At 36.3% G+C, this 71,160-nt stretch overlaps 6 protein-coding genes across 9 annotated transcripts; 3 read left to right on the top strand and 3 right to left on the bottom strand.

The window, feature by feature from the left end:
- The first annotated feature begins 31,223 nt into the window (after window positions 1-31,223).
- On the top strand, window positions 31,224-31,739 carry LOC121990782 (U-box domain-containing protein 21-like). The gene has a single exon (XM_042544851.1). It carries the CDS (start codon window positions 31,224-31,226, stop codon window positions 31,737-31,739), a length of 516 nt encoding a protein of 171 aa, XP_042400785.1.
- A 186-nt stretch (window positions 31,740-31,925) lies between these two features.
- On the top strand, window positions 31,926-35,475 carry LOC121992050 (uncharacterized protein C6C3.02c-like). Its single transcript, XM_042546173.1, has 5 exons — window positions 31,926-32,061; window positions 32,838-32,897; window positions 34,688-34,768; window positions 34,858-35,033; window positions 35,204-35,475. Exons 1-5 carry the CDS (start codon window positions 32,040-32,042, stop codon window positions 35,300-35,302), a joined length of 438 nt encoding a protein of 145 aa, XP_042402107.1. The 5' UTR covers window positions 31,926-32,039; the 3' UTR covers window positions 35,303-35,475.
- A 69-nt stretch (window positions 35,476-35,544) lies between these two features.
- Window positions 35,545-37,344, bottom strand: LOC121992049 (GDSL esterase/lipase At5g03810-like). 2 transcript variants are annotated; one of them, XM_042546172.1, is made up of 5 exons: window positions 37,016-37,344; window positions 36,810-36,940; window positions 36,489-36,725; window positions 36,078-36,333; window positions 35,545-36,005 (listed from the first exon to the last, which is right to left on the bottom strand). In XM_042546172.1, exons 1-5 carry the CDS (start codon window positions 37,242-37,244, stop codon window positions 35,812-35,814), a joined length of 1,047 nt encoding a protein of 348 aa, XP_042402106.1. In that variant the 5' UTR covers window positions 37,245-37,344; the 3' UTR covers window positions 35,545-35,811. The 2 variants fall into 2 exon arrangements, with proteins under 2 accessions (XP_042402106.1, XP_042402105.1); XM_042546171.1 differs by having other exon boundaries at window positions 36,810-37,344.
- A 946-nt stretch (window positions 37,345-38,290) lies between these two features.
- On the top strand, window positions 38,291-43,076 carry LOC121992051 (thioredoxin H1-like). Of its 3 annotated transcripts, none has more exons than XM_042546175.1 (4): window positions 38,291-38,476; window positions 40,564-40,686; window positions 40,760-40,914; window positions 42,778-43,076. In XM_042546175.1, exons 1-3 carry the CDS (start codon window positions 38,306-38,308, stop codon window positions 40,892-40,894), a joined length of 429 nt encoding a protein of 142 aa, XP_042402109.1. In that variant the 5' UTR covers window positions 38,291-38,305; the 3' UTR covers window positions 40,895-40,914; window positions 42,778-43,076. The 3 variants fall into 3 exon arrangements, with proteins under 3 accessions (XP_042402109.1, XP_042402110.1, XP_042402108.1); XM_042546176.1 differs by lacking the exon at window positions 42,778-43,076 and adding an exon at window positions 41,489-41,736; XM_042546174.1 differs by lacking the exon at window positions 42,778-43,076 and having other exon boundaries at window positions 40,760-41,085.
- On the bottom strand, window positions 41,611-43,203 carry LOC121992052 (c-Myc-binding protein homolog). The gene is made up of 5 exons (XM_042546177.1): window positions 43,071-43,203; window positions 42,481-42,553; window positions 42,336-42,384; window positions 42,056-42,179; window positions 41,611-41,902 (listed from the first exon to the last, which is right to left on the bottom strand). Exons 1-5 carry the CDS (start codon window positions 43,071-43,073, stop codon window positions 41,825-41,827), a joined length of 327 nt encoding a protein of 108 aa, XP_042402111.1. The 5' UTR covers window positions 43,074-43,203; the 3' UTR covers window positions 41,611-41,824.
- A 1,525-nt stretch (window positions 43,204-44,728) lies between these two features.
- On the bottom strand, window positions 44,729-67,949 carry LOC121992048 (AUGMIN subunit 3-like). The gene is made up of 19 exons (XM_042546170.1): window positions 67,653-67,949; window positions 66,859-66,895; window positions 66,362-66,465; window positions 65,736-65,931; window positions 63,358-63,424; window positions 63,064-63,167; window positions 61,825-61,909; window positions 61,039-61,111; window positions 59,642-59,773; window positions 49,958-50,027; window positions 49,571-49,628; window positions 49,436-49,491; window positions 48,430-48,582; window positions 48,077-48,188; window positions 47,859-48,000; window positions 46,210-46,285; window positions 45,514-45,609; window positions 45,179-45,366; window positions 44,729-45,087 (listed from the first exon to the last, which is right to left on the bottom strand). Exons 1-18 carry the CDS (start codon window positions 67,826-67,828, stop codon window positions 45,220-45,222), a joined length of 1,884 nt encoding a protein of 627 aa, XP_042402104.1. The 5' UTR covers window positions 67,829-67,949; the 3' UTR covers window positions 44,729-45,087; window positions 45,179-45,219.
- Between the last annotated feature and the right edge of the window lie 3,211 nt (window positions 67,950-71,160).

Below are 71,160 nucleotides of genomic sequence, written 5' to 3'. Positions count from 1 at the left end.
TAGGCCCCCTAAGCGGTCAAATGCTCCAAGCATGCCTGAGAAGCCTCCGACAGGCTTACCTCAGTAGTCATCTGGTATGGTTGTTTGTGAGCTCCTTCAAAGAGATGACCGCCGCATCGGCCCTAACATCGGCCCATATTTGTGCAAGTGGTCCTTGGATCCGAATATGATGCTCAAGGGTGCGAGATGCGATGACATCCAAGCTACACCATTCATCAGTTGGCAAATGGATGATTGTCGTTATTTGGCACTAGCCACTCGGACTGGACGAGTCAAAGGTCGCTCTCCCCGTGGACTAGGACATAAGAAGCCGACCGAATGACAAATACTTGTGTAGCTGGCAAGGATGGTGGCAGCATGAAGGAGACTGGTGGCACACAGATTATTCTTGACAGTAAACCAGACAACGATGGAGTCTGGTCGGAGAATACAAAAGTATGGATCACTACGCCTCCCTGCTTTAGAAGAACAGGCATCAATGTCTTATCCTGCTCAGATGAGCGTGAACCAGATCGGGCGGGGGTCTGCAGGGCAGATGTGGCGGAGCAAGAGAAAACTTCCGCACGTCACCTCTTGCGTCGTTGGAGGGATTCACCGGAAGTGGCCACTTTGAAGCAACCGCGATCGACAGCATCAAAGGTCATTCTGGAAGAAGGTCAGCTGCAGCAGCCGCTACATCACTAGCCACTGTCTGACTGCCTCCTACCTCGCTAGTCAGCACAGGACCTCGCCCACTTCCTCGGGCGAGTCTTCAGAAGGGGTGACAGGCTGCAAGCCACGGGTCTCCAACTCAGCCATAGCCACTGCATTGATCTCCGCATCCACGAACCTACTCTCGCCGGCCAGGCATGCCCTCAACATGATGCGGGCTATAAAAAAGGGAGGAAAAATCAGTTAGATTCAAAGATGAGGAGAAGAAAGAGCATACCTAGGCTGGACGGCAAGCGTGTTCGGATCAGGCTCAAGCCGAACACATACAGGACACCCTCCAACAACAGCTTATGGATGTGATATTTCTGACCGACTAAACTGGGCGCTGCTTGGAGATAGTCCAATCATCTTCTCTATCTCCCGAGTGACGGAGCCGTCATCACTTCCATCTACCACCTAGTCGGGAAGTCGGGAAGTCGAGCCGTCCAGGAAAATGAACAAAGAAATAATGCTCCCTCTAATGCTTATTGGAGGACGACATTTTGTCAAAAAAGACACAGCCCACTCAAGCTTGGAGCAAGAAGGTCCTCGGCTCGAACAATTAAGGATAGTAGAAGTAATGAAAGAGCCGAGGAGTCAAGGGAAGGCCGTGCATACGGAAGAGAATTGCTATCCCGCATAACAACCTAAAGGAGTTCGACACTAATTGGTGTAGGAAAATATGAAAATATTTATAGACGGCGGAAAAAAGGATGAATAGGAAATAGAAGGCCTACACTGAACTGGTCCTTAAAGAAAGTCAAAAAGCCAACCGGCGGCTCCTGTTGTCAGTCGTAAGTGGAAGGAAAGGCAACTTAATAAGAAGAAGGAAATTAGTATGTGGATTTCAACTTTTCTATATCGTCCCCATCAAACCTCGACTCGGTGGAAGCATACCAGAGTCTAGGGACGGACATCAGAGACTGTGAGGAACTAGCCATCGAAAGCGAGGAAATTGGGAAGAAGTAATGAACAGATTTGACGAAGGAAAAGAAGAAGGAGCTTATGAGAATGGTCGCCAGAGAAGAAGAGGAGAAGCAACATAGTAGACACCGCTTGAAGACGAAAACGCAGGGAATGAAGACGACGACAAAGTGAAGTAATGTTTATAAACCTCGCAACTGATCACCCTGAGTCGTCCGATCAAGGGTTGGAAAAAATAGGAGAAGATCCAGCTGTAAAATTTGAAAAGGCGTCTGTCACATCACCAATGGTTATCTTCCTATCACATCGAGCATGCAGCGGCAGAAAGTAAGACACGTGTCGGTAGGTTATAATGAGACATTAATGAGGCTTAATTAAAAGACATGGGCAGCGCGCTTGGCCATAATGATAAGAGATTTTCATGGTCTTCTAGAAATTGAGATGACATCAGCCCTTGTCATTGGGCACCCAACCAAGAAAGTCTAGAGAAATGGAAAAATTCACTAAGTATTGGTGTCAACCATCCCGATTGACACAGATATTTAATTATGGTATAGTTGATCGGCCAAGCCAACACCAAACTTATGAGGTATCATCCGAGCGACAGCTACACATCCCCAACAAAGGAATGGTCGGTCGACCCTCTGACCAATTACCAGGCCATGGATAGTGTCCGATCGAAAGAGGTCACCCGATACGCTAATTGTCCAGTCATTTAGACTTGCCGCCTCCTTCGACTAGACTTGAGGGAAAGACTTATGATGCAGTGATAAAGGGGGCCCACCAAGTGCAGGTCAAAGGAAGAAGATAGCAGTCGATGTATAGGTCAAAGTCAAGGAGGTCAACGCCAGAGGACCAACATGCTCACTAAATGGTAGCCGAACAGAGCCCTACATCAAGGGTCGACCAAGCAGGAGTCGCCCGACCAATAATGGGATGAGCCAAGCGAAAGCACGTGTAGATGACCGGATTGCTATTTCGGTTGGGCGTGAACATACTATCTAGACTCGTCATCGCAGGGAATAGCATCCGAATATAGGAATACTCGATCAAGCAAAGGAGTACTTGGCTGAGCTGCTATCCAGCTCGGTTGATCGGCGGGAATGTTGACATGTATTCGGATATACTTTTGGTAGATGGCATCGCCAACATGTGTCATTGTCTACATGTAGATTGTACGACGGACAAATCGGAGGATGTGCCTACAACCAATTGGAGAACGTGTCCATGACCACATGTGCAGGACCAATTGGGGAGCATGCCCATAACTAATGGGAGAGCGTGCCCATGCCTCAAAAAGCGTACACATCGGCCACCAGGGCATTATATAAAGGGGGTCAGTACACCGCCGGAGGTACGCGTAATTCACTTTTTGTGCTTGTGTTACTATTGTTCCATCTTCTTCGTGTCGGTGACTGACTTCAATGTCGGAGGACCAACATCGGAGACCCCTTCCCTGGCTCGGCACTGACGTTTCTCGTGCTTGCAAATCGAAGTGTGGTCTACATCCAATCAACATAGCAGCCACATCCCTAGTTTTCCGTCTCCACGATTTTCAAATAGGCTCAGTCCACAAATCAAATCTCAGACTTTTTGCTCAAAAAGAATGAACTCACACCTCTGTTACTTGGATGCTAATATATAGGAGAAGATCATGGGACAATGTGTGTTGCAATTGCATACGTTACCCACAATCTCTAATATCTCTCACTCATCCAAATCAATCTATAAAGGCCTAGTCATAGAGACCATGAAATAACATTCAATTCATACTTAGGGAAAATAGTCTGTGCGACAGTAACCGCACTAAGCAATTGATGCTAAGAAAGTTGTTACACCTTACATAGTCGTTTGCTGAGCGATCAATATTAATAAAGTTATTACACTTTACTTAGTCAATCTCCTGGTGGCACACAACCTCTCTCTAGAATGAATAAGAGACATCAAGATCTTGCATTTACCCAAGATTAAATCATCTATATCAATATGATCTAATCCCTTATAATGACTATCATGTCGAGAGCATGTGTAATATTTTCAATCAATACAATTATTCACAATCACATTTTATGTACTCAATAAAAATATAATTGGTCGATGAGTGAATAAATGTCAATGATGTAAATCTATCTTAATCTTCCTTTTTAACTAAAATCTATTTATCATAATCAGTCGCTTTCCTAATTATGCTCCATAGACCAAATCATCCATAATAGCATATACTGATTAGAACTTCAAGTAGACAGCTAAATAGTCACTTAGGGTAAAACTAAGATTAACTTATAATCTTAAGGGTCTCACATAGTAGAGAAATAGGGATCCATTCTCCTACTACCCTTATTGTTGTCATAACACATATGATATGAATTATATGCTACGATATTTTTCTCTTTATCAGTAACGAGTTTATATTTTTCTTAAAATTTAACATTGTATAAATTTTGATCTACACATATCTAATGTCTAATCCTAAATTTAAATCATGAATTGAAATTGGCCTCCTACAGGTTCAGTAAATGATGAGTGCATGTACTCCGATCATTATCAATACATATATGGTCTCATCTTGACACAACTGTCAAAGTAACCCCAATTTATGGGTATGTCTCTATTCATAGCTACATAAGTTGTCCCATAAGTAATAATCTTACCTTTATTTATACTTAATAAATAGAGATGATTGTCTATGTGAATGGACCAATCCTTACCTGCCAATATACTCATCGAGACTTTATCCAAAAATATAACAACGTATATATACTAATAGATCATGATATTATCATATATATCCAATTTTCTTTATAAAGTGTTACATTTTACGAAGTACAAAAAACTTCACATATCCTTAAAATAACTCTTTAGTCAATGATTTAGTAAAAGGATTTGCAAGCATAGCATGTGTAAGAATATACTCAAAAATTATTTTTTTTCAACAATATCCCTTATAAAATTATACTTAATTTTTATATGCTTACCTTTATTGTGATATTTGGAATCCATAGAAAAAGCTATAGCAGATTGATTATCACAATACACTATAACTGGACTTCTACTATCATCAACAATCTTTAAATGTTTCAAGAACCTTTTTAACCAGACAACTTCTTGTACAGCTGCTGCGTATGCCACATACTCAGCTTCCATTGTCAACAGTGCTACACAAGCCTATTTCTTGTTGTTCCATGAGATGACATCATCATTCAACAAGAAGGTATAGTCAGATGTGGATTTTCTATCCTCAAGGTCTCTTGCCCGATCTGTATCTGTGTAGCCCTTCAGGCTTATATTTGATTTTTGTAAACAGAGATAATAATTTGTTGTCCTTTTGAGATATCTGAATACCCTCTTCATCACTTTCCAGTGTCTCGATCCTGAGCCCTTTATGTTCATATTTGATTGTTAAAAATAGAGACAATAATCTATTATCCCCTTGAGATATCTGAATATTATGTTCACCGCTTTCTAGTATCTCAATCTTGGATTTGACTGGAAATGGCTAACTAAACCAACAACATAGCTAATATCAGGATGAGTACACAACATATGTACATCAAACTACCAATAACACCAGCATATAGTTTTTTCTTCATTTCAACTATTTCTTTAGGAGTCTTGAGATACATACTTTTGGTCAAAATAGTACTTCTCGCTACAAGTATTTGTTCAATGTTATAATTTGATATATTGAAGTGTTGTAGCATCTTAGTGATATAAGCCTCTTGAGACAAACTCAAAAACTTTTTTAATTGATCTCTAATGATCTTTACTCCTAAGATATATTCAGCTTCTCCTATATCTATTATATCAAATTGTGATGAAAGACATGATTTAACTTCTATCACAAATTTCATGTCATTTCTAGCTATTAGCATATCATCAATGACAAGATGACCAACTTTCCTTTCTCCTTTTTCAGATAAACACAATGATCCTCATTGATCATTTCAAAATCATAAGATAAAATGATTTCATTAAATCTTATGTTCCATTGTCTTGATGTTTACTTTAGTTCATATATAGACTTTTTTAGTCTACATGTTTTATTCTCTTGACATTCAACAATGTAACCTTCTAGTTGAGCTATATATATTTCCTCGTCAAGATTACCATTAAAAAAAATTATTTTTACATCCATCTGATGTAATTCCAAGTCAAAATGTGCTACTATAACTAAGATGACACATATTGACACAAACTTCACAACAAAGAAAATGTCTCTTCAAAATCAATACTCTCCATTTGGATATATCATTTTGTAATCAGTCGAACTTTGTATTGATTAATCGATCCATCTACTTTCCTATTAATTTTGAGAATCTATTTATTCTCAATACCCTTCGGCCCGAAGAAAAAATGACTAAATCTCAAATTTGATTCTTTCTCATAGACTTCATTTTTCTCATCCATTGTAATTTTTTTATTTTTCTCTAACTAAGCATCTCAATGTTTCCTCAACCGTTCAAAGTCCATGATTGTCAACTAAGAGAATCATTAATGTCTCATTCTCAATGCCAAACCTTCTCCAAGGAATAATATAACAACTACTTCTTCATAGGTTAGATTGTTGAGAAACTAATTCATTCATCGACAAATCACTCTCACTGGGTTGACTAGATTCAGGCATCTCTTATGATACCTCGTTCATTGACAAAGGAATATTATCCTCTTCCTCTATTGAAAATAATGGAATTATCTTATCAACTTCGCATCTTGTTAGGAACTCAATTTCAATAAAAATAATATCTTCTGACTCTATTTCAAAGATGGTTATATCTTATTGCTCACCAATAAAAACATAACCTTTAGAAGTATTAGAATACCTTATAAAGATATACTTTTTACCCCTTGATCATAATTTTCCATATTTGTGAGTTTTATCATGAACGTAGGTAGTTGACCTCCAAAGTCTCAAATTACTCAAATCTGGTTTTCTGCCTATCTAACATTCATATGGAGTAGATTGAATAGATTTAGAAGGCACTCGATTAAGTAGATAGGTTACAGTTAATAATGCATCTCCCCAATAGGAAATTAGTAAATTAGTTTGAATCATCATAGACCAAACTATATCTAGAAGAGTTCGATTTCTTCTTTTAGCAACCCCATTTTGCTATGGAGTTCCATGGATTATTAGCTATCTAATAATCCCTTTATACACATTATCCTGAACTAATTAGATAAATATTCACCCTCCTCGGTTAGTGCATAAGGTTTTTTTTAGCGCCCGTGCGGTCGGCAAGAGGGGAGGAGTGAATTGCCTATAAATTAAAAATGAATAGCTAATAAAATGAATAGCAGCACGATAACAATTATAATAATAATAATAAATGAATAGCTAATAAAAGAATAGGTAAAAGGCCAGAGATTTACTTGGTTATAACCTAGGTGGTTGTTAATTCAAGACATTGAAAAAGCACTAGCAGATCTTCTTTGTTGAAGGCGGTAAAGCCTTTTACACACTTTAAATGCTCAGAAAGTTGTTAGGAAATGAATACAAAGTTGTTGAATATTGCCTAGCTCTAGAGGTCTTTTTATAGCTCCTGGAAAATCTTATCCGTAGCTTGAAGGCGCCTCTAAAGAGATCCAAGGCGTCTTCCATCGGATAAGTTTTATCCACTAAGGATAAAGCTTATCTATGGCTAACAACTATCGGAATGTGCCTTTGTACTGTTCATCAAAAGCGCCTTCCAGCCATGGAAGGCACTTCCATAGAGAAGCACGGGGGCGCCTTCAATTATGTTGAAGGCGCCTCTAGCGGCTCTTAAAGCACTCCCTTTGCTCTTCTGCTGCTCCGATCGTCTAGGTAATTTTATCCATCTGTAATTGGGCTTACCCGAACACATCTTTCGGCCTTCTCCTCGAGCAGGCTTCCTTCCCGGCTTCTCGTCCCTCGAACGTCACGCACGCCCTTCTTGTCCACCAGTGTACTCTTCTACAACACTTCATCCCTCGGACGCATCGAGCCCGTCGGCTTTCCCCCGTACCGTTCTTCTCGCTAGCTGCGTCTTCCGCTCGACTTCTTGTGTTCCTAAGCTCCTACACACTTAGACACAAGGATTAGGGATGTAAACGAGCCGAACCGAGCCGAACAGTATTAGGCTCCAGCTCAGCTCGTTTAAGTTATATTCGGGCTCAACCTCAACCTCGAATCGAGCTTTTATCACAAGGCTCGAGCTCGGCTCGTTTTAGAATTATCAAGTTCGCAAACAGTTCGAGCTCAGCTCGTTATTAGCTCGATTATCAAAGTTAACGAGCCTAACTCGTTAAGCGAGCTCGGGCTCGTTTTCGGGCTCGTTTAGAGCTCGTTTTTGACTCGTTTTAGAGCTCATTTTAAGGCTCGTTTTAGAGCTCTCTTTTTTTTCATTTTAGAGCTCATTTTTTGGCTCAGTTTAAGGCTCATTTTTTGGCTCGTGAGCCTATAACCAAACATGTTCGCGAGCTCACGAGCCGAATATCCTTAAACTCGAGCTCGGCTCGATAAAACTGTTGAGCTCGAAATCGAGCTCGAGCTCGGCTCGATAAGATAAACGAACGAACTCGAACAAGCTTTTTATCGAATCGAGCTCCGAATAGCTCGCGAACCGTTTGGTTCATTTACATCCCTAACAAGGATCAAATACAGCAGGACCTAACTGAACTTGGTCGATCACATCAAAACTACTCTGAGATTCTAACAATCTTCCCCTTTTTGATATACATCAACCTAAGTTCACGTTATAGTTAAAAAAAAATGCAATAACATAAGTAAATTGAAAATAACAATGGCAATACAAAGAATTAAAGAATTTTTTAAAAACTACATAATTATGCAAATATCCAAACTCCCCCTAAACATGTACTAATTTCTCCTCTTTTGATCACATCAAAAATAAAATGAGAATAGGAAAGTTAGATAAAGAACTTAAATTATCTAAGGGTTAAGGAAAAATTTTCTTAAAGGTCAATAGAATTTAAATTTGTCAAAAATAAGTTTCAAGATTTTTCAATTTTAGAAATGAAGTTTTTGGTAAATAATCCATAGAAAATTCAATATTTATTAAAAATTAAAAAATAAATATTTGAGTATTAAAAAAGTCTAAAAATTTTAATAGGAGTTGAATATATATACGGTAGATATAAAATTTTGCACAAAGGAGTTAACTTACGAAAAAAATAAATTAAAAAAGACTTTAATTTTAAAAAACTACTTTTTTTAACAAATAATCTCCCCTTTTTTATTGTTTTTAAAAAATTATAATAGTTAACTATTTAACAGTTAACCTATTAAACATTCATTTCAATAATTGACTTACAAGTTGTGGTGAGACACTAGACCTTTTTAGATATTGGAACAACAAACACTTCTAGACAAAGCCTTTCAAAGAAATTAAACATTTAATTTTATTTCTATAAATGGTAACTTTTTTTTTTAAAAAATAATTTATTCTAAGCAGGATTTGAGAACCCAATATAGGTTTCTTCCTATTGGATTGATTAAGTATCTTTTAGAAATATATTTTGGTGATAACTTTCTAATTTGACTCTTATAGTATCTAAAAATACCAATTTAGACTTTTATCATTTTTCCAGACATTTTGATTAAGACATGCAGAAATTTTAGATTTTTTAATTTGGTCCTTCAATTTTTTATTTTCATCCTTTAACTTATCATACATTTCTAAAAGGTAGGTTTTCACTAAGACTATTTTTAATTCAGCATTTTCTCTTTCTAATTTTACTAAATCCTTGGAAAGTGATTTAATAAATTGAAATGACTCTTTAAGAGTTAAAGTGTGTACCTTACTTACCTCGTATTCTGATATTTCCTCTTTACCGTAGCTTTCTTTTAATGATCCTCCCCCTTTATCGATGTTCGTCTCTGAGCTACTTTCATCTTCTCCTTGGTGGTCGGCTAGTAGGGCTAGTCCAGCATAGGCCTCGATCTTAGATTCAGAAGATGAAAATTCATCCCATGTTGCGTTTAAATTCTTGAGTTTCGCTCTTGTTGGTCTTTTGCCCTTGTCTTTCTTCAGTTTAGGGCAATCATCCTTGATGTGCCCTTCTTCTTGGCAATTGTAACATTGAATCTTCCTTTTGCTTCTTCAGTCCTTTCTCATCTACGACTTGAATTTGTTAGATCTAATAAATCTATTAAATTTTCTTACCAATAATGCTTCTTCATTTGCGTCGATGGATGCTTCGGAGTCTGAGTCTTGTTCGCTTTGCTCGGCTTGTAGTGCTAGGTTCTGACTTGGTCCCTTTCTTTTTCTTGCACATCGAGACTCGTGTAATTCGAAAGTGGAAAAGAAGTTTTCTAATGTACTTACCTCAAGGTCTTTGTGTCCTCAGGAACGCATTTAAAGCATACCTTTGCACGCCCCGATTAGTTACCGTTTCTCCGAGGTTTGTTAATCCGGTGATTAACACTTTGATTCTTCCATATAGATAAGCAACCGATTCGCCTTCTTCCATCCGAAGGTTGCTGATTTGGTTCCGGAGCATATCCCGTCTCGTGAGTTTTGCTTCAGGCATACCCTCGTGTAATTCTAAGAATTTCTCCTAAAGTTCCTTTGATGATTCGTATGCGCCGATTATGTTGACTTCTTGTGGAGGTAGCACGCTCAGTAGATGAAATTCGACTTATCCATTTACCACAAAATCTGCTTACTCTTTCTTGGTCCATTGATACTTCTTTTTATCTTTCGGTGCTATAAATTCATATTTTAATATTAACAATAAATCAAAATCAGTTTTAAAAAATACCTCTAATTTTCTTTTCCATATTGCGAACTCCCCTTCAAATTTAGGCGGGTAGATGCTGGGTCCGACCATCGTCCTTGTATTTCAGTTGGTGGTTAGTCCTTTTGAAACGGTTGAGCTCTAATACCACTTGTTAGCACCCGTGTGGCCAGCAAGAGGGGAGGGGTGAATTGCTTGTAAATTAAAAATGAAAAAACCCTTCTCATTCTTTCAACGTAGATTAGCACGATAGCAATTATAATAACAATAAATGAACAAGTAATAAAAGAATAGGTAAAAGGCTAGACGTTTACTTGGTTACAACGTAGGTGGTTATTAATCTAAGGTATTGAAAACTCACTAGTAGATCTTCTTCGTTGAAGGTGGAGAAGTCTTTTACACACTTTGAACGCTTATAAAGTTGCTAAGAAATAAATACTGAAGCTGTTGAATATTTCCTACCTCCAGGGGCCTTTTTATAACTCCTGAAAAATCCTATCCGTAGCTTGAAGTCGCCTCCAAAGAGGTCCAAGGCGCCTTCCATTGGATAAGTTTTATCTGTTGAGGATAAAGCTTATTCGCGGCTAACAACTATCAGAAGGTGCCTTCAATGGCGGGAAGGCGTCTTCATACTGTTCATCGAAGGCATCTTCCATCCATGGAAGGCGCCTTCCTCAGAGAAGCGCAGGGGCGCCTTCAACTCTATTGAAGGTGCCTCCAGTAGCTCTTACATCACTCCCTTTGCTCTTCTGCTGCTTCGATCGTTTGTGTTATTTCGTCCATCCGGAATTGGGCTCACCCGGACCCATCTTCCAGCCTTCTCCTCGAGCAAGCTTCCTCCCCGGCTTCTTATCCCTTGAATGTCGCGGATGTCCTTCTCGTCCACCGGTGTACTCTTCCGTAGCACCTCATCTCTCAGACGCACCGAGCCCGTCGGCTTTCCCTTGTGTCATCCTTCTCGCTAGCTACATCTTCTGCTCGACTTCTTGTGTTCCTAAACTCTTGCATACTTAAACACAAGAATCAAATACAGCACGACCTAACTGAACTTAATTGACCACATCAAAACTATCTTGGGGTTCTAACAGTTTTAACCTTACATTTCAATTAATTCTCAACTTCATTCAAATAACGTTTGAAGTGATCTAATGATTTAAATTAATGAGAAATCAAATACACATGACTGAAGCATGTGAAATCATCAATAAATGTAATGAAATAGGAATCTCCATGTCTAGCCTGTTGGTATAATTTCTCCTAGGTCAAGGTTAACTAGTTTGACTAAGCTTGAGTTGACTCAAGCTTGAGTCATGATATTTAAGTTTTGATATTTGACAATATATGAAGATTGCAAGTGTAATTGTCTATATGGAGATTGATGGTCAAAGTTTGACTAGAAGTCAAGTAGGTCATGGTTGGTCGGATACTTGATTGGGAAGTCCTAACTGGAGGTTAGGTATGGGCAAGCCCAATAGGAAGGTTGCCAGAAGATGAAAATCTAAGTGGGTCAGTGTTGACTAAACACTTGGTGTAGAAAGTCCTGGTAAGTGAAGTCGGGTAATGAGAAGGTCTTGGTGGAAAGTCCCGGTGAGTGAAGTCTGACAGTGGGAAAATCCTAATAAGTGAAGCTAAGTAATGAAAAATCCTAGTGAGTGAAGCTAAACAGATGAAAATCTTGGTGAGTGAAGCTAGGCAAATAAAAATCCTGGTGAGTGAAGCCAGGTGAAAAGCCCTAGTGAGTGAAACTAGGCAGAAGGAAGGCCTAGTGAGTGAAGCCAAGCATGAGAAAATCTAGATAGGTCAAATTTGACCGAACATTTAGTGTGTGAAAGTCTAAGTGGGTCATGGAGGATCAGATACTTAGCACGAGACAAAAAGGACAAGTGGGTCAAAGAATTGACCGGACAGTTGGTGACAAAGTCCCAACAAGTCAATGTTGACCAGATGCTAGATAATAAGGAGTCCCAACAGTCACGGTTGGCCAAGTATTGGGTTTAGGAACCCTAGACTTGAGTTAAACAAGTTAGGGTTGGTCAATTAATCATGCGATCGATTGAACTAGAGCCCAGCTGATCGATTGAAAGAGTCCCCTGAGCAAAGGGCAATCTAATTGATCAGTTGATCGATTGACAGCCATTTATGATAGCACAGTGTGCCTCCCAATCGATCAGTCGATTGATTGGGCTACTCTAATCGATCAGTTGATCAATTGGAGAGGAGTTTTCACAAATCATAGTGAGTACTATGGTGGATCGATTGGGAAGGAGACCAATCAATTCTGGGGCTTCTCGCGAGAACATAGAAGCAGACTGGATCGATTAGCTAATCGATCTAGCTGCTCCCAATAGATCAGCCAATCGATTGGGAGATGATCATTACGCAATATATAGGGTTTAGATGATTGGGATCGCTTGGATCTGACATGGCAATCAATTGGGAGCAGGCCCAATCGATTGGGTGCCCTAAAAATACAGATATAAAGGTGATGATGAAAAATACAGATATAAAGGTGATGACAAGTTCAAATGTAACAATTCTACACATCACTCAACTCCATCTTCTTTGTCAGTTCTTGGAAGCTTAGGGTTGAAGTGTTGGAAGGATACAGGGTTTAGACGATAGGGATCGCTTAGATCTGATGTGGCAATTCATTAGGAGCAGACTCAATATTTTGGGTGCCATAAAAATGTAGATATAAAGGCAACAACAAGTTCAAATGCAATAGTTCTTCCCATCACTCGACTCCATCTTCTCCACCAGTTATTGGAAGCTTAGGGTTGAAGTGTTGTTGCACTTCTAAGCTTACAAGAGGCATTCACAAGCAACAAGAGATCACACAAGAAGGTTTTTCATTTGTATTTGTGTATTTACTTCTTGTTTCAAATTGTATTTCTTGTTCTTGAGTTGTAAAAGTTTCTCCACCTCCGGATTGTTCCAAAAAGGAGTGTTTTGATAGTGGAGAGTGTACTCATGTGTGAATTCTTGGATTAGTCGTCTCATCTTAAGGTAGATACCAAGTAAATCCTACTTATTAACATTGGGTGCTTGCTTTGAGTTTATCTGTTGCAAAATCAACATCGACGAAGGAAGTGAGTGAGTGGGTGAGCTATTCACCCCCCCCCCCTTCTTGCTCCGGAGTATCCCAAAATAGCCTTCACATTCATCGAAACATAAATATCTGAATAAATTAATTATAATGGTAATTCGGCTCTAATAGCCTTATCAAATGATTTTCTAGTTGCTCTTCCAGTAAGACAATGCTCATATACAGACAAGTTAATCTCAGCATGAGTGCCTAATAGGCCCTCTTTAGCTAATCTATTTATTTGTTCTTGTTCAATATGTCCTAGTCTAGCATGTCAAAGTTCATCATTAATATTAGCATCACTAGTAAGAGTAATCTTTGAAAAATAACCATTAATACCATAATTAATATTCAGTTCTATATCAAGAACCATAAAATCATTTGTTACATAAACATACCCAATTAACACTGAGTTAATTCAAAGTTCCACATATTGACTAAAAAAATTTATACTAACTCAAATCAAGAAGACTAGTAATAGAAACCAGATTTCGTTAAATCTCAGGAGTATAAAGAACATCATATAGAAACAAGGTAAGTCAACCACGTAGGTTGAATTTACAAGTGTCAACTCTTTTGACTTCAATCATTGGATTATTCCCCACATATATCCATTTATTACCAACTAGTACCTAATGATACTCCATGTATGTAGCTCAATCATGAGCTACATGGTTTGTTACTCCTAAATCTATAATCCACAAAGGATAAAAATCATCTAACAATACTAAACTAGCAACATAATGCTCATGAAAAGAAGTTAAATATGGATTTATCTTTTTTAGCTCAGTACAATCCCGAGTAAAATGGTCTTTCTTGCCACAGTTATAGTAAGTCAACTTGCTTTTAGGTTTCTTTTCATCCTTCTTTCCTTTAAGATTCTTCTTGATTAGGTTTTGCCCAGCAGCAGTACTATTTTTTTCCTTTCCCTTTCCTTTCTTAAACTATCTTATTCTTGGATTCAGATGCTCTAACAGAACCTATAACCATAAAAGTTTGTCCTAAAATCCTTACGGATTCAATTCTCTCCACCTCAAGTTCAACATGGCGTGATATATCAGTGAAAGTCTTAGTATTTTCACTGTGTGTAAGATTTTGTTTTATTTTTTTTCCAAGAATCAATAAGGGAACAGATTACTGCATGAATCTGTTATTCATCAGTCAACTCATAACTCATAGTCTTTAGCTCCCGAATCATATTCGTCATTTTCTTTAAATGTTGGGTCATGGTAACATTCAGGCTTTTTTTGTAGCTATCAAATTTTATTATCAGCTGACGAAGTTTGCTCAAGCGAACTCCACTGTACTTTTCTCTCAGGGCAACCCAAACTACATGAACTAATGGTAATGTCTCATACTCAAATATCATGTCATCTACCATTGAACTAATCAATATTTCCTTAGCAGTGGAGTCATTTTTCTTCCATGCCTTATAGACATCAAGGTCACGTTTATATTGTGTTGTAGAACTATCAGCAGATTCTTCCATAAAATGATTTACAACGTTTAGAACTTCATGTTGCTCAAGAATATATTGTATCTTAAGGTGTCATATATTGTAGTTATCCTCGTATAATTTCTCTCCCTTATTGACTTTAGCTATTATATTCTTAGTTGTCATGATCTAACATAAATAAACACATTATTTAGTAATTCAGTATAATTCATATGCATGCAAGTTATGATTGACTCAATAATAATTTAAGTTGATTTACAAAATCAAGTGGTAACTACTTTTTCACTTATCATTCGTATGATCCAATAAAATAAATATTGATCAATTATATTACACACATCCCAATAAATAAACTAATCATTTTCAAGTTTGTTAACACATAACATAACTTTTTATAAAATAACTCTATTCATACATAATGAATGAAACTATAACATAACTCACATAAACTAAATGAGCTTATTATTGTTCATACATAATGACAGTAACAATAGAACTCTAATAAAATAGATAAGCTAACATCACTCCCACTAGGACAAACACTAATGCAATGACCAATATTTTTCCTTTCAACCTGTACTCATTTGGAGCAATCTTAGGTATGATAGATTCAGGATTCTTCATTCGGTCCATGTTCAGATCATCTTTAGGGTCCTCTTGATCCACATGGTGAAATAGCTCTAAACACAACTTTGCATATGAGATATACCCTTTAGAGAGCCCCCATAAATGGTGTGCTACCACCTTGGGATACTCCAGTAATGATCAAATTAATGCTTAGATCCTATAATTATCCATGACTAGAAACTCTTCTTGTTCGAGTTTCTAGAACAATTGATCAAGCCATCCAATATGTTCTCGAACTCTGTGAACCGAGTCAAACTCTATCTCCTCGATCGCCTTCCCTAGCTTATTCCATCACACATTGCAATGAGTCATCGTGCATATAATCCAAAGCATTTAGAATTGAAAAATAATAATATCAGTGTAAAACTGACAAACCAGTAACAAAATCAGTTCATTTCAATTCACACATATCCATAGAAAAATATATAAAATTCATTAATAAATAAATAAGAAAAACTAATTTTGTTTATTTAAGGAGCTCTAGTAGACTGACACATTGGATCGATCGATTGGGAAACTAAATCTTGAACTTTGTCTATTGTTCTCATTAGAACTAATCTAATTAGACAAGGATCTTTTGTACCTATGTTATGTTATTATTTAATCTAAGCTCATTTAAGTCAATCTCATGCTTATTGATTAAACTCAAGTCCGTTTGATTAAACCAATGTCTATTGGATTAAGTCTGACTCATTAGAATAAATTAAATCTACTTGATCAAATTTAATCCAATAGAACAAATCTAATCATTTGATCAAATCTAGTCTAAGCCTATATAACCAGGTTTGATTGGATCAATTTGATCTAATTCAAATCTGACTTCATACTGAGCCTATATGAGCTTTAACCCAGTCTGGTTCAAGTGAACCTTAAAACTCATTCATTTTTTTCACTTGAGAAATAGTTCTTCACATTTTTTTTTTCATTTCTGTTTGATTTAATTAAATCAAACTGATGTGGTGATAAGGGGAGAAGTCTGGCACGAAGTCTAAATTCATTTTTTCATTTTTTTCATGTCGACGGGTTGACCGGATGTCTGGCACGAAGTCCAGCTAGGTCGACGGGCTGACCGGATAGCTGGCGAGAAGTCCAAGCGGGTCGATGGGCTGACCGGACGCTTGGCGAGAAGTCCAGCTAGGTCGACGGGCTGACCGTATAGCTGGCGAGAAGTCCAAGCGGGTCGACGGGCTGACCGGACGCTTGGCGAGAAGTCCAGCTAGGTCGACGGGCTAACCGGATAGCTGGCGAGAAGTCCAGACAGGTCGAAGGGCTGACCGGACGTCTGGCAGGTAAGTAAGGTAAGTCACTGGAGGGGAGTGACTGCGAGGACGCGTTCCCGGGAAGGGAACATTAGGCGTCGATCCGGCTTAGATCCATTTCGGATATCTAAGTCGAGATCGTGACTAGATTCCGGTCTCGGAAAGATGGAATCTAAGTCATACTCCTTTTTGCTAATTCATACTCATTTTGCTTTTGCTAACAATCTGTATTGCAGGGTAAATTTGCCTCCGGACTAACGTTTGTCTTGCAGGACGGATTCTGCAGGAAAACAGGGTCCGGGCGCCCGGAAGGGAAATTTCATCCTGATCGCGCGTCGCCACGTGGAGCTCACTGGTTGGACTTGCCACGTCTCACCAGGGCGCCCGGAAGGCATCCAGGGTGCCCCGAGCCTCATATAAAAGAAGGGTCAGAGGAGAGCTTCAGAACAACAATGAAAAGAAAAGTCTTCCACTGCCCTGCGACGCGAACAACGCTCCGACACTACGCTCCTTTCTTGTCTTTATTGTCGGTATTTGTTTTTCATTTTCATTAGCATTCATTGTACTGTTTTTTGTAATCATTATTTCGAACTGCTAGTGAATTGCCCAACGAAAGTACTCACGGAGTACGGGCCTTCGAGTAGGAGTCGTCACAGGCTCCGAACGAAGTAAAAACAACTGTGTTCATTTACTTTTCCGCTGCGCTTATACTCGTTGTTTTTCGAATCGATATTCACCCCCCCCCTCTATCGAACGATCACGGTCCTACAAGTGGTATCAGAGCAGGTACCGCTCTGATTTGGTGCAACCACCAATCAGGCAAAGGGGGGACTTTTTGAAAGAAAAATTAGATATCGTTTGTCTTTAAAATAAAATCTTACGCCTTTCATTTTTTTCCCTCCAAAACGGTTTTTGAAAAATACATCGCCATCTTTTCACCATTGTTTAGTATTTAAAAAATATTACATTTTCAAAATTTTGAAATAATATTTTTTTTTTCAAATATTTTATTAATATTTTAATAAGATTTTATTATTTTTTTCGAAAATAGTGAAATATTATTTTTTCCAGCACTGCTAATCCAAGACCAAGTCTTGGGATTTTTTTTCTGTTTCTCTGTGTGCAAGAATAATGACTCTTCAAGAAGGACGGAACCCCCACGAACCACCACCATACGATCAAGATTTCAACTATTGGAAGTGATTAATGGAATGCTTCTTAGGAAACGTAAACTTTGATTATTGGCTGATATTGAGAAAACCTTCTCAGAACTCAGAACTAAACACAAATGTAAGTAAAATCATTTGTAATGTTTTACCTAACAATGTTTTATGCAAACTAGAAAAGTACAAAGATGCACATGAGCTTTGGACCCAATTGATCAAACTTCACGAGGAGCCGATGGAGCTTGAGGATCAAGTAAAAATCGAATCCGAACTCGGGTTAGATCCAATCGAAAAGCCTACTGAATTAGGGGTTGCGCTCAAGGTTAGTGATATTTACCAAAATACCCCTGCTAATAGTAGTTTAAAAAATATGAGCATTGATCTGGTTATTTCTGAAAATATATGTGAAAATAATGTAGTTGACAATAATTACAAAAATACCCCTTGGATATTATCTGATAAAATAAATCCAATTAATTTAAAAAATTCAAACTTAAACCTAAACAAATATGAAAACTTAAATGATAGAGATGACAAGGTCAATATTGATCTAGATAAAATTAATAAATTATTTAATAATCTAGACAATATTAATCTAGAAAATCCTATCCAAACCCAAGATAATTTAATTAATAAAAAATTAAGTTTTAATGATAAGAATAATCTAATAAATTCCACTAATTATATCAACTTAAAAAATAAAGAAAATATAAGAATAAAATCAAACACTTTGATAAAATCAAAACTAAATTTAACAAAATTAAAATTAAATGTTAAAAATAACATATTAAATAAAGATAATCCGAAAAATTCAAAATTAACAATTAATAAAAGGTTAAAAGATAAACCTTTAAGGAAACATAATTCAAACAATTTAATTAATTCAAAGTTAAAAATGAATAAAAACTTAGGGAGCGTTTGGTTTAGGGGAATAAGAGTGGGGAATGGGAATAACAATCATTGATTGTCATTGTTGATGTTTGGATTATAGGAATGGGAATACAAATAAGGGAATGAATCCTTATAATTGGGTAATGGCTCATTCCCATGTCTCCCCCCTTCAATGAGTCATTACCCTATTTTCAACAATCAAAATATTCTCTTATTCCAAAAATACCCTTGACCAAAAACTAAATTTTTTCCCCTTAATATCAAATATCAAAATATATTTATTTAATTTTTCTTTCATATCACTTTCTCTCTCCTTATTCTCTCTCATCATATTTTCTCTCTCCTCATTTTATCACCCACTTTCTCTCTCCTTAATCTCTTTCATCACACTCTCTCATCATATTTTCTCTCTCATCATTTTATCATCCACTTTCTCTCTCCTTAATCTCTCTCGTCACACTTTCCTTTCTTTTTTTTTTCTCATTACACTTTCTCTCTCATCAATCTCTTTCATCACACTCTCTTCTCTTTTTTTTCTCATCACACTTTCTCTCTCATCATACTTTCTCCCTCCTCAATCTCTCACATCACACTCTTTTTTTTCTTTTTTCTCATCATACTTTCTCTCCCATCATATTTTCTATCTCATCACACTTTCTCTCCCATCACATTCTCTCCCTTTTTCTCAACACACTTTCTCTCTCATCATGCTTTCTCTCTCCTCAATATCTCCCATCACATTCGATTTCCTATTTTTTTCTCATCACACTTTCTCTCTCATCATACTCTCTCTCTCCTCAATCTCTCCCATCACACACTCTCTCCTCAATTTTTCTCATTACACTTTCTCTCTCTTCATCCTCTCTCATCATATTTTCTCCCTCATCTTCTATTATCACGCTCTCTCCCATCATACTCTCTTTCATCATTTTCTCGCATCGGGCTTTCTCTCTCTTCATTCTTTCCTAGCATACTTTCTCTCTCATCACACTTTCTCTCTCATCATTCTCTCTTATCATATTTTTCTCTCACATTCAACTTTATCTCACATCTAATTTTTTCTCTTATTTTCCTTTAAGGGTAAAAAAGGAAATTTTGATTGATTCGGATAGAAAATATTCAACTAACCAAACATTATTTTTAAAAGTGATATCCATGCTTATACTCATTCCCATTCCACAATACTATGATTCCTATTCCTAGGAACGAACCAAACGCCCCCTTAAACTTTAAAAATAAGCTATTAAAGAAAGATAATTCAATTAACCTAATAAAAGTGAAATTGAAAGAAAATTTAAATATTAAATACATTCTCTTAAAGAAAGATAATTTGACTAATTTAATTAATTCAAAATTAAAAACTTGAATCTAAATTACAAATTAAACATTAGATTTTAACCAAAACTTAACTATAATAAATCCAGAACTAACAACTAAATTAATGGCCAATAATTCAGGGGAAGGTTCCAGAATAGCTGACACCTCCAAAACTAACCTACCCGACAGGGTAACCCTAACCAACCTACCCGAAAAGGGTAACCCCAACCAACCTACCCGACAGGGTAATTAGGACTAGTTAAAGAGGGTTCGAGTTTAACTTGAATCATGGTACTGGTGAAGTTTTTTGATGATAGTACGTTGGGGAAGCTTGGGTATCGCATGTCTAGAAAGATATGGCTTCAATCTGGTGCATTTGGCCAAGTGGAACCGACCGAAGCTACCTTTAAATGGATCCTAACTAGTTAGACCAAGGTTTAGTACTAAGCTCCGTGGATAGGACTATTCGGAAAATCTCGAAAGGTTGGTTACTTCTAATGACGTCCATGTGACTCACCAAGCTTAGAAGTTTATCCGAAGAATGTCTATTTGTTGAGACCAAAGCTAAACCTGAATCTAACACAAGTTAAACCAAACTCTGTAATAAAATCTAATTCATCTCACAAAATTATAGGATTCCTTGATTGATAATCTAGATCGGGTGAGATGAATAAGGATTAAATTAAATTTCAAATTTCAAATTAAATTAAAATTAAATAAAATTAAATTTCAAATTTCAAATTAAATTAAAATTAATTAAAATTAAATTACGAATTTCAAATTAAATTAAAATTAAATTTCAAATTTCAAATTGAATTTCAAATTAAAATTAAATTAACTTTAAAAAATTATTTTAAAAATTAAATTAACTTTAAAAAAAAATTAATTAAATTAACGTTAAAAAATTATTTTAAAACTAAATTAACTTTAAAAATTATTTTAAAATTTAACTCTAAAAACTATTTTAAACATAAAAATTTTATATTTAACTTAAAAATTTAACTTTAAAAATTTTTATTCTAAACTTAAAAATTATTTTAAAAATTCTTTAAAAAATATTTTAAAAATTCTTTAAAAAATATTTTAAAAAATATTTTAAAAATTCTTTAAAAACTATTTTAAAAATTCTTTAAAAATTATTTTAAAATTTTTTTTTAAAAAAAACTATTTTAAAAATTATTTTAAAACTATTTTAAAAATTCTTTTAAAACTATTTTTAAAATTCTTTAAAAACTATTTTAAAAATTCTTTAAAAACTATTTTAAAAATTCTTTTAAAACTATTTTAAAATTTTTTTAAAAAACTATTTTAAAATTTCTTTAAAAATTATTTTAAAAATTATTTAAAAACTATTTTAAAAATTCTTTAAAAACTATTTTTAAAATGTTTTAAAAAACTATTTTAAAAATTCTTTAAAAACTTTTTTTAAAATTCTTTAAAAACTATTTTAAAAATTCTTTAAAAACTATTTTAAAATTTTTTAAAAAAACTATTTTTAAAATTCTTTAAAAACTATTTTTAAAATTATTTAAAAAACTATTTTAAAAGATTCTTTAAAAACTATTTTAAAAATTCTTTAAAAACTATTTTTAAAATTCTTTAAAAAACTATTTTAAAAATTCTTTAAATTTTTTTTTTTTAAATTCTTTAAAAAACTATTTTAAAAATTCTTTAAAAACTATTTTAAAAAATCTTTAAAAACTATTTTTAAAATTCTTTAAAAAACTATTTTAAAAATTCTTTAAAACTTTTTTTTTAAATTCTTTAAAAAACTATTTTAAAAATTCTTTAAAAACTATGTTAAAATTTTTTTAAAAAAACTATTTTAAAAATTCTTTAAAAATTATTTGAAAACTATTTTAATTTTTTTTTTAAAACTATTTTTAAAATTCTTTAAAAACTATTTTTAAAATTCTTTAAAAAACTATTTTAAAAAATTCTTTAAAAACTATTTTAAAAATTCTTTAAAAACTATTTTAAAAATTCTTTAAAAACTATTTTAAAAATTCTTTAAAAACTATTTTAAAAATTCTTTTAAAACCTTTTAAAAATTATTGTTATTTTAAAAATTATTTTAACATAAAAATTATTTTAACTTAAAAATTATTTAACTTAAAAATTATTTTAACTTAAAATTATTTTAATATAAAAATTATATTTTTAAAATTATTTTAACTTAAAAATTATTTCAAAAATTTTTTTTAAAAAAAACTTTTAAAAATCATTTAAAAACTATTTTAAAAATCATTTTAAAACTATTTTAAAAATTATGTATCATTTTGGAAAATTCTTCTTATTTTTTCACTATAATAAAATTCTTTTAATTTAAAAAAATAGTATTAATAATAAATTATTTCTATAGACTATTGTCACTTTAAAAATTATTATTTTGACTTTAAACTCATTTTTAATCTTAAACATCATTTTAACCTTAAAATTATTTTAACTTAACTGAAAATTAGATATCAAATTAAAACTCATTAAAACTTAATTTAAACATTACTTTTCAACTTAATTTAACCTAACTGAAAATTAAAACTTAAATTAAAACTTAAAAATTTAACTTAAAACTTAAACCTAAATTAATCACTGATATTAATCTTAATCTAAAATCAAAACTGAATTGAACGTATATTAATTGTCATTAAATAATTATAAAAATCATTTTAAAATCTTGTTAGAAATCCCTTTAAAATAATAATAATAATTCTTTTAAATTCATTTAAAACTTAGACACCTAACTTAAAAGCTTAAATTCCATTAACTTTAACTTTAAACTTAATTATGTAATTAATAAGTAGAACTTAACTATTTAAGTTTAACTTTATTTGAGAACTAAGCTTGATTTGATTAGAACCTAGGTTTAACCTTAGTAAAAATATTAAAATTACTCTAAGTCATTTTTTTATCAACCTTTAAAATATTAATTATTTTTAAAAACATAATTAAAGTTTGACTTAAATTGAACCTTACTTAACCTTGTTTAATAACGAGTTTAACTTCAAACTACTACCAACTTTAAACTAAGTTAATCCAACTTAAAAAGAAGTAAATGAAAAGTTAAATTATAACTAACACCTTCATCAATTAATACAAAATTTAGATTATATTAAATTATTGAATCAAGCAAAATTTAATCAATAAATTATTAATATTGATTAATTATTGAATTAATAACAACTTATCTTACTTAACATGACACTAAAGGTTAACTCATTTCAACTGAATCTAACATTAATTACGTTTAGTCAAATTTAAATGAACAATTTTATAAAGATAATTATACAATCGCCTAAAACACTTAGGTATGAAAATATGTTACGGTTGTAAAATTTTATATTAAGGGGGAGTAATAAATAAGGAGGATTAATAAATTAAAGGAGTATCAAATTCAGGGGGAGATTTACTTTTTAATTATCTCCTTAAGTGCTATTTTTTCTTTAAAATCTCTCTAAAAAATTCTACCTCAATTTAAATAAATAAATATCTACTTTGAATATTTTTAGCAAATATTTTCAAATTTTATGTCAGGTTCAGAGGGAGGAATTAATTAAAATTTTCCCTTTATATAAAATATTTTAAATTTTGTTCGAAAAATGTTTTCTTAAAAATTTCTTAAACCTACTTTTGAAAACTAACTCTTATAAAACTAAGTTGTTTTTAAGAATTGGGTTTTACATTTTATTGAAAATTGACTTTGAAAATTAAATTTAACTTAGTTTTGAATATTGTGGAAATTAAATTTTTCAAAACTTAAGTTTACAAACTAAGCTTCTCAAAATCATTTTCCTTAATTTTGAAAATCAAAATTTAAAAATCAATCTTCAAAATCAACTTGCTTAAAATTGTGAAATTTTTTTTAAATCAACTCAAAATTGTTTGTTTTAAATCACAAACTTTTTATCCTTTTTACTTAGTCTTTGAAAACTGAACTTTTCAAGTATTTTAAACCATGATTTTGAAACTAGTACTTTTGAACTTTAAAATTTTGATTTTGAAAATTAGATTTAATTATTTTACTTTATCAAAATTAGTTCTACCAAACTCCTTTGAAAACTAAAAGTAAAGTTCAAAATCAATATTTGCAAACTGAAATTTGATTTGCAAAAACTCATTGTTGAAAATTATGAAAGTTAGATTTTTCAAACTTAAATCATTGTCAAAACTTAAGTTTTAAATTAAATCGTTTACAAACTTAATGTTGAAAAATAAATCAGTTTTTGGAAAAATAAAATTTTCAAATTTAGTTTTGGAATTTTGGTTTTTGAAAACTTATGTTTGAAAATGAAACTATCTAAACTTAGCTAGCTTTCTAAAAGCTAAAAGCTAATGCTTTAAACAAATTTTCAAAAGCTTAAACTCCCCCAGATTAACTTGACATTTTTTTACTTTGTCTGAAGTCTATAATTACTTAATCCATGCTTATTTTTGATGAATGGCAAAGGGGGAGGGTGTAACGACCCAATTTTCCCTATTTCAAGTTCTAAAAGTCCATAAAAATATTTGGAAATACTTTTAAAATATTCTAAAGATTTTTAGGAATTTTTACGTAATTTTTGGAGGTCGTTTAGTAGGGTTACAAAAGAAAGAAGTTTAAAAAAAAAAATGTTGAAGGTGAGATTCGAACCCACGACCTCGGGTCGGATGGACCCAAGCAAAACCGGCCCAACCAGCTGAGCTACACGATTTTGTTAACCTTATATGGTGAGAATTAAGTTTATAGCATAGTTAATGATTAGAGAATAAATTGGGAAAAAGTACGCGGCTGAGGGATTGAAGCTGAGACCCTTGCTTCGGTTAAAAGCCGGTTAACCAGCTGTGCCAGCGAGTTTTGTTAATTAAGGAAAGAATGGATTATATTTAAGGTATAGTAATTAATAAAAATCTTAGTTATAAGAAGAGCTTTAAGTTTTTCCCGAACCCTAAAATTTTCTCACCCGAACCTCTCCTCCTCTCTCGCGAACGGCGGCACCGACTTCGCTGTTCGGGCGAAAAGGGCGACGGAGCTAGGCTTTTTCCGGCCGGTCTTCACTCGTGTGCGACCACCATCGTCGAGGAGAGCTTGTGAGCACGAAGAAGAGCCGAAATCCAAGCTATCCGAAACCCTAGCAGCATTAGAAGCTCCTCCTTTTCGGTTGTAAGTCCAAGAACAGCGAGGTGAGTTGCTACTCACCTGCAGTAGGAGTTGTTCCGCGATTTTTGCCTTCTTCTTTTCCTTGCCGAGCATGAACATATTCTTTAATATTCCAGAACATGTTGTACAAGATGATTCTTAGGGCTTTAGTATCCTTCTTTGTTTTCGGAATAAGCTATACAGAATCTGCTAGTAGTTTCGAGTTTTATTTGCTCCTTTATGTTCTGTTGTAGTATGTTTAAAGAGGCTTTGCTTGTTCTAGGAGATCCTTGGATCTGTTAGTTTGTTAGTGGGCAAGAACAGCCCTTGCTGTTCAGTTTTGAACCTAAGTGTAGCACTTAGAATTATGATACTGTTGTGAGAGAAATCTTTACTTAAAAGCCTTCGGATTAGATTCAAGACAACACTAGGCATTCATTTGGCTTGTTGTTTTAGTTCTTTGAGTTATGTTTTGTGCTTGAATTTCCTTTCCATTGAAGAGCCTGATTAATTACATCTTCAAGCATGTCTCCTTATGTTCCTTATTAATGAACAGATTCAGTTCTTGGCATTTCAAGAGCATGAACAGCCGTAAGTTCCAACATGCAAACATTAGCATTTTCGTTACGTTTGTGTCATTTAGCAAGATCAAATTAGTTTTCTTTTTTCTCTATTTTGTAGCATGATTAGTAAGATTAGATTAGCTTTCTTTGCTCTTATCACAGCATGTTTTAAAAGTTTTCTATGCCGTTTAGATTTTTCCCTTGCTGTTAGTAAAGCATGAGCAATTATCCATTTGCTAATAATTAAGCATGATCAGTTTACCATTTTGCTAATATTCGAGCATGAGCAGATTTCTTTTCCTTTGCTAATAGATGTGCATGAGCAGATTTGTTGAGTATAGTATGCAGACTTTTAATAAGCAGATCTTTATAAGTATAGCATGCAGATTTTTATAAGTATAGTATGCAGATTTTTAATAAGCAGATTTTCATAAGCATTGCTTGCAGATTTTGATAAGTATTGCATGCAGAACTTCAATTTTAGGACAAATTTTTATTAAGCTTAATATGCAGAATTTTATTAGCATAGTAGGCAGTTTTTTTGGTTTAAGCATTTCAAAGATAGAATTTGCTTAAACATTTCAGTTTCTCTTTAAAGAAGTATTTTGTTAGAAGTATTAACAAGTATAAGAAAGATAAAAAAAAAAAAAAAAAAAAAGGCCAAGGCCTTAAGTAGATCCCAAAGTCAAGACTTTAGGGATTTTTGGCATACAAGGTGCTTATTAAAATGCCAAGGCATTTAAAGAAGAAGTAATTAAGATAATAAGTATTTTACTTTTAAAGGGCATGTACCGGACACAAGGTCCAAGGGATGGGCTCCAAGATGCCCCTAGGCACAAGGCCTAGAAGTATCTTAGTGGTTTCGGGATTAGCTACCTCGATTCTTACTAAGAATGCGCGCAAAGTGGTACAATGCCGGGCCCAAGAGAAGTTGATTATTATTTTGAAGTATTAAAGTATAAGTTTTGAAACAAATGAAACAAGCTTCGAATATGTTTAGAATTAGAAAGTTTAGTTTCTTGTTATTTGAAGCATGCAGTAGTAGTTTCAATTGTTTTCTTGCTACTAGATTATTCAGCATGTTTAGATTTACATGTTTAGTAGTTTTACATGTTTAGTAGCTTTACATGTTTAGTAGCTATACATGTTTAGTATTTCAGATAGTATGATTCCTTTGCTATTTATGAGCATGATTAGCTAAACATGTTTAGTATTTCGGTTAGTATGATTCCTTTATTGGATTATGAGCATGATTAGCTATACATGGTTAGTATTTCAGTTAGTATGATTCCTTCATTGGATTATGAGCATGATTAGCTATACATGTTTAGTATTTCAGATAGTATGATTCCTTTGCTATTTATGAGCATGAGTAGCTTTACATGTTAGCATTCAGTTTTAGCATGTTTTTATTTATATACATGCATATCGAGTTTTTTTTTGTGAGTAGATAGCGCTCACTAAGCTTTATGCTTATAGACTGCACTTCCTCCTACTGCAGATAAAGGAAAGGAAAAGATTTAGCAAGGAAGGCGACAAGGTGGTGGTGATGAAGGTGTGTGATGGCTGGACTATGGGGAGATCAAGAGTTTGCTAAGGAATTGTTAAGACTTTTCTGTTTAGAGTTCTTTAGTTTTCTTTAAATGCTATTATGAGTCAAGATTGTAATTAAGTTTATTCCGCATTTGTAGTTGGGTTCTATTGATGGAGTGATATTGTTGTTTGCTATTATTAGGGTAGTTTCTTTCCTTTATTTGTGATATTATACTGCGTGGTTGTGAAGATATATGTTCCAGCCGCCTGTGGCTGAGTATAGTTTGTTTGTATTGATGATTTAGTCATCGGTACAGGGGAGATTCTGTCGAAATTTTTCGGTAGGGTTTTCCTCGTGGTTTTTAATTATACCGGTTAAGTAGAGTTAGTAGTTAAGTAATGGTCACTCTTTGAGAGTAGTAGTAGTAGTAAGAAGGGTGGTCGTTACAGAGGGTTAGGTGGTTAAGTTAGGTTAAGTTAGTTGAACCAAACTGAAAATTCAAACTAACTTAAAAACCACATAAATGCATGGTTCTTGCATATGTTTTCACTAACTTAACCAAGTTGTCATTCCATCAAAAAGGGGGAGATTGTTGGTGCGGTTAGCACTAACGATTTAACCCAGGTTTTGATGAATGACAAATCAGGTTAAGTTAGTTTGTTTTTGTCTGACACTTTGATCGAGTGTGCAGGAGAAGTCCAGACAGGTCGACGGGTTGACCGGATGTCTGGCACGAAGTCCAGCTAGGTCGACGGGCTGACCAGATAGCTGGCGAGAAGTCCAAGCGGGTCGACGGGCTGACCGGACGCTTGGCGAGAAGTCCAGCTAGGTCGACGGGCTGACCAGATAGCTGGCGAGAAGTCCAAGCGGGTCGACGGGCTGACCGGACGCTTGGCGAGAAGTCCAACTAGGTCGACGGCCGATCGGATAGCTGGCACGAAGTCCAGACGGGTCGGCGGGCTGACCCGCGGTAAGTAAGGTAAGTCATCGGAGGAGAGTGATCATGAGGACGCATTCCCGGGAAGGGAACATTAGGCGTCGATCCGGCTGAGATCCATTTCGGATATCTAAGTCGAGATCGTGACTAGATTCCGGTCTCGGAAAGACGGAATCTAAGTCATACTCCTTTTTTCTAATTCATACTCACTTTGCTTTTGCTAACAATCTGTATTGCAGGGTAAATTTGCCTCCGGACTAACGTTTGTCTTGCAGGACGGATTCTGCGGGAAAACAGGGTCCGGGCGCCCGGGAGGGAAATTTCATCCTGATAGCGCGTCGCCACGTGGAGCTCGCTGGTTGGACTTGCCACGTCTCACCAGGGCGCCCGGAAGGCATCCAGGGTGCCCCGAGCCTCATATAAAAGAAGGGTCAGAGGAGAGCTTCAGAACAACAACGAAAAGAAAAGTCTTCCACTGCTCTGCACTTCTGCGACGCTAACAAAGCTCCGACACTACGCTCCTTTCTTGTCTTTATTGTCGGTATTTGTTTTTCATTTTCATTAGCATTCATTGTACTATTTTTTGTAATCATTATTTCGAACTGCTAGTGAATTGCCCAACGAAAGTACTCACGAAGTACGGGCCTTCGAGTAGGAGTCGTCACAGGCTCCGAACGAAATAAAAACAACTGTGTTCATTTACTTTTCCGCTGCGCTTATACTCGTTATTTTTCGAATCGATATTCACCCCCCTCTATCGAACGATCACGGTCCTACAGGCGCTGCTACGTCGAGATGGTCAAAACTGAAGCTAGGTCCACCCGGAAGACTCCACGGCTAGAGGTAAATACTGTTACTGAAAAACCACCTGCCCTAGTCTATGAAGAGAAAGAGGAAGTCCAAATCCATCCCCGCTGAGCGGAGGCAACTACTTTCGTAGCTGCAAATCTGGGAACCGAGCAGAAGGCGAAGTTGATCACCTGTCTCCAATAAAACCATGATGTGTTTGCATGGTCAACACATGAGCTGCCCGTCATCTCTCCAAGCGTAGCTCAGCATGAGCTACATGTCCGACCGGGCGCTCATCTGGTAAAGTAGTGCAAAAGGGATTTCAGCGTCGAGCAGAACCTGATCATCCTGACGGAGGTAGAAAAGCTATTGCAAGCCGGACATGTGAGGGAAGTTCAATTTCTAAGCTGGCTCGCCAATGTTGTCCTCGTCTCCAAATCGGATAACAAGTGCCTAGTATGCATCGACTTCCGTGACCTGAACAAGGCATGCCCGAAGTACTTCTACCTGTTACCTCGGATCGACCAGATGGTGGACTCCACTGCGGGATGCGAGCTGATCTGCATGCTGGATGTCTACCAGGGTTATCATCAGGTGTCGCTCGCCCGCGAAGATCAGGAAAAGGTCAGCTTCATTACGGCCGACGGTACGTACTGCTACAATGTCATGCCATTCAGACTCAAGAAAATCGGAGCCACTTATCAAAGATTGATGAATAAAGTGTTCTGACAGCAGATCGGCCGTAACATGGAGGTATACGTAGATGATATCCTGATAAAATCCCTCCGAGCGGCTGGCCTATGTGCAAATATTGAGGAGACCTGTTGGACACTCAGGACTTATGGGATCACAGCATAATAAAATAGTAGTAATAATTAAATCCTGTCTCCTCGAAACTAGGATCTAATCAAGGTCTTAACTTAGGTTTCCCAAATGGACCTAAGCTGGACTGACGCCTATAGTTCCCTCAACAGGGAACGTGTTTTCACTGGATCTCTCTTTCAGTTGCTTACCTCCACTTACCAACTGTAGTCGCTTGATTTGCTTTTGATCCACCAAGTCTTCCCGATAGTTGTCAGGCCCGGAGACCCAACTGAACTTCAGTCGGTTGTCAGGTCCCACATACCCAATCGAACTTCCCGCTAGATATCGGGTCCACAGACCTATCTGGACTTCGCACCAGCTATCGAGTCCTATACGGACCTAGATGTTGACCAGTCAACTCCTGTTCACTTGGTAGAAAAGTTAAACAAACACCACATCTAACTTTAACCTATTTGTCATATATCAAAATTAGATTATTAATGCAACATGCACCAATATATTTATATAGAGAGAATTGATATCCTGCACACCCATTCGATAAGCGGCTTATAGGCGGCTCAAAGTGAATCCGAGCGCCCGAACCACTCCCGGGAGCCCCGAGTGGATTTCGGCCACTCGGGGCGTCCGAACCAGTCTCGAGCGCCCTAAGTGGATGTCAACCACTCAAGGCGCCCGAATTTAGTCCAGGTTCCCGAATTCACTCTGAGTCACCTAGCGTCACTCACCGAACAGGTGTGTAGGGTAAAATAATAATAATAATAATATATATATATATATATATATATATATATATATATATATAGTGTCAGACTCCCGTCCCCGACTTCCATTCGCGACTAAGACTATGTTTGGTGAGGGATAATCAACCTTGTAATATAATCAAGATTATATTACTAGATTGATTACTTTGTTTAATATAATTTTAAAAAATATATATATTTATTATTAAATTTAATATAATTTTAAAATTATAATATAATATAATCTTAATTAAAAAATAATAAAATTTTATAATCTGAATTACATAATTTAATTATATTTCACATTCAATATTTAATTAAAATTTAAATATTAAATATATATTTTAGTTTACATTCTTTTGATGAGTCCGACGCTACATACTCTACCTCTAGCGTCAGGGCCGTCGAGTCTAGTCGCTCAGAGAAGGCATCCCAGTGAGCAATGCCGACAGATCAGATTGAACAAGTCACTCGATTTCGAGGTCTCCTTCCTCAAATCTGGTGATTTCAACGTGGGATTCAACGCGACGCAGTCCTCAAAAACCTAACCTCTTCTCTTTCACCGGAGCGGATCGAGGTCCTCGCGAGGATGGAAAAGCTAATCGAGGCACTACTGAAGCTAATCGAGAAGCCAATCTCGCCATGGACCACCAAGGTGGCCCTGGAGACGACATTCTACCTGGTCTCGACCCACGAGAGGATTGCAGCTAGGGTTTCAGAATCGAGGATCGTTCCCCTACTACTCGAGACCCTAGTCAACGCCGATAGGAGCACCACCGAGAAAGCTCTAGGGGTGCTGGATGGCGCTCTGGGCTATGGCCGCGACAGGGAGGCGGCGTGCAGCCACCCCCTAGCGGTGCCGGTGCTGGTGAAGAACATGCTGTGGGTGTCGGAGACGGCGACACAATTCGCCGTGTCGGCGCTGTGGAAGCTCTGCAAGAGCGAGAGGCAAGGTGAGCGCGCCGCGAAGGCCACCAAAGTCGGATCCTTCCAGAAGCTTCTCATTTTGCTCCAAGTTGGGTGCTCTACGTCGACAAAGGAGAAAGTGAGCAAGCTGCTCAGGCTGCCGAACACACAGGGGAAGCTTAGAGGGCAGAAGTCCTGATATTTTTATTATTTTATAATAATATAAATTATATTTCTTTATTTTTCTATATATGCCGCACCTCTCGCACATCCGGACGCCCTACACACGTAGGCTCTGAACCTGGCAGATGTTGGACGGCGTCTAGCACGGCCCGGGTGCCACCCGGCTCGGATCCGGTCCTCGGTTCAGTTAAAAATGGGCAATTTACGTTGACCGTCTGCGAGTTGCGGTGTATAAATACAACGGGGAAGCGTTCATACCCTTGCTTTCTAGGGTTTCCTTCATCCGTTTCGTCTGTGCCAAGCTCCATCGTCAATCATGCCTCGCCGAAGCTCTGGTGGTAAGTCTGCTCTCTCCCACTCCCTTCATCGCTTTTCGATGATAAATCTTCCGTAAAATTGTTGTGATCGCTAGATTCTCTCTTTGCTTTCGTGGATTCGTTTGTTGGTCCCTATCTGGAGGATTTACATTGAATTTGTTCGTTAGATTTGACTGAGTTCTCTTCGTGGTGGATTCTGATTAGAGGTACCCGACTTGAGTTAAAATGATTTATGGTGATTTTGAGTTCGGAGGAAACAATACAATTGACCGTGCATCGGTTATAGTGAAGTGGGCACCCTAAGTTTCGAAACCCGAACAAAACATTTGGAATCTGATTGGTAGAGATTGAAAAAGATTAGGGGAATGAGACATGGTGTCCTTTTCATGCTTCTAGTTCATTCCTTGCTTGTCTGTCTCTTTTTTTAGACTTTTTTTTCCATCGCCTCTTTAGTATTTTGATTTTTTGTCGTATTAGTTTATCTTTGTTACAACAGTTGAATTGTTTGTCACAGTTTTATATTGTTTGCTTATTTCATGTGATTCTTAATCCTCAATTATAATATAGTAGTAAAATTGATTTTGAATGTCCTATTGCAATGTCTGTCTTTCTTCTTAAAGCCGTTTTACAAATATATTTTTGTTAGTGTATATGATCTAAGAAATTTCTGGCTTTTTATTGGAATCACCGTATACTATATATTTGGTTACATGTGGCTCTAAACTTTTATATGATCTTTTTTTTTTTTTTTTTTTTTGCTACTCATCTATTCATACACTTTCTCAAATAAACTGAAGGACGCTCTGCGCCTCGTGCTGCTCCACGCCCTGCTTCAATGAGGAACCCTCCTCGACCAGGTATTACTTGCTCCTTGAGTCATCCAAGTTATTATAAATATGTTTGTCACATATTATTATATTCTTGATGAGGAATTAATCCATCCTTTTTTCATAGAACAGTGTATGAAAATATGACCTGTTTGTTCATACCACTCACCAATATTACCTCTTGATATTTGTATTGAAATGACCTCATGTTATCCAACATGAAACTCCTCTTGTTTGTTTAAGATCTTTAACTTAATTTTTTAAAGTTTTTTTTTTTTTGACATGATCTGAAACAAACATAGCAAAAGAATTTGCAACCGGTGAAAATAGTTTGGTACTCTTCAATGAAACAATTGCAATAGAATTCAACCAATAAGGATAGAACAGTGGGAAGTTAGCAATATTTATAGTGTTCTACAGGTAGGATTGTGGCCTAGCAAGAAAGTTGTGGCCTAGCATGAAATGGGATGTGTCCTTGTTGATGATCTCACGGGACTGGATGTAATGTGGGGATAAATCAGTGTGCCTTTGCTAGCAATCTCGTGGGCTGTGTGTGTTAATAATCATTCTTGTAGAAATGAAAACTTCCAAGGGAAAACTTGATTGTATTAGTATTAAATCATTAAAAACTTGGTGTAGGGTTTCTTTTATAATCTCTCACAAGAGAAGAGAGTAGTCTCTCCTAATTAGCAGTGTAATTTTACTAGGTTTGCCATTTACTTGACCTAGTAAAATAACTATAATAAAACTTTTGAAAATGTTTTGATAAATTCTAAAAATTTTAACAATGTTGTATTTTTGAGATCCCTAAATTAATTCGTAATTTTTAATATTGATTATGAAAATGGATGAATATTAGTTGCAGGGAATTCCCCAACTGCCCCTTAATAGAAACATGGATATATTATTATTATTATTAATCAAAAGTAGGAATGCAACCCATGTATTTTTAGGCTACAAAATAACTAATCTGATGTTATGGAACTTAATACAAGACTTAGTAACTTATGATTATTCTGTCTAACATAAATTTTCAATCTGGAGCATAAATATCTTCCATGCCTAGCTTTTCACGTTGAATCATACAAAAGTTGCTAGAAGAGGTTTACTATAAATATGATTTGTTCTTCAGAATGAGTATTCAGTGGTTATTTTCTCGAGCATGATGACAACAGTAAACCTCAATGCGTATAGTGTATTCATGAAACATTTGATTGTTTGCAATGTGGTTTATTGTCTATTTGTCATAATAATTATTTTAATTTAGTGTTGCTAAAATCAAGATCATCAAGAAAGGATTTGAGTCATTTAACCCAGAACATCTCGTAAGTTGTGTGTCAGTGATTTACACTCAACTCTAGCTGTAGGTGATGCTGCAACACTTTGGTTCTTGCTTTTCCATATTACCAAGATGTGTTCCACAGTTTGAAGTTAATCTTTTTCCAGTTACAGACTTTGCATGATGAGTATGAGGGAAACCAGATGTCCATTTTTCACATAGCGTAATTCTTTTCTAGGAGATCTCTGATGCATTCTGGATTCTCAACACTTGTTCCTAATGACACCTTTTGGGTTTCTGCATGAATTGATTAAGTCCTCTGCCCTTCTCTACGCTGGGATTGGATCCTTGACCTAAACAAATACAACCTTAACATGGAAACATAAGGAACAAGTTATACATGTCATTACTTGAGATATGTATTTTTCGAGAAGTTCTAATATTGTAATAATTGTTTGATGATGTGCTATAGTGAAGATGTTAAATTTGTGGTTTTAAATTTTCCAGTTTCTTGTATTAATTTTTAATTTGCTTGATGCAGTACGTCAGGCTCCACCCCCAGCTCCTGCTCAGAGTGGAGGAGGGTCCATGCTTGGAAATATCGGATCCACCATTGCACAAGGTTATCATATTCTTCTGCATTAAGGCTTGTTCATATATGCAAAAGATGTGCACTTCTAAATTTGATTATATGCTTTGTTCTCTCGTCAGGCATGGCATTTGGCACAGGAAGTGCTGTTGCTCACAGAGCAGTAGATGCTGTGCTGGGGCCTCGGACTATCCAGCATGAAACTGTGGTATCCGAAGCTCCAGCTGCCACCGCTGCTCCTATGGGTAACACCGTCGGCACAGATGCTTGCACCGTCCACTCGAAGGCTTTCCAGGACGTATGTGTTCTATCCTTTACCTTCGCTCTTATTTATTTTCTGCACAGGTCTTGTCCATTCAACGAGTCTATAACTCAACAAATCGAGATAATCTCATCAGCAATAAAGTCGTGTTTTCATCTTTTGTTGACTGGTGGCATATAAAAATCTTTTGTTGCTTTTGGTTGCAGTGCATCAACAATTTTGCCGGCGACATCAGCAAGTGCCAGTTCTACTTTGACATGCTGAACGAGTGCCGCCGAGGATCTGGTGGTGTGTTGGGAGCCTGATTCTGTTTCTGTTACCCCAAGGATGATCATTTCGTGTCTGCTTCTCTTTTCCATGACCAAGTATTAAAAAGCATAACTTGGTGCGGTGTCAACTTAAAATTCTTACTTTTGAAACATCATTAATCGACTCACTGGGTTATAGAAAGCCAATGCAAAATCTCTGGTTTAAGCTATCCTTTTTCATTTTGTGATGGTTCTACCTTTCTTTGTACTGAAGACGAGTTTGCTTGCTAGGAAGGGGGTGGAGAGGAAGAACTAAGCTTGGTAATAATTTAAGAGGAAGCTGCTTTTACAGCATTCTCCTGAACAATTTTTTGGAGCAAAATTGGGCCTGCCCTATCAAGTGATTCTCACATAGGAAGGTGAATAGGTCTCCTTACCTCTTTCCTTATTGACTAGTGACAGCCCTGAGTACACATACTACTAAGGAGATTGTTAATATCCTTTTCTCCATGCACACACTACGATTGCTTATGCCATTCGCATCACTGCTATGCCTCGACATACAATTAGGAAATGAGTTCGATGCCTTGAAGTAGAAGAGCATCAGCCAATATAACGTTGGCTGCCTCCGTGAGGTGGAAGCTGTCCCAGAACATGTACTCCGTCGCGTTGCTACATGTTCCCAGTGATGCTGCATTGCAGAGCAGTGATGTCTCGAGTGTCCCCGTTCCGCAACATGCCTTCCTCACTTGCACGAATCCTACAGATTCATGGTCAGTTCTTTGCGTCGGTATTGAATCTCAATTTTGAATTGAATCTTAGTTCCTTTTACCGTTGTCTTCTGGGTTGTGGACAATGTTTAGAAAAGGGTTGTAGATGTCCAGGACAACCAGCTTCAGCCCCTGGTGGCTCCTCTTCAAGGCTTCAGCTGCTGCATTCAGTTTCCTGTTGAAAGCCACTGCATCATCATTGAGCCGCCCCACACACCCTCTTCCTAGGCCGCCAAACAATGTGATGGACGCGGGAAGGCAGCCGACCGGCGGTAATGACGTCACGCCTATTCGTCTCGCCCCCAAACTGTACAAGTTCTAAACATACACCATTCGTGCACAAGCTCAATTCTTGTGATGAAGGTAAAATCAGGACATGACTGCCTTTTTTGCATAATAAAAAATAAACCATTTCGATGCAATGATGGATGAAGGGGGTTTATATTCTTGCTGTCTGTAAAACCAGAGCAAACCTGGACAAATTTGGTGAAAGACTGCAGCAGCAGCAAGTCGGAGAACTGATCCGTGGAGTACACAAGGCGGAGCAGGGGATTGATGTAGTAATTCTGCAAGAAATCACTGCTTCCGGTGCTCAAAACATAGATGGATCCGGCAAACAACTCTGCCGCCTTGGCTTTTCCGGCAATCCTCTCCACCTTCGCCTGGTATTCCTTGTAGTATCTCAGCTGCTGCGTTAGAGACACAGCTCGCTGCAAGGCATTAAAATGGATAAAAAATGGAGCTTTATTCGGTTTGAATAATGGCTTTCAAGTCACAGTTCATAAATCACTCACATATAAGGTCGCCGTAGAGTCCAGGAAGCCTGAGGAAGCAGAAGCAAAGTTGGCACCATTCAGTAAGTCGTCCCCAGATGCCTCCTTGTCGAGATAAGCAGGAGGGTATGAAGTGAATCCAAGATAGTCAACTGCAGATCCGTGAACAAAAAGTAAAGGTAAATTTTTGTAATGGTAGATTGCGTAAACACAACGATTTTTAGCACTCGTCAAGTCGATGGCCAGTTTGCCATTGCTGAACCTCCCTGTCGGTGAGTGATCAAGGAAGTCTCTTCCGTAAGGGGGGAAGTTGGCCTTCACCAGAGTGAGGAGATTGTTGTTGTTGCCGACGTCGACGGTGGAGTCGCCGAAGATGATTACGCCCGGAACGGGTGGTTGGCCTTCCGAGACTCTCAGACACGAAACCAGTAGTTGAAGCACTAGAAGAAGAATCATGGTTGCTCCTGAGTTGCCTCTATCCCTTAGATGCCTAACAAAGGCGAACTTATGAAGGTGGAGAAGAGGCAGACAGTGGACGGCCCTCCACAATGGAGGGAGGGCCCTTTCATGGAAGATCTTATCGATAATTATTGTTTATAAATCATTATGTTCTTTAGAATCATCAATAGCATTCTGGTCTACCAAAGTATTCGATTTTTAGAAACAGTGTTTCAATAAATGGAGGGAGTAAAGTGGGGGGTCACTTTTAGATTTAAGTGGGCAAAGTGTTGGATACAGATAACATATTTAGTGGCATGGGAAAGAAAACTAATTAATTAACTCAAAATTAAAATGAGTAAATTATAAGAATAATTATTTATGGGAGATATTGAGATGATCCTATATTAAAATATGGTAAATAATTATTGAAGACATTTTATCTTAGCAAGTGACCATTTGTAGAATGGAGATCAGATATCTAATAAAATATTTTGTACTCGTTTGAAGTAAATATTATGTAAGTATTAACTATGTCAATTCATGGTGCACTCATTTGAGGTTTGGAGTTCAAATCTCAATAAAATCGAGGTAAATGTCTCCATTATGTGCTAGTTACTATTTTAAATGTTAGTAGTCGTCCGTGATTTACCTCCTTCGTATTAGTCATCTGACGAATTGACGGAAGCACTGGAGGTGATCGTATTCGTCTTTTGCTATCATAAGAATAATTATTAATTAGAGTAAAAGGTATCATCCTAAGAGGTGTAGTATCAACAATTTTATACAAAAAATATATATAGTTAAATTATAAGGATCATTTTTATCCTAACGTAGTGTCATTTATATAGAAGAGATAGTGTATGAGATATTATCATCATGAGATATGGGATTTAAATTTTAATAAATTGAGATAAATATTTCTTTATGTGCTAATCATTATTATATGAGTTAGCGGAGACGCTTAAGGCGATCGATGCATAATATTCAAATCAACCAATGACACGTGTTGATTGCCAAGGTATCGAGATGGCTTGCTGGTGGCGTTTTCGTAGTTTTGTCCAATTCTCCGCCTACAAATGCAGCCCGGGCCGGAAGCTGCGTTTCGAGTCTTCGAGCTCGTTCCTGTCGCTGCTGCGGAGGAAGGCGGAGTTGGGACGGCGATGGCAGAAGAAGGGGTTGTGTTCTCTTGCCACACCGTGGAGGAATGGACCCGGCAACTCGAGCTAGCTAATGAGTCTAAGAAGCTGGTGGGTGTCATTTTTAGGTCTTCTTTCCCGTCTTGAATTTTCTGCACCGTGATTGATCTGGTAAGCTGGATCTAAATCGGTGCTACTTATTTCTTTGAATTCCAGGTTTGGTAGAGACTTGGGGCACATCGCCGAATGGTGATTTTGTTCGTGCAAAAGCGATCCTTTTTGAAATGAGGCTTCGCCTTTTTATTGGTTTTTATGTGATTTTTGCGGTCTTAACTGCTTGCGCAGTAAAATTGTTTGTTTTCCTAGTAGATGTGAGGAGTTGATATGCGTCACGATCCCATTCCAACTCAATTTAGGCGAAGTAGCAGGTTTAGAGTATGTTAGGTCTTTTTTTTTAAGCTTGCTCAAGTGACGCAGAATTTCTCTGTGAACAGTTAGTTATATTCAATTCTAGATTTTGTCGAAACTATGATGGAAAAATTCATGTGCTATGTTGCATGAACTGAACTTGTAAACATCATCTAGGATTAGATTAAGTGGCTTTGAAAATATTCCTTCGTCGAATAGATTCTAGGACAAAATCACATGTAATTGGATTATGGGATAAGCTCTGTGTAAACTCGTATATTTTTGAGGGATGTGGTGATTCGATAGACACAAACTGAGACAAGTCTGTCTAAATTTGATGCTTATGGCAGATGAAATCACCATTGTCATCTGTCTTTACATGAGACACTACGTACATTTTGTTGGAACCCCAAGGTTGTTTTGATGTAATCAAATAAGTTAATTTAGGTCCTGTTGATTTTGATCCTTGTATCTAAGTGTGCAGGAGTTTAGAAGCACAGAAAGTCGAGCGGAAGATGCGGCTAACGAGAAGGATGACACGGGAGTGAGCCGACTGGCTCGGTACGTCTGAGGGACGAGGTGCCGCGGAAGAGTACACTAGTGGACGAGAAGAACGTACGCGACGTTCGAAGGACGAGAAGCCTGAATAGAAGCCTGCTCGAGGAGAAGGCCGAAATTGAGTTCAGATGATCCTTATTTCGGTTGGCCGAAATCACCCAAGTAAGCGGAGCCGGAGCGGAAGACCCGGACCAAGACGAGCAGCACCGGAGCAGAGGGCCTGGACCGAGAAGTCAACGGGGTTGACTTTAAGGGTTTGGACGCTCGGAATCCGGGCTCCCGGAACCCAAACTTTATCACCATCGACGTGAACGCTGATCGTTTCGTCGGGGATAGAAATCTATCCCACTCCAAGCGCTTGGAACCCTTCTAGGCGCCCCGACCAAGGTTATAAATACAACTTTAGTCCAGAAACTTAACAACATCAAGAAATTCTTGATACAACACTTGTGAGCTTTTCTGTTTTGTTTAGCTTCTTCTTTTCTGAGATTTCATTGCTGTAAAGAAGCTTCTCCGCCTGAAGGGGAGATTAGTGCTCATCATTTCCTTGGATTAACAACCTCCCCAGTTGTAACCAAGTAAAACCTCCGAGCCTCTATCTGTTTGATTTCTTATTTTATTTTATGCAAGTGTTCTTTATTTAAGTTAATTGTTCGAGAAGGGTTCGCTTTGGTTTTAGTTTGTGCAGGGCTATTCAACCCCCCTTCTAGCCGACCAACGGGTCCCAACAGATTTTGCCGAATAGAGAATTTTAGTTTTATGTTTGATATGTGCTTCAGCCTCAGTGGTATATTATGACTAATATTGGATTGCGTGCTCAAAGAGAAGCCTAGCTATTGTATCTTATCCTGATTCATAAAAATCAGTGTTTTACCTTCTCAAGTCTCTCGGCATATAGGAATATCTGTTATAGTGATGTAATGGCATGTTTTGTATTTATTGTAGAATATCCATCCCCTCCCCTTATGACTAGAGTGATCCTTTCATTTCTCTTCCATTTCTCTCCCCCCTCTTCCTTTGAGGACCTTTTTACTTGATTTCTTTTCTTCTGCGTCTTATGCATAAGCTCACTTCATTTCCAAGCTAGTGTTCACAAACGGTGTGATGGTTTTCTGCCTTTTATTATTTTGTCAGTATTTATTGTCATAAACTGTACTATGAAGCAACATTAATCCAAAATTTTGTTTACTTCCTGATTCAGCTTGTGAACTCTTTTGTCCATGAACTTGTAGGTGGTCATTGATTTCACAGCCTCATGGTGTGGGCCTTGCCGAATGATTGCTCCAATCTTTGCAGATCTTGCCATGAAGTTCCCTAATGTGATTTTTCTCAAGGTCGACATTGATGAACTAAAGGTGAGTAGCTGTCTTACACTAAAATTCTCTTTGGTGCATACCTTTGCTGCGTTCTGAAAAAATGAAATGGCAGACGGTTGGCCAAGATTGGGCCATCAATGCAATGCCGACCTTTGTCTTTCTCAAGGAGGGAACCATTGTGGACAAGATTGTTGGTGCTATGAAGGAAGAATTGTCAAGGAGAATTGAGCTGCACCTGCCCAGCTGAGTAGTCAAATGAGTTAAAAGGTACAAACATATAAAAATTCAGATCATCAACTTGAAAATAATCATGAATAGAATCTTGGATCTTACAAGATTGCTAAAATGCCTTGGGTATTTTTTTTCTAACTTATGTTGTAGATTCAATAAATATTTAGACGACCAATAAATGCTCTGGGAGACACGTTTAAAATAGTACCGACATGTGTTCAGACGACCAATAAATACTCTACAAATGTGCACATCAAACCAAGAAGAAGAAAATTAAAAAGACTTGATTAGCAATAGTAAAATAAAATAAAATTTATTTAAATATAAATGATGATATAATAGGAGATAAAGTTGGTGTAAAAAAATCATATAGCCAATCCTATCTTGTTGGATAAGATTTGAGAGTTATTGTTGTATGTTGTAGATGCATCCCAGTATGTGTAACATGCTTCTTGTTTCTCACCACATGCAATTTTGTTTGACCTTAACCCTTATGCTTGAGTTCCTTTGATGTCTGTATTTGCTCATATACGAATTTTGCATTTGCTTCTTGTATGGATCTTAAGTTCTTTTTTAGGTTTTAGTAAATGCCCATCGAGTTCCTTTTTAGGTTTGAGAATGCCCACAAGATTGTTATCAAGTCTCAGACACACTGTTAATATTCTCATGTCAACTGGAATCCAGCAATTTGGTTGATCGATGCAAAGATAAAACATGTATATCATCAGTGAATAACATTGAAGGGAATGCCCGTATCATTCATTACTAGCAAAATTAATAGCTTTTCACAAACAGGAAAGTGTAAGAATAACTGCTGAACAATATTTTGCATACATATACACTTAGTGAGTTCTTTAATTTCCTGTGATATGTTGCATAAAAAAGCTCTGACAAACAAATTGTAGCATTTGTTAGAACGAGCATGTAATAAATTCCTGGTAGTCCTTCACAATCCATCTTTAGTTTTATCTCCATCCGCGAAGTCCTTGTGTGTTGACATCTTCAAGTTCTGTAGCTCCTCGAGCTGCAATTGAGCACATAAACTCAGAATCATATGGTATAAAATAAAATAAAATTGGAGCACAGAAACTCAGTATTAGATTTTGTTACATTCAAGAAGGGATAAACAACAGTAAGTAAATAACTTCCAGACAAGGATTTCTGATAGAACACTGACCTGTCTACATGTTTCTCTGTGAGCTTCTACCAGCTCGTCATACTTCATTTGCAACTCTGACTTCTCAGCTTGTAGCTTTTTGTAATCAGAAATCCATGGGCCACCTAACTTTTGTTGGACAAACCTGAAAACCATGTATCTGTTTAACATTCTATAACATAAGCTTGTCATATGGCAGAAATGAAGCTGTAATTATTTGTAATGTTCCAATAAGTTCATAAATCATAATATAAAACAAGTATACATTTTGACTGCCAACTAAAATAGTTCAAGAACTTACTCTAAGGCAGAAGAAGGCTTGTCCTTTTCTTCATAAAGTGCAACAAGAACTACATGGAATAATTATGTCATAGTATGCAGTTTATTCACTGCAAACATCATCAATTTATAACTATACCAGAACATAATTGAAAAGAAATAAAAACCTTTAGTGAGAGCATCCAGCACACCACTCGACTCCAAATACTTCCTGAAAGCTTCCTTTTTAGCTTCCCTCTCCTGAAAACAAATTTATGCTATGAAACACTGAAAATTGAGATTAAAAAAGTTCAAGAAAAAGGAACATGTAAATATCTTCATTGCAGTAAACCAGTGACAGATGCTTTCAAGTTAATCAGGATATTAAAGTAGTGGCCTTTCCATCTGCAATTTGTTACTTAGACTATTTTGAATTCAGAATATAAACATCTTCTAGCTTCTTATATGAATGAATACAACTCCAGTTCTTGGTAAACTTGGATGACTAGCTTGGCATGAAAGGGATGATCAAAACTGGAAATGAGCAAGCATCATTCAAGTGCAACACGCAGAAAATCTACAAGAAAGATGACCATATTCAAAATAGAGGTGAAAAATCTGGGAAGATAAAGAAGAGCAAGTAGAAAGAGGGGGAAAAGAGGGCAAGGAAATTTCCACGCGATTGCGTCCAACCCTGGACGGTTACGAGTACAAGACAAATGGATGTGCAGTAAATGCCGGATTCCAGGAAAGAAGGGAGGCAATGGGCGAGACATACCATGACGTTTGTAGCATCGAGCTGCCACCGAATCCAGCCGGGAGAACCTTTTTTTCCCCGAGGGAATGAGAAGTAGAGAACAGATTTAGAGAAAACAATTAAACGGAGATGGAAAGAACCTTCAGATCCGCCGGCGGGAGCGGCGGCGGCGGTGGTGGAGGCGAAGGGCTTAGACGGTGGTGGTGTGGGATTTTAAGTCGGAGAAGGTTCACTCGTCGTTGCCGAATATGACGTTGACTTCGAGTTTTGACTTGGAGCTGGCGGTTCAGTTTCTTTAACCCGTCTCGTGGACGTCTTATTGAATTTAAATTATGGGATTTTAATTTTATTTATTGAAAACGTTTAACTTGCGATTCTTTTTCATTGAATGGAACGTTTCAACTTCGGGTCTATTAAAACCAATTCCAGCTCATCACGGCGTTGTTGGTCCATCGATTTCGGTCTTCTTTCCGGATAGATTCCGTTGAACCACCATTTTTGTGACTGAACCGCTTGGAAATAGATTTTATAACTAAACTAATTTAATATTTTTGATGTTTTTAGGAAAAACAATGTTTAAAGAAAGTGAATATATATATCAGCACCTAGTTTTTTTTAATTTTTTATATTTAATATTTTAACACAATTCTTAAACTTTATATATCTTATTATTTTATTAAAAATCTCCCTCCTTTACTAACTAAAAGCTTAAAATGAATTTACGTTATTGTCCTTTTTTCTATTCACACTAAAAATAATTTCAAAATTTATTAGTAATTTCACAAGCGAAACAATAAGTGATCTAGAGTTCGAGACTCAGCTACGACGTATTATTATGAATTTTTCTTATCATTAATTTTCTCTGATTGTTTTATATAAAAATATATAGTTCTCTTTAGTCCCACATCTTAGAAGTTAAAATTGACAATACTATGATCAAAAAAATTTCTATAAATATTTTAAACCGACGATGTAAACAAATATACTTTTTTTAGTTTCTTTTACTAAGATAAGTATACTATTAAATTAAAATAATTTTTTGCATAGGGAAGCCCATTACAGTAGTTTTTTGCTGGGATTCTCTAGCGTCGCTCTTGTATTATTGCACTATTGCATGCGTCTGACGAATCTTACCCAAATAATTAATTTTAGTTCTGAACGTAAATGTGACATTAGAAAATCTAAATAATTCGGATTTTCAAAGATCCAAATAATTTATATGCACGATCACACTAGTATAATTTAATTTTTTTAAATGATCAATCAATATTTCACAATAAAAATTACTCTTTAGGCAAATAAATCTCAGTCCCAAGTTTGTGTTATATTATCAACCAATGATTAAAAAAATAATTAAATATTAGGTATAGGTTTTATTTATTTATTTTAATTAACATCAGATAATACGCCGACTAATCTGATCCTAAAAAAAATTTCCATCAACCATTTAGATAAATAAAAAAAATACTTACAACGAACTACCTATTAATCCAATATTTTTAAATTAACCATTCATTAAAAAAAAAATATCCATTAATTCATTGAATTCTTATATGTCTGAAAAATTAAAATGATATCGTACTGCTGCATCATTATCCTGAGGACGATATTATGTACAGATGCTATAATTCTAGGTTGTCTATTGGATCTGTATGTCTATTGCTAATATTCGGTCATTGTTGAACAAGCATACCAACCACTGAATTTTGTGAATAGATTGGACAACAAACACAGCTCAATCTGTAATCTCTGATCGACATATACAGGAGCATCCTTCAGGGGAAATGGAACTAAATCATTAGATACAGATACATTTTGCCTGGTAAAGGCATACATTTAAATGCAATAAGTGTACAAAGTTTACATGAACAAAATATTAACACAAAAATCGCAGATGATTTGTCTCACTAAAAGTGTCCTGGTCGCATTTTTCATAGCTAAAGGCCGCTTCTCAGGTATTGTGATACTCTTTACACAGCAGAATATAAGCTCACTGCTATCATCCTAGAAACTGCCTCTCATATGCAGAGCAGAAGGCCTGGAAGAGCTCGCACACATCAGAATAATTTAAAAGACACGAATTTCGCGAACAGGAAGCAATTTGGCTTCGACTGGTGTTGCTAACTTACAGTATCAAACGTGGCACAAGGAAAGAGTCGCCGTATGGGTCTCAATCTGGACGAGCCTTGACTCGAGCATTGAGTTCTCTGACCTCATTCAGTTCTCTGACCTGATTCCTGAGACGTTCTGGGTTGCAGAAAAAATCCACAAACACCTGCCTCTCCCGTCCGACTTCGTGTGGATGATGTTTGACAATCTGTAGTTGGTTGCCATCAGATTCCAAACCAACAAGAGCGAAGAAGCCAGGAAAGATGAAAAGACATTGTCATTCTAATAGGAATGTTTTAGCAGAATTGGAATACATTATGTCAAAAGTTTAAAGGTTCCAAATCTGGAGTCATACCTCAGCCTTCTGGCGATGAGCCTCTGTCACTTCTTCAACAAAAGCAGATACTTGAGAATTGACCCTTTCCATGTCATCAATTGCACGCATCAATGGCTACCAACAAAGGAATTAGTCATATAATCCATACGAGAGAAGATAGTTGATACTCTTACACTCAGGCAGCACAGAGTTAAAAGATGCGTATATCTCAAAGTTTAGCAAAAAGACTTAATTTTTGAGTGCAAGATGAGCAGAAGGAAATTTGATCATCAATGCCTTGAGTATGGGAGATAAATCGGACACTTGTTGATGACAAAACTTAAAGCATCAGCTCATGCAATGATTAAACATTATAATTAGATCTCTGTTGTTCTAGGATTGTATGTTGTATGAAAAAATTATTTGTGAAACATAATTATACTAAAAACACCAACAAAGACATACACAACCATGGCCACATGGAGACATTACTTCTGAAAAAAACTTAAACATCAAGCACATTATTTTAAAAGTCTGCGCTTTCTTTTTTATGTTATCCTGAGACTGATATATTGACTTCTGTTTGTGACCTTGGTATCTTCAACATATTTTTTATTATACAATCAACATTATTTCGATCAAAAGAATAATAGAAACAGTGACATGTCTCAAGCAAGACCACATGATATACAGAATCCTTGAGAATTTCCAACCATCATGAGGAAAAAAACATACCCTAGGTGTTAACAATGGCTCCGCAGTTGCAGAAGATGAAAAAAGCAGCTGCTCCAGAGTTTGAATTAAGGTGCATCTGTCAATTGGCATCATGCCAGAATCAAGTATTTAACGTGCATTACACAGACAAAATGAAGAAATAATATAAAATGAAAATGTTATGTGAGATACAAAAAATAGTGCACGTGTAATAATTATACGTATCTCAGAGACTCAAAAAAAAAAAAACACAAATAAGATGACTAAAGACGGTGAATTATGTGCCAGGCTGCTAAGTGACTAAAGAAAAAATTGATTCTGAACTTTTTCAGCAATATCACGTCGAATACTAATAACAATAATTATTTTGTGTTCAAAATAATGATGTGGTGGACTTCAGAGCACTACACTACATTTCCAAACTCTGCTAAAGTGAAATATTACTGCTTTCTCTTGGGCCTTTTTTAGTATAACGTTCATGAACTGCCCTTAATCATTAATAAATTTAAGCTTGTGAGAAATACTGAGATACAAATCTAGTAATGTACCATTGATGACTTTGTCAAATGAATATACAGCGACCTCATTTTGCACACTCGAAGCATCATTTAAAATTTGAAACATGGAATTAAGAGGGAAAAACAATATGGCAGATTTATGAAGATAACAATGAACAACTTTGAAATGGCAGTTATGTGATTTGGCAGATGATGAGAAATACAAAAGATGTATAGTAGCTTAAATAACATAATAATTAAAATTAACTGCCTTCAAGCTACTTAAAGTAGACAGGTGGCAACACTTAGGAGCATTTAATTTCTAATTAATATGAATACATAGGAAAACACATGCAACAATGGTTCCACATAAATTAATATAAAGGAATTTCAATCCTAAATCACACACGGACAGCCGTCTACAGGTGCTTCAATAGATCAAATTTCACAATACTAGTACAGATAGAAACCAACAGAAGTGTTTTGCTATAAAACATAAAAGGGTAGCCTAGTGCATGAAGCTCCCGCTATATGAGGTCCCGGGGAAGGATCCATTGTATGCAGCCTTACCCTAGTTTTTTGCAAGAGGTTGTTTCCAAGATTCGAACCCATGACCTTTTGGCCACAAAGCAAAAACTTTACCGTTGAAAATAATTCTATAACTATACTGATTTATTATATCCATCACATGCTATTCAAGCATGAGATTATTTAACCAGAGATATAAGTTAGCAGATTGCTGGTTATTCTTGGGTTTAACAGAGTACAGCTATGGAGAAATGAACCAAATTAAAGACTTTCTAAAGCAGGCAGGGGGCAGATGGTGCAGTGTTATCAACCCAGGTTTTGAAATATAATTTCACTGTTGACCATATGCTCTATCATCCATGCAGAGAAGCTTTTGTCAGTTAGCCGAATCTAAAATATGACTTTTTAAAAATAAACTAATGGTTCGACAAAGATGTCTCCATCCTTGAACTACTTAGTTATTCCTTCTCATCCAATCAGAAAAACAAACAAAGGAATACAGAGTAAAACTTAATATCACAAATAGAAACCCAGACAGGTAGATTTTCCTTCCATGCAGTCTAGTTGAGTTTGATAAGTTGCAAGCAATATAAGTTAGTGTCACAGACTTATGTTCAGATGCAAATGATAAATGAAAAAACCTACAGCTCATTGATACATCTCCTTCGGTCTTCTGGAAGAGTGTTTTCAAGTTCAAATTGAAGAGACAGCAAGTCAGACTGCAGCCCTGATATCTGCTGAACTATACCATGTGCTGATACATAAGTTGGTAAGGAAGCCGAAGTATCTAAAAGAAAGGTGAATGTCTTAATTGTTTTGAGTTAAAACAAAGTCATATTTAGTGATCAGGATTAGGTTATTACTGGAGTGAATGCTTAAAAGATCGCGTACACCATGCAGGAACGTGTCACGGTCATCCACTGCTCCATGTTCTTGTACCTCCATTGCAGCATCAATAAGGGAGAGACAATGACCCTACAGAAAGCAACACCAAAAATTCAAACCATATGAAGAAAAAAGAAAGTCCAGGTGAATGATCATTCTGATACATGCACAAATCAAAGTGGGAGTCGAAACAGGATTCTATGATGATAGACAAACATAATTAAAGGAGAGCAGGGAACAAAAACCACTAATTTTTATGTAATTGACACACAATAAAAGCTCAGGCATGTACATATATCATGCTGAAAACAGTAAACATAAGCTTGCATACCAAACGCCCATTTCCTGCTGATAAATAGCCCTCCAACTCTGACTCAATGACTTTAGCCAATGAATATGCCCCGAGTATTGTCCTCCTTTCCATTTGACAAGCTATTTTTAGAAATTGATGTCTGGCAAGTTGATTAACTAGATGATTAATAAACTGCAAGAGATAAAATGTCATGTAAGATTCAATATTGTTGATATAAAAAAAAAGGTGAAAACAGGACATATGAGATTCATCTTGGAATAGAATGACGAGATGCAAAATAATCATATTTATTACAATTTTAAATTTTTGTTTCAATATTTTACATGCTCACATTGGAATTTTGAATACAAAAGATAAAACAAACATCAAGGCACACATTTTGATTCAAAAAATCCACCTTATAATAAAGGTATGGTCAAGGCTTTAGATAAGACAGGAACACTAGTGCTCCAACTATATAGAATGTAACTTTTGGTGAGTTTTAACATTTGTGATAGTCATGACTAATGACCAACAGATCAAGTACTCGGTCTATCTAACTTCCAGAATCACTGTCCCCTTCTCTCAATCAAAGAAGAAGGTAATTACTCTATACAGCACAAACATAACCAAAGTGATAGCCATGACTAACTATCAACAGACCAAGTGCTCGCTCTAACTAACTTCCAGAATCACTATCCTCTTCTCTAATGAACGAAAATGGTAATTACTCTATACAGCACAAACATAACCAAGCACACAGCCACCTAAAAAATTATTACTGTTTGAAATTAAAAGTTAATTTTTAATAGTGCAATTATTTAAAAGCTAAAGGAAACCCTAGCAAATCAATAGTGCTATTATTTAAGATTAATGTTGCCTTTTGAGTAATATGGAATATGTCAAATTGATCAAGTAAACAAATAGGTTGCTCACTGAAGAAAAGCAAAGCCACAGGTCATATATTAGAATTTAATAGCTCCATTAGGACCATTTGGAAATACTAGAAACCACAGAACACCTAATTCTGAGGGAATCTACCTACCATTTTCTGCCGATTAATATAGTACTCCTGTCGCATAACCTTCAGGTCATAATCTCCTAAAAGTACACAAAAAAAGAGAGATCATTAGATACCTTTCTTTTAAAAAATTTCTGAATTATGTTCTTAAACACATACCCTGCAAAATGTATGTGTCTTGCAGCTGAGCCAGATCTGAGCAAAGGCGTGGAATAACCTGGAAAAAAAAATGGGATGAGGGATGAAGAGAGGTCAGAACTTAAAAAAGGAAACAAGCACAAAATCAGTAGATTTAACCATTCAAATCTAAGAATCATATTAAATAATAACAGTTGGATAACTAAATTCAACACTATAGTCCATTATAGATCAGAATATATGGAATCATACTATAGTCTTTCTAGGGAAAACAGAAGTAAATTTTCCAAAAATCAGGGCACCCAAATGGTTATTAAAAAATTCAGAATGCAAATTTTAGCATTTAATTTTATTTCGCAGGATGATGGAGCTTAAGAGAAAACACTCTATGACCAGAAAAAACAATACCTCAGCTAAGAACTTCTGCTCTTTATGGGTGAGGTTGGAAAGTTCCCCAGCCAATTCTGAATGTTTTTTCCTGCAAAATTAATATATGTGGCATCCAAAGGTTATGCAGATTCAAGAACAGTGGAAGATCATTAATGGCCTCAAAAACTTAAGAAACCTAAGTCATTAAATTGAAGAATTATCGGAAATATCAACTCAAAAAATTTTCTCAAATTCTTTTAGTGCTTCTGAGTAGCATAATCAATATAATAATTGTAGAGCATAGATTTTGTCACCGCTGGCTTCAGTCTTGCAACATGTTTATGCAATGAATAAATGCCGAATTAAACTTGGAAAAGCAGTAGATCAAGTAAACTTCAACACATCTTTACTCTATAAAAATGGATAACATCAAAAATACAGAATGCATAAGACTGGCATAAGATGGATAGTATTTCAAGTTTAAAGCAATTTAGGTGGGTTATCATTTAATAGCAGATCTGCGTTCAGATATCTTTTCTATTATCCTCATAGAAACAGATCATCAACTGGCATATCAGTTCCCTCTCATCTTCTCACAAGAGCTTGAAATTCAAGTGGTCATTGCTTTTGAAGGTTGACCAGTTTGACTAAACTCAAATTTCGATGTTTCAACAATATGTGTAAATGAGAAGTCAAGTAGATCAAGGTTGACTGGAGATTTGACCAGCAAAGTTCTAACCGGAGATTAGGCAAATGGAAGTCCTAGTAGGACTAGCCAAACCTAGTTAGGAACTAGGTTAAGTCCAAGATGAGTTAGCTAAGAACTAAAAACTTGGCACAAGTGAAGTCCTAGTGGGACTAGACAAACCTAGTTGGGAACTAGACTAAGTCCATGGTGGGTTAGCTGGGAATTAAACACTTGGCACAAGTGAAGTCCTAAGAACTAGGAAATGTAAGTCCTAGCTGAGTTTGGCAAGGGAAAGTCCAAGTGAGTCAAAGGTTGACTAGACACTTGATGGTCATAAGTCCAACAAGGAGTTAGCATGAAACAAGGAAGTTCCAACATAGTAAACTTCCAAAGGTCATAACTTTTAGCTTGAATATCAGAACGAAGTGATCTCGGATGCGAAACGAAACTCGTTTAGAACTATACACTTGTACTGTTTATTAATCGATTGGGAGGTCAATCGATCAGGGAATCGATTGGTATAATACATAAGGCGCGGTAATCGATTGGATAATCGATTAAGGCGAATCCAATTGATTGGTTGATCAATTGGGAGCCTCTTTCACATAAAAATAGAAGGAACCAACCCCAATCGATTGGGAGATTGTTTCTTTGCGAAGCACAGTAACTTTCTCACGAAGTGGCTGAATCGATTGGGAAGATACTCAATCAATTAAGCTTGACATTGATCGATTGGGAATCAATTAACTGGGTTTGTCACGAGAGAACAGAAGGTGCCTGATCGATTGCCTAATCGATTGGGCAGACTCAATCGATTGGTAGATCGATTAGGCAGTGTTTCTCGTGAGAACATAAAACTTCTGAATCAATTGGATAATCAATTAGGAGAAATCACCAGCGAACAATAGCCTCCCAGATTGATTGGGTAATCAATTGGGAAGATTCTTCTTCACGAAGAGAAGCAATCTAAATTTATCAGCTGATCGATTAAGAAGCTACTTAATCGATTACGGTGGGGCTTAATAGATTGGGAAAAGAGGAAAAGAGCCGTTGTGAGGTTTGGGCGGCTGGATTCGATCTGATCTGACATGGTAATCGATTAGGCCAATCGATTGGGAACCCTAAATCAACGCGATATAAAGGAATTTCACAAAGAATTCAAAGTATCCGCCTATACAACTCTTCTCTGCCAGTTCTTGAACTTTGGGAGTCAAGTGTTGCTGCACTTTCCAAGCACTAAGAGGCAAATCAAGACAAGAAAAGAGTAAGCAAAGCACGGTTCCTTGTTGTAATCGTTTCGATTTCTTTTGTAACCTAATTTGCATTTCTTGTATTTGAGCTTGTGCAAGGCTTCTCCGCCTAGGATTGTTTCCGAGAAAGAGTGTTCATAGTGGAACTGTCTGTACGGTATGGATCCTTCAATTAGTCATCTCAAGGAGGTGGAGACCAAGTAAAATAAATGTATTAGCATTGCTTCGAGTTTTCCACTGCAACATAAACAAGAAGAAGAGAAAGAAGTTATGCAACCCCCCCCCCCCCTTCTAGCTCTCAAAGTGTCCTAACGCACGGTATCAGAGCGAGACCACTCTTCTTTGGACTAATTGCCGTAAAGAATAAGAGTTAAGAGGAAGAAGAAGAAGTTAAAGCTTGAAGTCCTAAATTTCAACAAGTTAAAGGATATATTTTCTAAGGAGCTCAACTTTGAAATGGATTTCCGAGACAGGTTCAGATTTGACATCCGAGCACCTCCATTATTCTAAACGAGATGCTTCGACATATGGAAATCAAGAATGGAGAGCTTCTTGATGATGGGCATAGAGGAATAGTTTGCTGACAATTTTGAAGCTCCAAGAGGTTCAAAGAGTAAATGGAACGAGGAGCAAATCAAGAGATGTGAGGCTAATAACAAAGTAACCAAATTGTTGATTAATGTATTGCCAAGCACCATTTTGTGTAAAATTAGAGAATACCAAGATGTCAAGGGGCTATAGAACAAGTTCGCAAAACTTCATGAAGATCCCTCCACTTTGCCAAGTAAAGACAAATCCAAAGAGGAAGCCTCATTGAATCAAGAGGAAGAGGATTCAGAAGGTAAAAGATGTTCAACATCTGAAGATGAAATTCAAGAAGTATCCACTTCAAGGATTGAGGGGGGGGGGGACTAATTGATACCGGATTGAGAAAAAACTTCTACATCTGGATCAAATGAAGTATCATGTGTGACCCCTACGAATAAAGAAGGTATAACAATTTCAATTTGTAAAAATTAAAATCATATCATATGCTTTGAGTGTAGGAAAAGCGGACACTACAAGAGCAAGTGTTCAAAATTGACCAAGAAAAAGACTCAAATAGCTCTCAAGGTGAAAGAGAAGCCAAAAGAAGTCGACCCCATGATAAGGAAGGGCAAGGTGCACATTGTGTGCTTTTCTTGCAACCAAAGGAGACATTATCGAAATTAATGTCCAAAGGGAAGGAATTCAACCAAGAACAAAGAAGGAAGTTCAAATCATGGAGGAGCTTCAAAGGACAAAACAAAAGTACCATTAATTAATGGTACTTATTTAAATCATGATAAAATGCATGTTAAAAATAATTTTTATCATTTTAATGTTATTTATCATAAAAATAGAAAGCATGAAAAACTTAGGGAAAATTATAAATCATTTCCTGCTAGAACTACAACCATTTAGGCAAAAACTCTAAGGAAATTAAATATATGCCTAAAAAGAAAAACATCCAAGGCAATAAGGAAAAATCCAAGTTTGAGGATTTAAGGATAGAAAATCAAGTCTTGAGGTCAAGACTTGATAAATTAGAGAAAACCCTTAAGAAAATGACAAATGAAATCACAGGCAAAAGAAGCAAAACCTAAGATTAGATAGGCAAGATTCATTCAATGGCAAGAGAGATTTGGGATACAAACCAAAGGTCAAAGAGAATGTGTCATCTTACCAAAGTTTCATATAGTTATCGAACCAACATTAGGTCTAGGAGTCAAGTCAAGATTTCAAGAAAAGTTATCCCTAGAGTTTAACCTTGAGAAGACTAACATGACTAAGGCTTCTAAGAAGCATAAGAAAGTCATTAAAAAGGTTACAAGGGAGGTTATTCCTAGAGTTGATCTTGAGGTGACTAAGACCTCTAAGAAGTCTAGGAAAGTTATCAAAAATGTGTCTAGGGAAGTTATCCCTTGTGAATACCTAGCACACAAGTACCAATAAGTTTTGAGTTCCTAAGAGTGTGTTTGCTATACCCTAAGTGGGTTTAGAGTGTGTCAACTCTAATTGGAATGGTAGTTAACCCAACCACGGTGAAGTTGACACTTTAAGGTATTGTGATATCTTGAAAATGAGAAATGGACTTTTACTCTTGAAGAGTAAAAGTGTGTCAGTCAAAATTTTTAAGAATTGAGTTTGATCAAATTGGCACAAATAGGATAGAATTCAAAGAAATGACAAGTTGAGATTTTAGCATTTTCTAAGGAAATAAGGTTTTTAATAATTGAGTTTGATCAAATTGGCACAAATAGGATAGAATTCAAAGAAATGACAAGTTCAGATTTTAGCATTTTCTAAGGAAATAATGGCAACTTAGGTTTATTTTTAACTTAGCGATTAGTTGATATTTAGATAGAAAATCTAGGTATTTTCTTTATGCTAAAATTACCATGATTGGATGCCTATCACATGCAATGGCATCATAATATACATTGACATTACATCTTGCCATGATATTTAATACATGTCATGTCATACATGCATCATTTTTTATTAGTCTTTCTTTTGAAAGTATGCATTTGATGTATGTCATGATCATTATCATACATAAATTATTAATTCCTTGCAATTAAGGACAATGACATTAATTGACATCCTAGGTAAGATAATCAAAGTTAAATTGTCTAGATAAATATGCATGACCCCTTAGTTTTAGGGAAACTTATTATATCTCACAAGACCACAGGCTTGACTTGTATGTGTTTTTGAGACACATTAGATACAAGTGAGATGTTAGGAAGATGAACAAAATTCAAGATGTTGATTTAGTGCATCTATTTGAGTTTTAGGTTCATCAAAACAATAGATTATGTGAAGTCCGAATATGGGGAAAACTAGTGTACAAGTCATGTACATTTAGCCCAAAGATCATAGTTAGAAATTCTTTTCTAAAATCATTTCAAAATCATTGTGGAAAACCTTGATGAAGTCTATCTTTTTATAGGAGTCACCACTGATTAAGTGGACGCTAAGTTCGAATAAAACATTGAGGTTTTGAATGGTTTTTTTAAAAATGAGATATATTTTCATAGAAAGCTATTTTTCCTTATAGTATATGACATTAGTAATGTCTACGTAAAATTTCGTGATTTTTCAATAATCATAGAATTATTTATGAGTTTTTGTAATTAAATCTGAAATAGAATTCAGAAATTAGAAACTCCAATCGATCAAGGACAGCTTAATCGATCAAGAGATCGATTGGGGCATACCATAATCGATTAAGTCCCAACTCAATCAATTGGTAAGCCATTTTTCTTAGCACATAATGGTTCTTAATCGATCAGCTGATCGATTAAGACATTTCAATCAATTAAAGACATGTATCAATCGATTGGAATTGTTGATTTCGACTGGAATAGTCTGATTTCAGTCTATTAATCCACGTTTAGTTAACTTAACAATCCCTAACACTCTGAAATACTTGTATAAGTATATTAGGCTAATTTTCCTGGTGAAAATGAAAAGGGGGAGTTTTATGGTGAAAAATGTGGAGTTAAGGGGAGGTTTAGATTCAAAATTGAATTTTTAAACCTCATGATTTCGTTGAGTTTTCCTAAAGATTTAGGAACTCAAAATCATTGTTGGTGCAATGATATAAGTTAGAGCATGCTTTGAGGGGAAGGTCTTCCTAAAAGGCATGATTTTTTTTTTTTTTGATAAGAATGAGGAGACAATGAAAGGTTGGGAACCTTCATTGTGTTGGATGCTCAAGGTTGAGTATAGAAGAGTTTTTGAGGTGTGTCAAAGGAGAAGAAATATAGGGTTTAAGATAGAAACCTTACATTCATGCATTAGCATGGGATGAAGATGAAAGTTAGGCTAATGTTAGCCTAACTTAAATATATTGTCAAGCATCAAAAAAAGGAGAGATTGTTGGTACAATCGTGGGTCAAGGTTGACCAATTTGACTAAACTCGAGTTGGCTCGAGCTTGAGTTTCGATATTTGGACAATATGTGTGAATGAGAAGTCAAGTAAGTCAAGGTTGACCGGAGAACTAGTAAAGTCCTAACGGGAGGTTAGACAAATGGAAGTACTAGCGGGACTAGGCAAATCTAGTTGGGAACTAGGTTAAATCCAAGGTGGATTAGCTGGGAGTTAAACACTTGGCACAAATGAAGTCCTAGTAGGACTGGCAAACCTAGTTGGGAACTAGGTTAAGTCCAAAGTGGATTAGCTGGGAGCTAAACACTTGATACAAATGAAGTCCTACTGAGACTAGGCAAACCTAGTTGGGAACTAAGTTAAGTCCAAGGTGGGTTAGCTGGGAGCTAAACACTTACCATGAGTGAAGTCCTAGTTGAGAACTAGGAAATGGAAGTCCTAGCAGGGCTAGACAAGGGAAAGTCCAAGTGGGTCAAAAGTTGACCGGACACTTGACGGTCGTAAGTCCAACAGGGAGTTGACATGAAACGAGGAAGTTCCGACATAGCAAACTTCCGAAGGCCATAACTTTTGGCTCGGATATCGGAATGAGGTGATCTAGGACATGAAACGAAGCTCTTACCAATCGATTGGGTAATCAACTAGGAGGTCAATCGATTTGGTTTACGAAGCACAGAAGGCGCGGTAATCAATTAGATAATTGATTGAGATCAATCCACTAGATTAGTTGATCAATTGGGAGCCTCTTTCACGTAAAAAAAGAAGGAATGCCCCAATCAATTAGGGCATCGTTTCTTCGCAAAGCAAAGTAGCTTTCTCGCGAAGAGGCTGAATTGATTGGGAAAATGCTCAATCGATTAAGTTTGACGTTGATCGATTGGGAATCGATTAACTAGGTTTGTCATGAGAAAATAAAAGGGTGTGCGGATCAATTGGTTAATCGATTGGGGCATGTTCAATCGATTGGCAGATCGATTAGGCAATGTTTCTCGTGATAATACAAAGCTTCTGAATCGATCGGGAAAAATTGCGAGTAAACAGTAGCTTCCCAAAGAGGAAAAGAGTCGTTGTGAGGTTTAGATGACTGGATTCGATCTGATCTAGCGTGGTAATCGATTGGAAATCCTAAATCAATGCGATATAAAGGGATTTCGCGAAAGATTCAAGCATCCGCCTCTACAACTCTTCTCTGCCAATTCTTGAGCTTTGGACAACAAGTGTTGCTGCACACTCCAAGCATCAAGAGGCAACTCAAAGCAAGAAAAGAGCAAACAAAGCAAGGTTCCTTGCCGTAATCGTTTTCGATTTCTTTTGTAACCTAGTTTGCATTTCTTGTATTTGAGCTTATGCAAGGCTTCTCCGCTTCCGGATTGTTTCCGAGAAGGTGTGTATTCATAGTGGAGCTATGTGCACGATGTGGATCCTTAGATTAGTCACCTTAAGGAGGTGGAGATCAAGTAAAACGAAGGTGTTAGCATTGTTTCGAGTTTTCCGCTGCAACATCAAAAAGAAGAATCGAAAGAAGTTTCCGCTGCAACATCAACAAGAAGAATCGAAAGAAGATATTCACCCCCCCCCCCTTTTCCCCCTTTTTAACTCTCAAAGTGTCCTAACAATTAAATTGAAGAATAATAGGAAATATCATCAACTAAAAAACTTTTCTCAAATTCTTTTAGTGTTTTTAAGTAGCATAATCAAAATAATAATTGTAGAGCATAGATTTTGTCATCGCTGGCTTCAGTCTTGCAACATGTTTATGCAATGAATAAATGCTTAATTAAACTTGGAAAAGTGGTAGATCAAGTAAACTTCAACACATCTTTACTCTATAAAAATGGATAACATGAAAAATACAGAATGCGTAAGACTGGCATAAGATGAACAGTATTTCAAGTTTAAAGCAATTTAGGTGGGTTATCATTTAATAGCAGATCTGTGTTCAGATATTTTTTCTATTATCCTCATAGAAACAGATCATCAATTGGCATATCAGTTTCCTCTCGTCTTCTCACAAGAGCTTAAAATTCAAGTGGTCATTGCTTCTGAAGCAACCAACGACATCAATTAGGCAAGGAGGGGAATATCAGTGTTCGAATGTTTGAAAGTTTTGATCCATTAATTCCTTCGCTAGGGATGTTGCGGCAATGGTGGAAGGAGGTGGTGATGAGAATAACAGCAAGGAGGCATCTGTTAAGGGATCACAATGACAATGCACAGAAAAAGTAGCATGTGCAATGGCTAGTATGCCTGTTCCATTGTTCTCAGAGAAGACTAGAAGGACAATCTGTTGCAGGTTGCCTATGCTAGGTGCAGAATGCGAGTTGAGCAATTGTGGCTCCAGCAAAAGAGTTATAGGTGGCACCTGCAGAGGAAGTCTTCGTCGAAGCAAAAGTCAAAGATAGCTCCTCGATTGAAAAAGGTTGAGAAGAACCAGAAGAAGGATACGCCTACAAAGGAAGCTTCAGCTTCTGTGAAGAAGGTAATGGTGGGAAACAGGATGGGAAAAGACAGTATCTAATCTCCCACAAAGGGTTAGACATTTGCATAGTCGAGGAGAATCTAATCAGGCTTCAAGACCAACCAAAGGGGTCATTGCTTCAGATCCAACGAAGGGAGGCAAAAGGGACTGTCGTTCACAAGAAAACAAATTGCATCAAATGCAGGAAAATCAAGGTGGAATAGATTAGGGAAACTCCTACCAAGACCAAATCAAGGATTTGACTCTAACACCACTTGATATAGGATGAACAAATCGTACTGCCAAAACTCGACTCTCAATGAACAAAGGGGGAAACTTGTATTATTAAAGAAAAGATGAAAGGTTTATAAGGGATCTTAATCCTCTTTTTATAAATCAAGAATATGAGCGATTGTTTACAAATTATGACTGGAACATTAAACCCCCAAATGAAATATAAATGACCCTCTTTTAATAACACAAATAACAGAATCTAGACTATGTAGATTCCTAAAATTTTTCAGTATGTATGCGAGTAGCAATTTCAAGCTTATCAGTACTCCAACTTGACATCCCTCTGACAAATGACAATGAAATAGATATTTTACTGAATTTTGAGGTGCTATACAAGAGTAATATTTCAAATAAAAAAATTGACTCTTATAAATTTCATAATGATTCAGAAATATGGTTCATCCAAATCTCATTAGTACCATGACAGTGATGGAGTTGTGAATGTGATGTAGAACAGAATAGATATGTGGTCTCCATCCTGGTTTTCCCGAGTCAACCATCTCAAATAGTTGGGTACCTCCGGAGGCATTCAACAAGTGGAAAATATTTCGAAAAGAGTGATGGAATTAGTAAAAGGGCAACCCGGTGCACGAAGTTCCCCCCAATGCAGGGTCCGAGGAAGGGTCGGACCACATTGGACCTATTGTATGCAACCTTATCCTGCAATGGCTATTTCCGCCATTCAAACCCATGACTATAAGGTCACATGGCAATAATTTTACCGTTACACCAAGGCTCCCCTTCAGTGATGAAATTAGTAGGAAAAAAAGGGCAGCTCAATGCATGAAGCTCCCGCTAATACAAGGTCCCGGGGAAGAGTTTATTATACACAACCTTACCATGCCGAACCCGTGACCTCCAGGTCATACGGCAGTAACTTTACCATTGCACCAAGACTCCCCTTCATAGAATTAGTAGAAATAGAAATAAAAAAAAATTATTAGAAATAACATAAAATCAACTTTAAAAAGCATCTGCTTATTTTATTGAAACAGTTTTATTTTGCTTTGAACAATCCTATTTTTTTTGCTTAGAATTGAAAATGAAGGAAATAAACACGGCATGAAAAAAATACAACAGATATTATTACATGAAGGGAATAGATGAAAACAGTACCTAAGGAAATTTATATCTCGATGAATGTGGGCCTCATCAGAAGATATCTGAGACTTGAGCATTGAAAGAATAGCCTGTTGCTTAGCATTCTCAACTTGGGCTTCCACCCACTGTCTCTCACTCGTAGCAAATCTATTGGGAAAGTAGAAAACATGCCATATGAACTAGGTGTCATCAGAATGAAGAGAGAAGGCAAAAGAAAACAAATGCACCAGCACCATGAATTCACTTGTGGTATAAATCTCTAGTCAACTAAACATAGTTTGGATTATAAGCATCAATCCTCATGAAATCTTCATTTGTACTAGTTGCCAGGTTTGCATAAGAAAGTACCACGAGTAAAGAAAGACAATAAGATAAACTACACTTGCAATTCAAGCCAAAACAAATGAGAAAGTGAAAGAAAAAAAAGTTTTATGTAAAGTTATTCCATCAAGCAGATTGAAAAAAATGATAAGATGATAAGAAGGGTATTTATTATTCATGATCCATTAGCAAGCAGAAAGGTTTAAAATATTTATTAGGCCCAAGAGAATGTTACAGTGCATAGATGTCATGAAAAGCAGAAGATCAAGAAAAACTAGAGGCTACACCCGACTGAAGTCCAGAATAAAGGACAGGACAACTAAGTGAAAATGACCTTTGGGCTTATTCATACCCATCATAGACATCTAAAGTAATCTAATCACAACTATGTGATTTCAGCTAAATGGATCTTATTTCCCCATTAAATTCTATGTTTGATTACACTGGAAGTGGCATATAGATATCAGTAAATTCTGTATATGTTGATGCTTAACGCCTTGAACCACTACTAGAATGATTTGTAAGGTCCTGAGTCCTGATCATCTAAACAGATCTTTTTGGACAGAATGTACAGCATATGAAATGAGTGTCAATTTCTATTTGTACGTAATTTTTATAGCTAAAACAAAGGGAAAGCAAAATACTTGAGCACATACACAATAGCCCAGTAACAGATCTAAGACTAAGATCTAAGTGATCTTAAACCAAACTCTAAAACAGACTTTCTCATAAAAGATGATGAATAAACTGAGTCCCAACTAGTGGGTGTTGGCTACACAAGATCATATCCCACTATTGAACGCAGTTTGTTTCACCATTGAACTTTTTTTACAGAAGAATCAGAACATAAATATGTTCCAAGAAATAATAGAAAATGAGCATCCTTGCCACAAAAAAAAAAAAATCTAATTGTTAAGGAAAAAAAATTAAAATTAAAAGGCAATAGAATGTAGTACATAATGTACACTTTTCTATAGCACCAATTATGGAAGACGTGACAAACACTACTCTAATGTGTGTATTGAATACATTGGTATAATATACACATATAATATATATCTACATAGATATATAAATATAAAGACACCTACATTGAACGAAGCCTTTGGAGCTCAGCTACACGATTATGATGATGATGATGATGATGAGGTTTTTGATTATCTCCTGGAAATTGAAAAGGAGAAAGAAATTATGAATTGTCAGCGAAACATAGAAAGCCAAAAAAACTAGCATGGAATATTTGCCAAAGTTTGACATTGGTGTTATAATTACAAGAACTAATCAATCAAAGTGAAAAAAAATGAAGCAAATGACAAATTATTGACAACCATGATATGAACTATTGAAAACCATGCTAATACTGAACGCAGTGTCATCTATCGGATTAGTGCAAAGTCAACTGGTATGTGGATAGTTACATAATCAAAAGATATAACAATCCTTATTTCTCGAGAGGCATTCCAATCCTCAAAAGTAAACATGACCTCAAATCTTTTCCCTAGTGAGTTGCAAATCAAGTTGCTCCTGTTGTAGAATTTCTCTGTCAACAAATATTCTCATTAATGTATGAACTTAATAATGAAATTAGATATTCTCAATGGTTAATTCTCAACTTAAAGTGTGTCTCCATATTATCAAACAAGACAATATACTCATATAAATATAGAATTCTCTTTTGGGTGATAAGTCGATAAAACGGAGAACTTGCAAGCTGCAACCAAAATCTATACAGCAAACATCCAGAAATTAAATTTCTACAAGTCCACCACATTAAACATACATGTTGTATAGTCACTTGATTTCTTATATAGAAAAAGAATATTATAATTATAAGGGAAGATGGTGAGAATACTCGTAAGTTAAATCAAAGAATGTACCTTGGATCAAGCAATTTGTTAGGTCATCGAGACTCACCCATGAACACTTAGATTTACCCTCCTCAGCAACAAGCCGCAGTGGACCCTAACCAAACAAATTAGTTGTCAACAATAGGAGCAGAATAACACTGTCCAAAAACCATATTACATCAGAAAGTAATTTATCCATTTTTTTTGCAGTTGTCAACCATCAGTTTCAGTTTGAATTCATCTTAACATATATTCTACTGACAATGTGTTCAGCACTTGATAAATGAGTGATGGTTAAACAAAAAGTCTGAATGAACAACACCAAAAATCATATACAGATGAAATTACTTGATAAATGAGCGAGTGGTAATATGCATGGAAACTGCAAGTACCCAATTGTGGCAAAAGGCGAATACATTCGCCCCCAGCGAAACTGCAAGTACCCAAGAATTATAAGATCATGCAATCTAATAGATCCATAACAGAACTGTTGGTCATAGTATTCTGTTGGTCATAGTATTTACTCCTTACCTATGGACATATTTTACAATAGTTTGCATTTTGAAGCAATTTCATCAATTCTACTGTTACAGCAATTTAGGCAATTTTATCGAGTAATGGCTTAGATTTGAATGTCTTTATGCAAATTCACAAGGTGAGACAACCTTTACATTGGTAGGACTAGATCTATCATGACAGTGGAGGCAATAATCATCTTGGATGCTTCTATTCCCATAGGAAACATAACTGATCTCTATATCATTCCTGTTAAAGTTAAAAAAGTCATGCATCAACTTACCACAAAATAATTTTTCTACTTACCCCAAGTTTTACAGTATTAAAAATCATGGTTGCTTCTAACTTATATAGCACATATCATAAATGTGAGCTTTACTTTCTCATACTGGTAGAACCTAACTTTGAAGAAATCTATGAACTAAAACACTGCACAAGCAATCATGTAGAGAGAATATGTTGGATGAACCTTAGTTTAACTAGAGCCATGTTCCTATTTAACTTTTTCTCACCAAACGCACTTTCTGTTTCTATACAAACACTCTCTGAAAATTTGTTGTTCCAAACTAATCTGCTGCATGAATGGGGTCAAATTAATCTAGTTAGCAACATGTGGTGAATCTTCAGAAAGCAAGAACTTGGTAAACTTCAGCTTTCAATTAGTTCAAGTTAATTAAAAGAATGGATCTCCTACTGTTTAACTTAACCAGGGAAACTGCAACATATGACCATAATTCAAGATAAGAAAGTTACCTTCTCAAACTGTTTTGAAAACCACTGGTTTAACTCTCTTGTACATGCTAAATCTTCAACCAAATAAGGATGAAAGCTCGAGTAAGCTAAGTAGATCCCGCCCTCTGCATATTACAAAGCAGTAGTCGTAGATCGCATCAATAACCATTTATTCTGCAAACATAGATACTCTACAAGATCTGGTCATGCATTAGTCATTTTATGCAGGAGCTACTGATGCAACAAAGAGACATCAGTTTTTGTTATTCATTTTTTGATGTGATGGCCAATCTAATGACTCAAAGAGACACTTACCATCCCCTGAATGATAGTGAGCCAGCTCCTGAGCAGTTGAGGACATTTTTCCTAGAACAGAATTCATCTAAAAGCAACAGCGTGAGTAGCTGTAAGCAAGTGAATATCAATATGTGAAAGTAGATCAAAGTGAATTAGAGCAATAAAATTTGTCTCAAACACCTTTTTTTTCCTCAAACTTGAGACAAATCAAGTTTGATTCTATTCATCAGGCATACAAGAATTTACAGCAATTGTCAGTTCAGTGTCAATGTCTCTAGTGAGTATGGTAGAGCAAATAGTGGAACAGGCGATGTTAGTCCCTCGCGTCAAGAATAAGACTACGATGTGGATCTCTAACGGATCTCAAAGAGGCTTGGCGATGCAGCGGAGTGGCTCTCAACAGCGGTGAGTCAGACAAAGGCTGAGAGATGTTAGAGATGGAGCAGGAGTGAGGCCGTCACCAAAGTAATGAACCACAGAAAAAGAGGTAAAGTAATTGATGAACATGCAGAAGTTAGGGGTGGCAATTTGGGTCGGGTTCGGGTTGGCGGGTTGACGGGTTGGAACATCAAAACCCAAACCCGACTTAATTAATATTTCAGGTCAAATTGTTCGATCCAAACCTGGCCCGTTTAGCTGTATTTGACCCGAACCTGACCTGAAATGACCCACAACCTGAATTCAACCCGAACCGAACAGACCCGAAATGACTCATTTATAAAAACATGTTCATCTTAACCCGAGCCCAATCTAAAAAGACCCATTTTATAAAAATATGTTTATTTTAATTCGAACTCAACTAGAATCCGACCCGAATTTGAACCAAAAATATTTATAAACGGGTTCGCGGGTTGTAATCAAGTCATTTCAGGTTGACCCAAACCCAACCCATTTATTAATCGTGCCAATTAGGTCGACCCGAATCCGACCTGAACCCAATAAGACCTGACCCTAACTTGATTTTTTCGTGTTCGATTTGGATTGTGTTTTCGTATCGGGCCAGAAATTGTCACCCCTAGCAGAAGTCATCTTGAGAGTAGTAGCAAGCTGCAAAGCAGTTGGAGGATCACCTTAACGACTGTGCACCTGGTGGAGATGAAATCAATGGACAAGAGGAACACAAGGGATGGGGAAATCAATGGCTCAATTTGGGGGAAACTTTTATATCCAATTGATGGAATTATACACTATAATATTGACAAATTATAGAAATATTTACAGATATGAATTTGATAAAGTCACTTTGTTTACTTGCTCTTGTAAACCAATTTTCTCTTCTTATTCTTTGTTCCTATCTATTTGCTAGACTTAGTTTTGTAAACCAATTTTACCTTTGTTATCAGTTAAGACCCCCTAGAGGTCCCAAACATATGCAGTTTGGATTTTAAAAATCAATTGCGTCCTTTGATATGAGATTTAGTGAATATATTTGCAATTTGTTCCTGAATGATACATAATAGAGTTGATGCAGCATGGACAAAATTGTGCTGACAAATGACAAACTCTAATGAAGAGGGAAATTTTTATAAACTAAAGGTAAAGATGATTGGTTATCCAAAACTCTAACAAATCCAAGACAAAAAAGGGCCCAAATGACCCTCAATAAGATATTAGATTCCCTATATTGAAGATTAGACTAATGTTTAATCCAGGTGGTATATCAACAATATAAGCACTGGGAATTATTTTTCTCATAATACAAAAAAGACTAGCAGATCGAACATGAAATTTTTTGTGCAAATGTGGATAAAAACATAGTATCCTACATTGTATTTCTTTTGTCTTTGGTGTGTATCTACACAAATTTAACTTAATGCAAGGCAAATTTCTCATAATATCGGCGCATATCTCTCCAAAAATGCTCAAAAAAGTTATCAGCTAACTAAGAAGAGTGGAAATAGGTAGGTACGGGAAGAGTATCATTTTGTTTCAATTGGTTCGCAACTATAGTAGCTAAGGTAGACCTTTGATTGGTGGGCATCGCCAAAATTACATTGGCACGAAGTACGAACATCACAATTACATTTTCCCATACTAATATTGTATTGATATATTGAGCAACCAAAATAGCATATTTCAATTGTGCTGATTATTACAGTTAGGAAACCATGAATGGTACCAAATGTCAGTGCATGTCCATAGCCAACATAGATGATTCCCTTCCTAAGCAGAATAACAAAGTTCTGTTGTAGATGTTAAATTTTGACCGAATGTTACAAGCGCATGTCAGCAAGAATAACAATATTAATTCCAACTAACAAACTAAACCTAATAACACTGTGTCCTTCTAAGAGACAATATTGTGAATGTATCATCATATAGGATAGCTGAGAAGCAAAAAATAATACATGAGTGGTGAAAAAAAATGTGCAAGAAAAAAACATTGTATAGTGTACCTCTAAGTTCCTCGCTGAAAACTTCTCATCTAAAGTAATAAGTTGTGTGTTAACAAATGAAGTTGCAGATACTCTAGCCCTTCTACCCTGAATAAGAGCTGAAGCTTGGCTAGCTAGTAAATCAAACATTGATTGTTGGCGTTCAAGCTGCTTTTGCAATTCTACTACTTCCGCTTTGAAAGCAAGTTTTGCCTCCCTGAAAGGGAAGTATCATGTCAAAAGCGAGGAGTTGGGAACTTGGAAGTCAAGATGCAGCTACCAATTTATTAATAAAATTAATAACAATGGCATTAAGCATTTAACATGTGTTGAACAAAAGATGGATGTAGATCTGCAATACAAATTCAAATTGACAGCAATGAACTACCACTGCTTTAGCAATACGTACATCATCTGTTATTTCCATCCACAATACACACACAAAAAAAAAAAGAAAAAAAGAACTTCCAAGTAATGTATTCAGTTTCACAAGTACTAACAACTTCATTTGGCTTGAAAATAGTTCTAATATCACAAAAAATTTAACATCTAGGACTTCAATAGATTATCATGATATAAACTGAAATATATATAGACACAACCAACACATCATACATATAATCATCAGAAGGAAGACTTGCATATACCTGATATCTATTAGCCTTTCTTCAGCTCCAAATACTGCTTCCTGGTTATCTTTCTTACTTGAAAAGGCTGAAATGCTGTCAAAAGCAGAGTCCAAATCCTCCCCCTAGATACAAGAAATATGATCTGAGGTTGTTATATGGTTAAACTATAGATCACACATAAGCAATACCTCAACAAAAAAACAAAAACAATAATCAAATTTCAACTGATTCAATTTAATGTTGTTTTCTAAATCATCAAAAGCTACTACTTTTCATTGTTGTTTCACTTCAATTCCATCTCAAGTTGCGAGAATGTTAAGGTTTAACATTTTGAATAACCAAGTTCCAGGCGCAAAAAAGACTTGATGCTTCAAAGGGAATTTGTTTTAGCAAAGTTATTATCAAACTTCAACAAATCGCATGTCTATAGCAATCATCTCCAAACTAAAAAAGCATCTGCGTATGTACCAAAACTAAAAAAGTTCTATTGGGTTATAAGAATGAGTAAAAAGTACCTCCAACAGCTTTCCTTCATGAAGAAACTGTTCATATCTGCAATCAAGATAATAACAAAATTTTAAAAATCCTAACCTTTGAGATTAAATCCTAGAGAAAGTTCTATTTTTATAATAGAGAAAGTGATGTCCTAAACCAGAAAGTAGGATTCACTTCTTGGAGGTTTCTTGTTAACCAGATCAGTTCAATAAGTGTCGAACCAAATGACATGGCCTTTTGAACAGATTTTCGTTGATCTATGCCACAGAATAGCACTTGGTATCATAATTTATAAGTTCCTATACAGCCAGAGATTCATCACAATTGTTAGAATATACTGACACCCGATGACTACTTCTAGGTGCAACGGCCATTTAGGCTAGTTTTGGTCATTTGAATAATTTATCTGGTTGTGCCACGTTACCCATATGCAGTAGTATATTTGACTTGCTGCCTCTGTACTAAATGAGGAAAGATGGAAAACTATCTTCGGACTTCAAGTTGGAATTTTGTACTGCTCTTTTCCTATTCCGAGCATAGCTGTGGAGGTCATAAAAATTCGTATTTTCTAGAGTGTTGAAATTGCAAGGATAAGAGGTTGTAAGCGACCTCCCCAATGAAACAAGGTACGGTTTGGCAATTATAGAATAGGCAATTACTGGAGACTTTTCTCCCAAACACATTAATATTTTTGCCAAGATAGCATCGTTTTCGTGCTTCATTGTCCAAAGCCACAACAACGACCTAATTTTGTTCAACCGCTACGAGATCTCTAAATAGGTACGACTATACAGCACAGAGGAAAGATTAATACTGTGAGAGTTCTGGGAGGGATAGAACATTAGAAGGGCGAAGGCTGGAGCAGATCCAGTCGAGAACCGGGCGTGCTTCCTCGTACTGGAAGGGCCACTCGAAACTGTCCGGATCGAGCGCGTCCTGGCCATCGAAGCCTAGCTCCGCAAGCACGGCGCACAGCCGGCTTCCGCTCATCACCTGTCGCCGGAACCCACGACGCCGGTTAGAGGATCGGGAAGGCAGAAGCAAATTCGGCCTGAGATCGCCGCGACGAGGAAAGAAAATCAAAATGGGCGCTGTTTTTTGCCGGCCGGCTCGATTTTTCTCTCGATCTGATGGCGACCGGAAACCGACGCCGTTGGATCACATCTGATCGGCTTCGATCGTAGCCGTTATTTCAAAATTATTCTACTATTTCCAATCATCTGCGTGACAGTAAGTGAGGCGCTTACGTGGTGTCCCCAATTCGATTTCTTTATATTATTAAATTTATTTTATTCTCTCTCCCCTCTCCTCTTTTATTCAAAATTATAGATGATAATTTCTATCCCGACACGAAAATACGATCCGAATCGAACACGAAAAAAGTATGTTAAGGTCAAGTCTTATTGGGTTCAGGTCAAGTTTAGCATTTACATAAGTTAATCGTTTTAAAGGCATTTATACACAGTCCTTCAAGAGTAAACAGGATGCAATAAAAGCTTTTGAAGCCTACAACGTATAATCTTACAATGTTAATAATTTTTTTTTATAACATTTATTTGTTTTGTTATATAATTTGCAGCAAACTTGTTAATTTAAGTCATTTCGATTTCGATTAGATGGTAAGTTGTTTTAATTTAAGTTGTAATTCTCTCTAATCCTAATATATATTATTAAGATTTATACTACAACGTAAAATCCCTAGCTACTATAAGTTGTAGTAGCTACTTCGACAACTAGCTACTACACATTGTAGCAGCTGTTTCGACAGTTATCTACTATACGTTGTAGCAGCTGATTGGACATTCCAAACAACCTTTTCTTACAATTTTTTTTGTTATATAATTTGCAGGAAACTTGTCAAACATCATTTCACACAATTCATTTGATGGTAAGTCATTTCAATTTAAGTTGTAATTCCCTCTAATCCTAATATATATTATTAGGTTTTACGCTACAACTTACAGGCCCTAGCTACCACAATGTGCAACAACTACTTCGACATTTAGCCGCTACAACGTGTAGTAGCTACTTAGACAGTTAGCTAATTAGTTGCTATAAATTACTTAATAGACATTATATTTGTTATGTTGTCATTTTTATATCCAGTATTATAGTTCACATGTTTGATACATTTTAATGTATTATGATTTAAATTGTAACTGTTATAACTTGTATCAGCTATCAATCGGATAGTTATTACAACTTGTAGTAGCTACTCGACAGTAGTTGCTACACAATATAGCAATTACCCTACATTAACTGCTACACATTGTAGCAACTACCTGACAGTAGTTGCTATACAATATAGCAACTACTCTACATTAGCTGTTACACGTTATAGCAACTACCTGACACTAATTAATTTATGACAACTCATCAATTAATATTAATGGAGACATATACCTGCTCTGGTTCATTAATCCATCACTTCTGTTGGACCAATCAGTATGGCCCTAGATTTTGATGTGTGACAAAAGTTTAAGTTAGATTATTATTATATTTGATATGCATTTGTGAGTGTGTAGGATGCAGGTACAACAAGGTAAAATCCAAGTGTGATATTGACAAAGGTAAAATCCAGGTGTGGAAGCTTGGCGGTGTAAGTTCAAGTGTGTAGTCTTGGCAACGTAAGTTCAAGTGCGACTTGGCAATTATGATGAAATCCCAGAGGTAAGGAGACTCTTAGCAAAGGAGGACCCGACAACAAGGACAAGGCTGAAAGAATCTCTTGAAGACGATGTGTGAAGGATGGGGAAGCATTTGAGGGACGCAAGACTGATGGAGGAGGCTAGAAGGATTCTCTCAATCGGAGTGGACCAATCGACTAGGAGAGAACAAAATATTTATATTCTCTCAATCAGAGTGGACCAATCGACTAGTGTCTTAATCAACCGACTAGTCCTAATTGACTAGTCAATCGACTGGTCCTAGTCGACTGGTCAATTGAATGGGAGAGAATAGAATGTTTCTGTTCTCTCAACCAAAGTGGATCAATCAACTAGTATCTTCATCGGCCGACTAGTGTCAAGTCGTTGGAGTGTAACGGTAGATTTTCCACAGAGGCAAGTCGACTAGTGACTTTACCAGTCAACTGATAGCGGAAAAATAGCTTAGATATTTTACCCCAAGATCTATATAATAAAGCTTGAGACGGTGTCTTAGGTGACGAAATTAGAGGTGGTTAGCCTCTAATTAGAGTATCTAAGTTCTCATGATCCAAGTACACGTGATCGAGTTTGTGACGAGGTTTCTCCACCGAAAAGGAGTTGCTTATTAGCCAGAGTTTGTCGAAGACTAATCCACTGATAAATTGAGAGATCATTCACCTTACAGGCGCATCGTAGAGTAAGAGCATCATCTTCGAACCACGTTAAGCAAACGTGTTAGGGCTTGTTTCTTCTTATCTTTATTGTCTTTAGGATTAGCTTTCGTATTACTTTAGTTGTTTTTATATTCCGCTGTGCTAACAAGTATAGGAAAGCGAAATAAGTGGGTGACCATCTCTTCACCCCCTCTAGTTGGTGATCAAGGCCTCAACAACTTCTATAGAATGGTCACTCATACCTGTTATAAACCATGACCCGTGAACACAGGCAAAATCTGACTTTATCATAAGGGCAACTATAGGCGCGTGATACTCCTTCTATTCTCATATTTTAAAGTGTCCTTGTTTTCCTATAAATTTATGGTGTCGCTGAGGGAGACTTCTCATTATTGCTCCCATTTCATTACTCTTTTACGAGCCTTCTCACTTTCTTCGTCATTCTTCCTTTCATGACACTTTTACTAATAGCGTAACTATGACTTCATCTTCCCTACACCACCTTCGTCATTCCTTTTATGGCATCCACTGTCTTTGTCCAAAATTTGGTAGTGAGTCTTCCTCCCAAAATGGAAATGACAAAGTGGTCATCTTATCTTCCGCGGTGTATTATAAGCTTTTATATGGTTGTACACAGACAGTTTGGGGTTCAAAATGGAATATCGTTGTTCGAAATCTAGTAGTGTGTCTTCCATGTGCTATTGTTTCATCTTCCAGACTGTGTGCTTATATGAATTTCAAGAAGCCTCTTCTGTTGATTTGATCGCCCAAACTTCTCCCACCACTATGCAAGGTAAATGGAAAAGATAAGAAGGACAACCAGCTAGTTGACTAGCATATTCTTGGAATGTCATGGTGGCATATGTAAGACTCAATTAGATGTCAATGTTCACACATCCACACCTGCAATATAATAAGACAAGAAGTTTTCTGTCTCGCCATTTAATTTTGTCAAACAAATACATCATATCTTAGTAATAATCTTAATGATACATTAAAA

This window comes from Zingiber officinale, chromosome 6B (genome assembly GCF_018446385.1).
Source record: "Zingiber officinale cultivar Zhangliang chromosome 6B, Zo_v1.1, whole genome shotgun sequence".
Classification (NCBI taxonomy): Eukaryota; Viridiplantae; Streptophyta; class Magnoliopsida; order Zingiberales; family Zingiberaceae; genus Zingiber; species Zingiber officinale.
This window is presented reverse-complemented; position numbering and strand designations above follow the sequence as displayed.

Bases quoted from the DNA above. Each gene is read 5' to 3' on its own strand.
- LOC121990782 (XM_042544851.1), top strand. From the start codon at position 31,224: ATGGAAAAGCTAATCGAGGCACTACTGAAGCTAATCGAGAAGCCAATC.
- LOC121992050 (XM_042546173.1), top strand. From the start codon at position 32,040: ATGCCTCGCCGAAGCTCTGGTG. The intron at 32,898-34,687 runs GTATTACTTGCT...TGCTTGATGCAG, and splicing joins GAGGAACCCTCCTCGACCAG to TACGTCAGGCTCCACCCCCA. The intron at 34,769-34,857 runs GTTATCATATTC...TTCTCTCGTCAG, and splicing joins CGGATCCACCATTGCACAAG to GCATGGCATTTGGCACAGGA.
- LOC121992049 (XM_042546171.1), bottom strand. From the start codon at position 37,244: ATGATTCTTCTTCTAGTGCTTCAACTACTGGTTTCGTGTCTGAGAGTC. The intron at 36,726-36,809 runs GTGAGTGATTTA...AATGCCTTGCAG, and splicing joins ACTCTACGGCGACCTTATAT to CGAGCTGTGTCTCTAACGCA. The intron at 36,334-36,488 runs GTTTGCTCTGGT...GTGTATGTTTAG, and splicing joins CTTTCACCAAATTTGTCCAG to AACTTGTACAGTTTGGGGGC.
- LOC121992051 (XM_042546175.1), top strand. From the start codon at position 38,306: ATGCAGCCCGGGCCGGAAGCTGCGTTTCGAGTCTTCGAGCTCGTTCCT. The intron at 38,477-40,563 runs GTGGGTGTCATT...ATGAACTTGTAG, and splicing joins CTAATGAGTCTAAGAAGCTG to GTGGTCATTGATTTCACAGC. The intron at 40,687-40,759 runs GTGAGTAGCTGT...ATGAAATGGCAG, and splicing joins TCGACATTGATGAACTAAAG to ACGGTTGGCCAAGATTGGGC.
- LOC121992052 (XM_042546177.1), bottom strand. The intron at 42,385-42,480 runs GTTTTTATTTCT...TATTCCATGTAG, and splicing joins GCTGGATGCTCTCACTAAAG to TTCTTGTTGCACTTTATGAA. The intron at 42,180-42,335 runs GTAAGTTCTTGA...CATGGTTTTCAG, and splicing joins AAGCCTTCTTCTGCCTTAGA to GTTTGTCCAACAAAAGTTAG.
- LOC121992048 (XM_042546170.1), bottom strand. From the start codon at position 67,828: ATGAGCGGAAGCCGGCTGTGCGCCGTGCTTGCGGAGCTAGGCTTCGAT. The intron at 66,466-66,858 runs GTACTTTTTACT...TCTTGTATCTAG, and splicing joins ATGAAGGAAAGCTGTTGGAG to GGGGAGGATTTGGACTCTGC. The intron at 48,189-48,429 runs GTATGCAAGCTT...TGCTTTCTGTAG, and splicing joins CAGCAGGAAATGGGCGTTTG to GGTCATTGTCTCTCCCTTAT.